The sequence below is a fragment of the Solanum dulcamara genome, chromosome 8 (assembly GCF_947179165.1).
Source record: "Solanum dulcamara chromosome 8, daSolDulc1.2, whole genome shotgun sequence".
NCBI classification, from domain to species: domain Eukaryota; kingdom Viridiplantae; phylum Streptophyta; class Magnoliopsida; order Solanales; family Solanaceae; genus Solanum; species Solanum dulcamara.
The window spans coordinates 2156251-2217198 of record NC_077244.1 but is presented as its reverse complement, the minus strand read 5'-3'; the positions used below and the strand labels follow the sequence as shown (position 1 = coordinate 2217198).

The window sequence follows — 60948 nt, the reverse complement described above, 5'->3', positions numbered from 1 at the left end:
TTGCTTGAAAACTTTGAAGAAACCTTGATGTTAGGTCTTCAATGGAAGGCTTGAATTCTTGAAGCTCTTGAAGACAATCTTTGTTGGAGAAGGATTTGAAGAAGAAGAGAGGGAAATTTCTAGGGCTTTTTAGAAAGAGAGGGATGACTGAAAAAAATGGTCCAAAAAGTCTAAGGATGGTGTATATATAATTTAGCAAAATACCCAAATTGCCCTTTCTCCAAAAATCTGAAAAATAGGCCAAAAACACCCTTGGCGTAATAGTGGCGCGTCGCGCCACTGCATCGCTAAGTCGAATAGGCTTAAAACCCTGCAACCCAATAGTGGCGCGTCGTGCCAGAGACCAAACTACTGAGGCTATTTTATGGCGCGATAGTGGCGCGTCGCGCGAGAGACCAAACTACTGAGGCTGTTTTATGGCGTGATAGTGGCGCATCGCGCCACTGCGGCGCCAAGCCCAGGCTTCCTGCAGTCACAACCCAAGCCTAAAATTTTGGCAGTACTAGTCCGTCTTAGGATAGCCATAATTTTTGACTCCGAACTCCAAAGTTTACAATCTCGGTAGCGTTGGAAAGAAGACTCAAAGACCTTTAGTTTGATAGGTCATGGGCCACCCAATTCATCCTATTTTTGGAGACATGGTCGTTTGAAGTTGACCCTTATACTAACTCATCCGAAAACTTTATCGATTGGAATTCTTTGGACTCGACTTAATGTTAGAGATCTCTCATGACCCCTAAACACATCTGACACACTTCAAATACTTAGAAATTAATCCTAACTCATGTGTAGAATTACAAGTCCTCCGGTCCGAGTCTACACTCACGTGAAGAAATGTTCGAATCTTAGTGAAAAAATTTTCGGGGTGTTACAGTTTTATGTTTGATTATATTATCAAACTATTATCCCTCTTGGAGTTGGATTTAATTGGTTAGATGGGTGGAAATAATATTGGGTAGATAAAACAATTAAATTGAGAGCAAATTTTAATTGAGATTGTCATGTAGGCGTCACATGATAATAAGAGTGAGGACATGAGTGTTATGTCAAAAAATGGACAAAGTGTAAAATTAATTTCATTTTTATAAGAAAAAATCAATTTTAGTAAAAGAGGAGTCACCACTTAATTTTTTAAAGAAATTAAGAAAACTTAATTTAAAAATCTCTAACAGATTTAAGTCTTAAAAATTTAGAGAAAAAGGGTACGCGGTTCATATTACTATTTTAAGAAGGTTTTAGCACTTAAAATAGCTGCTAACATGCGGTTATCCAACGATTTGAAATTTATTTGACTAACTTTGGGAAATATTAATTTAAAAGGAAACGAAGACTTTGAAATTTTTTTTTAGATTTTTTTTTTATAAAACTTAAACATTTGATTATAATATATATATATATATATATATATATATAAGTAAAAGTTTATTAATGACTAAGTAAATGTAGAAAATTATTTTAAGAATAAATTAACACGAATTGGTTTATCCTTAGGGAATTCAATTAAGTTAAATCAAACTAATCAACTTCTACGTTAGTATAAACAAACGTAAATAAATAAATAAATTATTACAACCCGAATTAAATATAAATGAATAAAGTATGAAAATTTGGTCCAACACTTAGTTTCTGTACGCTTGGACTAAGTTATTGGACCATCTGCATTTTGTGCCTTAAGCTCAATTTCATTATATATCGCAGCTGTATATATACTGTGTTGAATTATATATACACCATATACCACGTGTTTGTTTCTTGTAGATGTTGTATATCACTGTATATCATTTTATATCACTGTGTATCAGACTGTATATACATTATATACAGATTTTATTCCTTGTAGCTGCTGCATATTACTGTATATACATTATATACAGTTTTTATTCCTTGTAGCTGCTGCATATTACTGTATATACATTATATATAGTGTTTTACCCCATGTATCTATTGTATATCAATGTGTATACATTGTATACAGTGTATATACAGTGTATATAACATTATTTCTTTACATCAAATTGTATACACACTATATATCAGTGTATACGGCACTGTTTTACGCTTATATTCTGTGTATACAACCCAATATCAATATTCAAATCATGGATATTACCTTCTTTGTTTTTCATGTATCAATTTTCAGTCATTTGATCAAGATGATAGGAGACTCAAAACTCAACGATATGCAAGGATAAAGTCCAAAGATTGACTCGAATTGATATCACATGCACCAAAATAAAATTACATAAGCATTTACTCATTTTAAACTAAATCAAGGAATATATCATGGTATTTTGAGTTATTAAATTGCTGGGTACCCTAGAAGTGACTAACAACATGCTAACTAGCTCAATTTTAAAGAAAGAATCAAATCAATTAGGCCATGAAAGTTCTAACTAAATATAACTTAAGCATATTTTATTATCTACATTATGTTAAAAGAAGATTTTGAAAACATGAAAATCTATATTGTCAAGGAAAACTGCTTTAAAAAATAATGAACAAAACTAAGTGTTAACACATGCTAACTATAAGGAATTTCTATCACTAACCTAGCTATTCTTAATACATGCTAACTTAGAAAAACAAGACTACAAATCAACTAACTGTAAAACATGAAATAATATGAAATAATTAAATAAAATAAAGCTAAGAAAATATTTTATCTTTTTTCGGGCCACGAGATGGAAGACGATGAGCAGAAGACATTCACCACCATCCAAGAGCTTGATGGAACTCCAATGTATAAAAAAAAGATAAAATAAAAGATTAAAAATTTAGACTCGAACCTTCGTGGGTTCGACGTTATAAGAACACTGTTCTTAGCCTAAATTTTGACTTCAATCTCCTATTTTCCTAGAAAAAAAATATAGATTGAAAGCTAAAAAATTTCAGAACTTCTAGGCTGGGGACAAGAGTCAAAAATCCTAGCCAAGTTAAGAAAATTTCTAACTTTGGAGTGGCTAAAAAACCTCCACTTCTCCCTCTTCTTAATAAGAATATAAGCCTTTATATAGGCTTCAAAAACTACAAATTTCCTTTCAATTTTCGATGTGGGAGTTTGAGTTTTTTTTTTAGAAAAAAAAATAATTTAAAATACAAACTATAATTAAACTAACTTAAATATCATTCTATTTAGTTAAAAATAAAATCTATTTAAAGATGCTTGAAATTTTAAAGAAACTTGATAGCTAATTTGTGTTGTGGAAGGTCAAAATTGGGTGTCAACAATGAGATTTAACAGTTGAATGATAAATATATGATCAAAATTGGATGATAAGAATACATATATTAAAAAAATATGTTGAAGGATAAAATATAATTTTTTTTAGAGATCAAAGACAAATATGTTCATATTCTTTAAAAATATAGTATTTTGTTCGACAAAAAAAATACCGTATTGTTAAGATGAACATAATTTAAAAGAAAATTTACCCAAATTACCTATCAAAACCAAAATATTTGCCAAATACCCCATCTACGATCCTTGTTCAATGTCACGGTGAAAAAATCAAATCAAATCCGTCCCATCCGTTTAAAATTAGAAAAATTTGCATGGATTTCACTAGTTTATGATTTAATTACTTAGTTAGACGCTAGTTTGCAATAACACGTATCTTACCAGATTTTGGTACGTCTAGATACATTCAGATACGTCCAGATACATATATATCAGAATATATGAGATCAAAATTGAGTATAATTTGTTCTAAATACATTGTATTCAAGTGGATTCACATGTATTTAGCATATATAGCAAAATTTCGCTCGCCTTCCTCGCCTCTTTTCTATATCACTTGTCACTCTCCTATGTATTTGATATCACGCATACATGCGAATCACACAAAATGCATACCGTTACATGTATCTAGTGTGTATCTAGTGTGATTCGCATGCATCTGAGATACATAACAAATCTCGCTTGCCTCTGCATATCTCGCTCGTCTCTTACCCTATTTTAGTATATCTGGTAGTAAAAATACATATATCTATGTGCATCTTCCTCAATATATAATAGAAAACTATTAATTAGTGATAAAATACGTAATATTTTTAAAAATATAGATAATAATAGTATATATGATAGTGAAATACGTCTAATTATGTAGTTTTTTGCTTAAAATAAGGTAGGTTATTGAATCGTCCATATTATTAGATCAATTAATTTCAACGCATTATAAATTGAATTTGATATAATCCAAATTGGCTCATGAAAATTTTTATCAATTTTTTTTTAAAAAATTGATCTGATAATAAAAAAATAATTTTATCAAATACTAAAATAATTTTAAAAATCAAATAAAATAAAATTTAATAAAAATAAAAATTATATTAAATCTTGACTCCTTTATTATCTTAAATCTTTATAACCTACTTAAATTTGAACCAACCCTTCCAAATGTCACCGCTATATGTCAGTTAGTAAAAAAATCTACTCACCTAAATTGCGGTGTCTGTTTGCCCATCTTGAATTACGCTGCGTCAGATTGCCTTCAATTGCGGCGTCAGTTTCATTTTGAATTGAAATTGGGGTTCCACCGTCTTTTTTTTTTTAAAAAAAAATAAAATAAAATAAAACATGTTAGCTAATGAAAAACAAAGATTATATTCAAAATATATCTTTATTTTTTAATTTATTTTTTTTTACAAACATTAATTTGCTAATTAAAATGAATGTGTTCTTTTAACTTTTTTAACATACATCAATATTTTTCTAACATTCAGTGTGAACAAGCAGACAGTTCAATTCGTATAAATTTAACAAGTAGATATATGTATTATATATAATATTTTACGTGTGTTATATCACATAATATATTTGTGTCTATTTACTTAATTTTATATAAATTTAAATTTTTATGTGTAGACACCAAAGTTTGATGATATAAATGTCAGTTGAAACAAGTTAAATAACAATTTATGTATTATGCTTATGATATTTGATATAGATTTTTCATCCATGAAACTTTGTCAATTTATAACAACGTTAATATATCTAGTGAAATTCCACAAATAGTAACGAAGAGTGTACGCAAACTACATTTTTAAAAGACTTTTGACAAGAGTACAACATATCATAATAGGTATGAAAAAAAAAAAAACGACAGCAAAAAAACAAAATAACTAAATAAAAAATAATATAATAATCTAAACACAATCAACAATAAGCAAAGATGAAATCAAAAACGAAACACTGTAACAATACTCTCAAACCCCTCAAAAATCAAAACAACACTCCAAATTTACTAATTTTCTAGCTTAATAAACGACCTTCACACTGTCTTATTAAATTATGTTTTTTTTTCAATGAATCATTTTTTTCTAGACCAAAATGCCCCCATACCCTGCCCCCCCCAAATCCAAAACTCATTACCCCAAAAAGTACACATCCCAACTCAATCAATTCCTTGTCATACCCTGTTCACCAATCAAATAACGACACGTCATCAATCCATGTCAAACAAACACAAACCCCACCTTTCTCTCTCACAAAAGAAACACACTCCATCCTAGCCATTCATTTACTTCATCCAACGGTCCAAAATATTTACAGCATCAAATAATATATACATTTCTTTATTTATTATGAAATTAATCCTAGCCGTTCAATCAATATAAACCCTGCGTTCAGATTAAATCTTAAAAAAGACTCCCATGTGAGATCTAGACAGAATATGAAAAAAAAAAACAGCAAAAACATTTCTTTATAAATACATTTTTTAAAATTAATCCTAGCCGTCTATCAATTTAATCCTACGTCTGAGATTAAATTAAGCATTAAAATACCCATGTGAAAAAGTCATATACATTTATTTATTTATTTTCAGATTAAGATATAAGAATAATAAAAAATAATATTACAATTACTCTGTGTGACTTACTTTTCTTTTTAATCAGTCCTAAAAAAATCACATATTTCTATATTTAATAACAATCTAATTTTAAAATATTCATTTTATCCTTAATAAAATAATTTATAACCACAATCTAATAAGTCATTTTAGATCATAAATTTTCAATTATTTTTTCTTTTTAAACTTCATATCAAATCTAACTACATCAAATAAAATAAGACTGAGAAAATACAAAATATTTTCTTTGTCTCAATTTATGTGTAATTATTCATTTTTTGTAAGTCAAATAATTTAAATTTAACAAAAAAAAAATAATTTTTTTAAAAATAAAATTTATATATTTAAAAATGATGAATAAATAATCAAAACAATACGAAAAGTTCATAAATAATGTACAATGGAAGTTAACAAAAAAAAGTACAATAGAAGTCAAAAGCCCATGTGAAATCCAGACACAAACATGAGAAGTCCCAGCCGTCCATCAAACTTTTCAAATTAATCCTAGCCGTCCATCAATCTAATCGAACGATTGTGATGCAATTAATCATTAAAAGACTCCCCTGAGATCTAGACAAAATGTGAAGACTTAAAAAAGATGACCAAAGATTAGTTAATATTTCTTTATCTTTAATTAATAGTTTGAGTTTGAATTTTTCTAACTTAGAAAGCATTTTATTTTTAATATAGAATTTTTAATTCGAATCCAAATTTAATAAAGCTTCAATATAAATATTGAGTATCGAATAAAAAAATCAATGACTTAACAGCTTCTTCCTCATACAAATTGACCTTTTATATAGTTAAAGGGTCAGTCAAGTTTGTTTTATATTTGAGGTCCAATTTTATTTATTTTTATTCGATTTTTGAAATTCTAAGATTTTATTCAGGGAATGCTCCGTACTAAGCATTTTTTTTATATTTAAAATTTAAATTCAAAATTTTTAATTAAGAAATAAATAAATATATTCATTAGACCACATTCTTCGACAAGTTACCTCATCTCTTTCGAAGGTCCAATTTCTTCACAAAATTGAAAACTAAAACTTGTTCTCATTTTTTTTTAATAATGTTACTTTTAATAAATCAAATCAAATATTGCATGATAAATAATATTAGCATAATTAATACAATTATAATTAATACTCTCTTCATTTCATATTAAGTAAATTTTTGAGGTATTTTTCATTGTTCAAAATAATTAAATTATTCAAAGTTCAATATAAATGTTTGAAACTTTTTTTATATTTGCCCTTTCATTTATTGAAGTTTTATATTTTTCTAGGAGATAAATTACACTACTTACAAAGTTATATTTATGATTTTACAAAGAATAATAGTGAAAAATATGATTCAAATTATATTTTTAAATATTTTTCTTAATATATGTACATTATGTTACAAATTCACTTAATATGAAATAAAAAAAATATATTATATTTAGTACTATTTTTATACACTAACAATTAATAAAAAAATAATAACAATTATAGAATATTATCATAACTTAAACACAATAAACAATAAATAAAAGATAGTAATAGAAATCAATAAGCCCATGTGAGGTCTAGAATATGAGTAGACAGAATGTGAAAGGCGGGGTTTGTGTTTCTTTATTTATTTTCAAAATTAATCCTAGCCGTCCATCAATCTAATCTAACGACGGTGATTAAATTAAGCATTAAAAAAACTTCCTCTGAGATCTAGACAGAATGTGAAAAGTCCAATAGAAATAGACCCCACCTTTTTTTTTTAATCTTTAAAAGTCCATTTGGTTTTGAATAAATTTGGATATTTTCTTCTTCTTCATCTTACACTAAAGTTTTTGATAAAATTTGCCAACACAAAATGAAGGTTCTTCTCATTATTTTGGTTTTGCTTATCACTATTTCAATGATAAGTGCTAAACCTCTCATTGGTTCAACAACTTGTCCTGTGCCTAGAAGTAGTGAGTACATCTTCTTATCATTTTTTTAATTGTTTTTGCTTCGTTTATCATATTATTTGTAGTGTATATTGTTCTTTTCTACATTGCTACTATTGGTTTTCTCGTTAGAGTCGAGGATTTATTGAAAATAATTTTTACCTATACTCTCAAATCTATTTTATGGGACTACATTGTATATGTTATTAATATTGTACTTGAGCCGACTTTCTATATAGGAAATATGGTGTGTACATGTAACTCTTTTCCGATTATATTTGTAGAATTATATTGAGTATGTTGTTGTTATTTGTAATAGTTTGAAATTGGGGCTTTTATGAATAGTATCAATCTGGAATTTTAAGGTTGTTATGGAGAAATTGATTTACTTTCTATCCCCAAATTGATGTTTGTATGTTATTATTTTCAAGCAGTATTAGTCGATCTGTTTCTTCTATTTCATTTTACGTGGCATAGTTAAATTTTTTATTTTGACCATAAATTCAAATACAAAAGTAAAAAGAAAACATTGTATATTTGAAAACTACTTCAAAAAAGTAAAAAAATACTTGTTTGAATATTGAAATTTGAAAGCCAGTGTTGAAATTTGGGAATCTGTGTTATTCAGTTTTTTGAAGTGAAATGGGGTCAATGATATCACTTGGTTCGATGTGTTTCTGCCCTACATTTTTCAATCATGTTAGATATAGGTTGAACATTATATATATATTGTATAAGCTAGATTGAGAAATAGAACCATTTCATTAGATGGTTCTTAATATTACAAGATAATTATTTCAGGGTGATCTTGTTGTCGACAGATGATGTTAGTACAATCGTAGTCTTTCAAGGATGAGAGATCGAGAATTGGATGTTTACCTTATGATTATCGAATGAAAAGGTGAAAGAGCATTTGTTTTATTTATAGATGTTGAGTTGAGTAAGGAGGGTATGCTGGCTAGCTCGTGCAATAAAAGTAAACTACCTATGTAAGCGTTGTTTACGTCATTAGTCTGATCCTTTGTAGACCTAGTCATTATGAAGAACTTACAAAATGGATCTTGTTTTTCATAAGGAGATTCGTTGTTTCTACCACTGCTTGACCTTGTATATATTTGAACAATCTTCACTCATCAAGGATGATCATCTTGGGGTGATCTTTTTGTCAACGGATGATAATTTTATTACACTTGTAGCCTTTGAAGGATAAGAACCAATTATGTATCATCTACTTTGAGAATTCAAGTATTCTTTATATGATTAGTCTGATCCTTTGTAGAACTACTCCTAATACTGAACTTACAGAATGAATCTCTCTTATTACAAAGAAATTCGTCGTTCTTTACCTTGGTTCACCTTTAAGCTTAACAATCTTCACTCATAATACACATGGATTGCATGTTATTTGCTGTTATTTGCAATGAAAGAAAGGAAAATCTGTTCCTTTTCTTCTAAAGTAAGGAGTGTTGTTCCAAATATACATAGATTATATACTGACTATACACAGATTATATATATAATATGAATCCGCCGCCTATTTTTAATTTTAACCCTTTGTTTTCTTCAGGATGTGGACAGGCATGCATTAAGAGATGCTCACATAAAGGTCACAAAAAGAGATGTTTGTTTTATTGCAACCATTGTTGTGGATGGTGCCAATGTGTTCCCCCAGGATATGTTGGGCAAAATAAAGGGTGTTGTTCTTGCTACAACAATTGGAAGACACAAATAGGAGGACCTAAGTGTCCATGAAATTAAATTAATCATGGAAGTAAATGGTGTATCGGAGAAATTTTAGTAGTTCAATTGGTTGGGTTTTTAAATTTTTACTTTGTTGTTGACAGTTCGATTCGCCATCTTGTAATTCCCTACCCTATTGTGTCGGTTTTATGTTTATTTTTCTTCATTTGATCTTCTTGAGAAAGTGTTTTTTTCCTATAGTAGGATTGGGAGAGATTCTTTCTCTTTACAAGAGCCAAGACTGTATGAGGAGAAAAAGAGGGTTCTTTTTACCTTTTCCCTTGCGGTACTTGTACGCTATTCATCATTGAGGAAGGACTTCTATGTGTTGTATTTGTATGTTTTCCATGTATTGTTAAAATCAAGAATCAATATTTCTTGATTATGTTTTCTGTTGGGTTTACATGATCAAATTATTATCCATACTTATTAAGTTTTCATGAACAAAAAAGAAACTTATTCTTCTCTATTGAATACATATAGCAAATTGAATGTTGTTTAGCATGATCGTTTCACTATTGTATTTTTTTCCATACTTGATTTAATTAGTAATTTGAATATGTTATTGAACTATATGAAGAGGATCGTTGATCATGATACTATTTGTTAATAATTGATTTCAAATATCCTTTTGTTAATAATTGGTTTCAAATATCCTTTCGCCTTTACAAATATGAGTCATATTCGCCCTTATTTTTTGTTAGTTGAGCTTAGTAGTCTAATTTATTTTTCGATATGAAAATCTAAGCTTGAAATTAAATAGATATTGCAATTTATACAATGGAATTTGTACATTTAATGTAAATTTTAAAATGGGATTATCCTAATATGAGTCTTTAATTAATTTAATAATAGGTACTTGTCTATTATACTAAAAAAAATAATAGATATCTACTTTTACTTGTCTAATTTATAAATCAAGAGATATAGTTCTAATTTACTCTCAGTATTAACTATAGTCATCTCCTAATATATTTTCAAAATAATTAAATTTATTATATTCAAAATAGTAATATCAATGCTGAACAAGTGAAAATGGGGGGTATATTTTTTCTCATTTTGCTCTAAGTATTAATTGTTTAGAAAGTGAACAATATTGATTACACTAAAAGAATAAAGGGTAAATTAGTAAAAAAAAACTAGTATTTATGATTTTTTTAAAGGAAGTGTGAAAGGGTAATGTGAAAATTAAAATGGGACGGTTGGAGTATTAATAATATCATTATATGCACTTAATTATTAGATAAGTCTTAAATAAATGATATTAATAGCATAGTCTACAATATGGATTACAAATTTAATATTATGGTTATAACATAATTAATCTTGCCTATATATATAATGAACACATTGAGAGATTCTTGACAAATCATTTTCTCACAAAACAAAATTAAAACTAAATACTAACATTAGTTTTTGAAGATAAAAAAACATGAGGCTTCTTCACATTTTTTTGAGTTTGCTTGTCATAGCTTTAATGTCTAAAGCACAAGTAATCAAGGTTGACAAGCCCCCTATTGGTCCAACAACTTGTCCTGTGCCTACAAATAGTGAGTACCTCTTTTTATTGGTTCCAAACGAGAACGTTGACACTGTTCGAGAAATTTCTCTTTATTTCTAACATGAATTTCGAACCTTATGCATAGTTACATTGACATGAATTTTAAAATAACATCACTTGTTATACATGAATTATACATATATTATATATCCTCTGACTATTTTTTAATTAATGCGACTCGATAAATGATTGTATAATTTATTTGATTTTAATTTTTTTGTGTATTTTTCAGAATGTGGAGAGGCATGCAATCAAAGATGTTCAGCTACATCTCACCCAAAACCTTGTTTGTTTTATTGCAACAAATGTTGTGAATGGTGTCAATGTGTTCCACCAGGAACTGTTGGAAATAAAGATTGTTGTTCTTGTTACAATGATTGGAAGACAAAAAGAGGAGGACCAAAGTGTCCATAAGACAAAGAGAGGAGGACCAAAGTGCCCATAAGTTTTTTTATTTTTATTTTATTGTATGATGAGTTTTATGTTTAATTTTCTTTATTTGATCTTCTTGAGAAGTATTGTAAAATCAAGAATTGATATTTCTTGATAATGTTGTCTTGTTTGGTCACATGATCAAACTATTATCCATATTGCAAATTTTCATGAACCAAAAAGAAATTGAATATTTTTTACCGAGTATAATTATTTTTAAGGGGGTGATAAATGGACGTGTTGAGTTGAATTTAAGCGCGTCAAAATGGGTTAAATAAATAAGTAGACATGTCAATTTACTTGTACTGAAATGGATTGGATTAGGATAGGCTAAAATCGGGTCATAATCCAACATATCTAATTCAGATTAAGTTTTAATTTCTTTGTTTGTTCTATTACAGTTTTTAAGTATCTTTTTTTCTTCTTTAATATGACTATATATAACATATCAAATAAAAAATATTTTAACTAATTTTTTTTATGAGTCAGTTTTAGCTACACATATCAACCTAATTTTTAGATGGATTGAACTGAACAGATCAAAGCGGACCAAATCAATGAATTGAGGATCATTAACCTATCGATACTTGAACAGATTGAGCAAATCATAATTTCATCAAGAATTGTGTCAAGATATGTACCTCAAACATGTTGCAATTTCCCCAAATATACCCTTATAGAATTTTTTTTCCACATGTACTATAAGTTTGATTCGACAAATGATGAAACTCAAAAGATTGGTTTAAACTGAAAAAAAGACCCTCTTAAAGTCTCAAGATCAAATGTTGTTCCACTTGATGACTTGAATGCTTCACTATAATAATATTTTTTCTTTCATTTTTTGATATTATTATGTTTTGCTTGAGTTAGGATTATTAAAAATATTTTTTTTCCCTAAAACTTATGCGGAACGACACAACAAAAATTTAAGAGCGGGGAAGAGAAGCTTGATTTTTGTGGGTATATTCATGCTCAAGACTCAAGAGATCCTTTTTATGATGTTCGTAGATTTATAACACCAATGGCCACAAAGAGGAATTGAGATTTCCTACCTGACAACCAGTTCCTTCCCCTTCTCCGTTTGTTGAAAAGGGAACTGTCCCTACTGCATTTGCTGAACATTTGCAGCTGCCAAAGCGAGTTTTCGAGCTAAAGGTAGCGTATGCTAAGTTGATGGAGAGCAAAGATGAGGTGGAGAAATGGACGAATGGGGAACTGTATAAGATAGCGAGGAAGAAGACGAAGTCGGCAGTGGCAACGACAAAAACGGCAGCTTTTGAACGTCTTTATGCTGAACTGGAAGAGAAAGGCGGGGACAGGAAATTATTCAAGCTAGCCAGGGCCCGGGAGAGAAGGGCACGAGATGTGGATCAAGTGAAGTGCATTAAAGACGAACACGGAAAAGTGTTGGTAGAGAAGACCCTTATCAAACAAAGATGGCAGTCATACTTCCATAAACTTTTGAATGACAAAGGGGACAGAGAAATTGTGTTGGGAGATCTGGAACATATAGGAAGTAGTCACGATATTGAAGGTTGTAGGAGTATTACGGGCGATGAGGTTAAATAGGCCGTTCGTAGGATGCGCTGGGGAAGAGCGACCGGACTTGACGAGATCCCTAGAGAATTTTGGAAGAGTGCGGGCTAGGTAGGTTTGGAATGGCTGACTAGGTTATTTAATGTCATCTTTACGACGGCAACGATGCCCATAGAATGGAGGTCGAGCATCATGATCCCTCTATACAAAAAAAAGGGGGATAGCCAGAGTTGCGACAACTATAGAGGTATCAAGCTTCTAAGCCATACTATGAAAGTGTGGGAAATAGTGGTGGAGATGAGGGTGAGGAGAGGCGTGTCTATTTCAGAGAATCAGTTTGGATTTATGCCGGGACACTCAACTACGGAAGCCATCCATCTTATGAGGAGACTAATGGAGCAATATAGGGAGAGGAAGAGAGACTTACATATGGTATTCATCGACTTAGAAAAGGCCTACGATAAAGTCCCACGAGAGATACTATGGAGATGTTTGGAGGCTAAAGGTGTACCTGTAGAGTACATAAGGGTGATCAAGGACATGTACGAGGGTGCCAAACCCAGGGTAAGGACAGTAGGAGGGGATTTAGAACACTTTCCAGTTGTGATGGGGTTGCATCAAGGATCAGCTCTTAGTCCGTTTCTATTTGCCTTGGTGATGGATGTATTAACGCGACAAATTCAAGGTGAGGTGCCATGGTGTATGCTTTTTGCGGACGACATAGTCCTCATCGATGAGACTCATAGCGGAGTTAACGCTAGGCTGGAAGATTGGAGACGCACCTTGGAGTCTAAAGGGTTTAAGTTGAGTAGGACCAAGACAGAGTACCTAAAGTGCCAGTTCAGTGAGACTCCTCAAGAGGTTGGCGCGGAAGTTAGGCTCGGGGACCAAGCCATCCAAAAGAGAAGTAGTTTTAAGTACCTTGGTTCTATCATGCAAGGCAACGGGGAGATCGACGAGGATGTCACACATCGTATTGGGGCAGGATGGATGAAATGGAGGCTCGCCTCCGGTGTGTTATGTGACAAGAAGGTGCCACCACCACTTAAGGGCAAGTTCTACAAAGTGGTGGTTAGACCAGCTATGTTATATGGGGCGGAGTGTTGGCCAGTTAAGGTCTCACACGTGCAAAAGATGAAAGTTGTCGAGATGAGAATGTTGAGATGGATGTGTGGGCATACCAGGAGCGACAGAATTAGAAATGAGGCTATTCGAGACAAGGTAGGAGTGGCCCCGGTGGAAGACAAGATGCGTGAAACGCGACTGAGATGGTTTGGGCATGTGAAGAGGAGAGTCCCAGAGGCACCAGTGCGGAGATGTGAGAGGTTGGCCATGGATGGTTTCAGAAGAGGTAGGGGTAGACCGAAGAAATATTGGGGAGAGGTGATCAGACAGGACATGGCGCATTTACGACTTACCGAGGACATGACCTTAGATAGGAGGGTGTGGAGGACTCATATCAGGGTAGAAGGCTAGTACATAGGCGTATTAACGCACTATGATTTCTTGTACTCTGATTTATGTTATTTATGTTATGTATGCTGTGTTATCTTATGTTATTTATGGTATTTATGCTATTATTTGACGATATCTACTGTTTTTTGGTGCTTTGATTATACTATTGTTTGGAACGCTTCCGTTATTTACTTTCCTACTTTTAATATTCTTGTCTGACCTTTTTTTCTTATGCTTCTATTGAGCCGAGGGCCTTTCGGAAACAGCCGTCCTACATTGGTAGGAGTCCGGTCTGCGTACACTTTACCCTCCCCAGGCCCCACGATGTGGGATTACACTGGGTTGTTGTTGTTGTTGTTGTTGTAATTTGTGAAATTACGCTGAATATATTATTAGCTAACTAATTGAATCTTATATGTGTAATATGAAAGTAAAAAAATATTGTATTTATTAACCAAATATGCTTGTTAATAACTTTGACCAAAATTTTAAAAATGAAAAAAATGTTCCTAATCGATTATTTTTTTTTTACAAATGTTGGTATAATATCTATCTATACTACCTTAAAAACATGAACTCCAAATAATAAAAATTAAATTATGTAAATACCCCAAATTAAACTATTGCCCTTTGCTTAATTAAACTATTGCAAATTTGCAATAAAACAAACTCTTGCGGCATCATGAAACTAGAAAATATGATTACTGCTAACCTCCTATGTGCATCAAATCTGCACCAACTCTGGTCAAACATTCCATATTGTCTATGAACTAGCATGTAAGGGACACTCATTGACTTTGTTTCTTCCCCTTGAGGTCACAATTATACGGATTATTATTTGTTAGACAAAATATATACAGTCGCCTGCCATTATCATTGATACTAATACACATTAACGCCTTGAATTATCATTGTCGTTCTCAGCTCTCTAGGTAACTGTACTCATCCGGATTCATAACAAATTCAGCCCACATGGCTACTTAAATGGAACTAGCAAAACAGAGTGTACCTATAAACAAGATACCAAAACAACCTATTGATTCAGAGTGTTGTTCTTGTAGTGAGCAAAGCTAATAGAGATGAAGAGGTATCCTTATGTTGCTTCTGAAGACTCCTAAGGCATTAGAAACTTATGTATTATTCAGAGAAGGATACTGAATGGCGTTGTTGACCATCTTGCAAGTGACTGCAGCACGGAGTAACATATCTGAAGTTATGTTTTGCAATGACAATAAATAAAGAACAAGGTTAAACAATATCAAATGTTGGATGTTATCTATCATAACATGTTTTCTCACATGGCCAACTATATGCAGCACTTTTCAGAAGAATATCAAAGACCACTATGAAAGTATTGGTTATGACTGAACAACCAGATCAAAACACAGGAACATAACATACACTAGAAATATCGTCTATAAGAAAGTATTAGGTGAGATATGATTAATAACAAGTTTGGAAGAAATCAAACAGGAGCAAACATACACGCAACATGAAGCTAATGAAAGTTTTGCCGGTTGTATTCATAGGATCGTTGGAAGAGAAGATGATATGAACAACACCAGACAACTACCAAAGAGGACGTTACTTTAATGTATAATAAGTTATTAAATTAGGCTACAATATAATGATTTGGGTTTATTTAAAGGGGACATATATTTCATGACACGGCATAACTAAGAGGCCGAGGTGTTAATTTGTGCTCACTTAGTTACAAACAAATTGACTACAACCTATGCCTACAAATACATTGTACAACTAATAAGAAAGTTTGAATAAGCGTTCTTCGATAACTTCCTTACAAACAAGAACCAAAATAGATAAGCCAATCAAGGAGTCCGGAGAAAAGGAGAATTATTGACAAACCTATATGTCGTAAGCTTGAAATATACAGATTCAATTTTTCAAATATATGAATCTCGAGATTAGCATACACGTGCTTCGCACCTGAGGTGAATCTAGTATATACAAAAGAACCACGAAAAAATGTAGTGTAGATGGGCTACTCCTTCCTTAATCAGAGGGTCTTGAGTTTGGGTCCAAGGTACGGAAAAATCCTTGGTAGGAAGTCCTACCTCTGGAATGGGGACCCACCCAACGCAAATCTGAATTAATCGAACTGTAATGCAGATACATATAAAAATTTAATTATATACGCAATGAAACTTTACACTTAACAAACAAATGTTTTAAATAGCAAGAAAATTTGCAATAATTAAATTCTAGAATTTGGCTTTATACCAACCCCCTGAGTAATGTTCTAATTGAGCATCTCAACTCCTACTAAAAAATTTTAATTGGGTGAAAATTATTTATACCCTTTAATTTTGCTTTTAAAAATCAAACTCTGCCTTAAAAAAATGAACGAGAGGATGATGTGGCATGATTTTATTTGATGTGAATATAATGTATGTTACCTTAGGACAATCAAGGAATATAATCTTTCCGTTCCTTTTTAGTTGTCATGTTGGGCTATTCAAGAGATAATTTGATTAATTTTAAAAGTTAAGTTAAATTATATTAATTAGATATTTTAAAATAAAAATTCAGATTTTCAAAACTATACAAAAAGAATTATAAATTGTATTTTTTTTTATATTAATATGATGTAAAAATACATTTTAAAATGTTAGTACAAGTTCATATTATTTGAAATTCAAAAGTAAAATTATGACAATTAAAAAAAATGGATGAAGTACAAAATTGTAGGTGATTAAACCCATGCATTATGTCCTTACCAAATTGAGTGTCTATTTAAGAATCCATAAAGTTAAGTGGTTGGCATTAGGGGTGGGCATGGTAGGCTAGATATCCAAATACAACAAAAATAATTCAGTGAAATTTCACAACGTGGGGTCTGGAGAGAGTAAAGTGTACGCAGACCTTACTCCTATCAAGGTAGGACGGTTATTTCCGAGAGACTCTCGGCTTAAAAAAAACATAAAAAGGTCAGATAAGGCTAAGAAGTTCAAATCGTTATGGGAAAAAAAATAACAGATAAGGCAAATAACGAAAGCAACACAGATAAAATAGAGTAATCAAAGTACATAAAGTAATAGAAAGATAATAACAGAAGTCAGAGCACAAGAAATTATAGTGCACTAATGCGCCTACTAATACGGAAGAATAACGAGACTATGTACTAGCCTTCTACCCTAATATGGGTCCTCTACACCCTCCTATCTAAGGTCATGTCCTAGGTAAGATGTAATTGCGCTATGTCCTGTCTAATCACCTTTCTCCAATATTTCTTCGGCCTACCCCTACCTCTTCTGAAACCATCCATGGCCAACCTCTCACACCTCCGCACTGGGGCATCTGTGTCTCTCCTGTTCACATGTCCAAACCATCTCAGTCGCATTTCCCGCATCTTGTCTTCCACCGAGGCCACTCCTACTTTGTCCCGAATAGCCTCATTTCTAATCTTGTTGCTCCTGGTATGCCCACACATCCATCTCAACATTCTAATCTCGGCTACTTTCATCTTTTGAACGTGAGAAATCTTAACTGGCCAACACTCCGCCCCATATAACATAGTCAGTCTAACCACCACTTTATAAAACTTGCCCTTAAGTTGTGGTGGCACCTTCTTGTCACATGGTGTTTAGCACACCAGAAGTAAGCCTTTATTTCATCCACCCTGCCCCAATACGATGTGTGACATCCTCGTCAATCTCCCCGCTGCCTTGCATGATAGACCCAACGTACTTTAAACTACTTTTCTTTTGGATGACTTGGTCACCAAGCCTAACTTCTGCGCCAACCTCCTGAGGTGTCTCACTGAACTTGCACTCTAAGTACTCTGTCTTGATCCTACTCAGCTTAAACCCTTTAGACTCCAAGGTATGTCTCAAATCCTCTAGTTTAGCGTTAACTCCGTTACGAGTCTCATCGATCAGGACTGTGTCATCCGCAAAAAGCATACACCATGGCACCCCACCTTGAATTTGTTGTGTCAATCCATTCATCACCAAGGCAAATAAAAACAGACTAAGAGCTAATCCTTGATGCAACCCGATCACAACTGGAAAGTGCTCTGAGTCCCCTCCTACTGTTCTTACCCTGGTTTTGGCACCCTCATACATGTCTTTGATCACCCTAATGTACGCCATAGGTACACCTTTAGCCTCCAAACATCTCCATAGTATCTCTCGTGGAACTTTATCATAAGCCTTTTCTAGATCGATGAATACCATATGCAATCCCTCTTCCTCTCTCTATACTGCTCCACCAGTCTCCTCATAAGATGGATGACTTCTGTAGTTGAGCATTTCGGCATAAATCCGAACTGGTTCTCTGAAATAGACACGCCTCTCCTAACCCTCATCTCCACCACTCTTTCCCACACTTTCATAGTATGGCTTAGAAGCTTGATACCTCTATTGTTGTTGCAGCTCTGGATATCCCGCTTGTTTTTGTATAGAGGGATCATTACACTCGATCTCCATTCTTCGGACATCGTTGCTGTCTTAAAGATTACATTAAATAACCTAGTCAATCACTCAAAACCTACCGAGCTTGCGCTCTTCCAAAATTCCCCAGGAATCTCGCCAGGTCCGGTCGCTCTTGCCCAGCGCATCCTACGCACAACACCCTTAACCTCTTCGACCAAAATACTCCTACAACACCCAAAATCGTGAAGCCTTCCTGTATGTTCCAAATCTCCCAACACAATCTCTCTGTCTCCTTCTTTATTCAAGAGTTTATGGAAGTACGACTGCCATCTCTGTTTAATGAGGGTCTCTTCTACCAATACTTTTTCATGCTCGTCCTTAATGCACTTCACTTGATCCACATCGCATGCCCTTCGCTCTCGCATCCTGGCTAGCTCGAACAATTTCCTATCCCCGCCTTTCTCTTCTAGTTCAGCATAAATGCGTTCAAAAGCTGCCGTTTTTACTATCGAAACCGCCGACTTCGCCTCCTTCCTCGCTATCTTATAAAGTTCCCTATTCGTCCATTTCTTCACCTCATCCTTGCTTTCTATCAGCTTCGCATACGCTATCTTCTTTGCTTCCACCTTCCCTTGCACTTCTCTATTCCACCACCAGTACCCTAGATATCCAAATATCATATTAAAATTAAATTTTTGATATTATATCTTCGATAGTATGATATTTGATATGTATTTTAAAAGTAATAATGTTTAATATAGCATTGAATATGTATAAAAGATATCAAAATATTGAATGTCATACTTGAACGTATCGTTACATGTATAATTTATAAATATTCTTATAATATTAATAAAATATATAAATTAGTATAGTACAAGATTAATTGTTTAGATATTTAAATTTTGATTAAATATTATTTTTATGTATTTGATTAATGAAAAAAAATTGCTAGTACTTTCTTTTGAATACTTTTACACATATAAAAATATTAGTTCAATATAATTAAAGCGTTTCATGAAAATTTAATCATAATTATTTATTATATAAATACATATAATTCAAATTTCAATTAAACTATTATTATCTATTTATCATCATAAAACATAAAAACCAAAGCAACAAGGAACTCATGTTCAAATCTGTGATAAAAAATACAAGGTGATTTTTAGTCATCTTATCTAGCCTTCAAGTTAATTCAATATTTTAAATTTTAATATTTAAAAATATTATATGAAAAATATTATAAATTATAATCGCTATTAATACGATCAAAAAAATTAGATGAACCAATGTCACATCTTTCTTCTCACCAACCCCCACATCAAAGTTGTGCTACCAACTCTTTGATTTTTTCAATAGGTTTACCAAACTAAATAAAGAATTATAAAGCCCTCAATTTTGAACACCCAAATCAAGATTCATCACATCTTTTGTTTCTCTACTCCATTTTTTTTTTGATTTTGTTTTTGTGTATCCATAAATGGGTAGTGAAACCAAGGTTTATACTTTGGAAGAAGTAGCCCCCCACAACAATGCCAAAGATTGTTGGCTTGTTATTAATGGCAAGGTATTTCTTTGTATTCTTTATCCATCCACTCCTTTTTTTTTGATTTAATTTACTGGGGTTGCTATTTCTTGTGCTTTTTTGTTCAAATATATGTTAAAAGATTCAATTTTTGGGTCTTAATCAGGGAAAACTTATAGTCTTTGTGATCTGTGTAATTACTTTTTTGCCTATAATTTACTGGGGTTGCTGTTTCTTGTGCTTTTTTGTTCAAATATATGTTAAAAGATTCAATTTTTGGGTCTTTATAAGGGGAAACTTATAGTCATTGTGATCTCTGTAATTACCTTTTTGCCTATAATTTCCTGGGGTTACTGTTTCTTGTGCTTTTTTGTTCAAATATATGTTAAAAGATTCAATTTTTGGGTTTTTATTAGGGGAAACTTATAGTCATTGTGATCTCTGTAATAATCTTTTTGCCTATAATTTCCTGGGGTTACTGTTTCTTGTGCTTTTTTGTTCAAATATATGTTAAAGATTCAATTTTTGGGTCTTTATTAGGGGAAACTTATAGTCATTGTGATCTCTGTGATTACCTTTTTGCCTATAATTTCCTGGGGTTACTGTTTCTTGTGCTTTTTTGTTTAAGTATATGTTAAAGATTCAATTTTTGGGTATACTTATAGTCTTTGTGATCTCTGTGATTTACCTTTCTGCCTCCACCCCTTTTGATGTAATTAACTATAGTTGATGAATGTAAGAAAGGGAACTAAATAATGAATGTTAAGAATCATGGGTTTCCCTGGATCTTATTTCGGTATCGGTACGACCAGCGCGGTTGTTCCTATTTCATTTAAGTAAGTAGGGAAAGTAAGAGAAGAGTGAATGAATACCCCCACGGAGCGGTAAGGAGATCAATGAGTTTTTAATCTTCCTCTTTATGTATGAAATTACAGATATATAGTGAATGGACGATCCCTTCAACTTCGAAGCAGCTTCCTTTGTACTTCCCTTCGTAGGGGAGGTAGGAAAAAGAAAGAGATTAGATAACTATAAGTAGATTCAGATCCAACCACAAGGCATACGGTCTTGGACACTTAACCAAGCTCTTGATGAGCGGCAACCACCTTCACCTTATTCTGCTCTCCTTAGCCTCCGGCTTGGGCGTGGTGAAGCAAGGGGTCAGTGAGATCGATCTCGATCAGTGCAGTTAGATAGTTAGCATTAGTAGTTTCTTCAACAATTCTAAAAAGAGGAGTTGCTCTTAGAGTTAGGGAGCGAGTGGAATAAACGAGTTCAATACGCTAGATAAGAAGCGTAGTATACGAAGCGATCACTAGAGCAAAGGGGTGTAATAGGCAGAAAGGACTACTAGAGCTATATACTTTGAGAACGAGTGGAATACCTAAAACAAGAGAGGGAATAGTGTCTATCTACTTTCAAAAGGTAGTGGCATACGCACCGCCCTTCCCTGACCACACTTGTAGGATTACAGTGGGTATGTTGGTGTTGTTATTGTATTAGTGGCAACTGTGGCGGATATAGAGCATAGTTTATGGGTTCACGGGAATCAGTATCTTTTGTGCAGACCCTTAATTTCTATTAAGAAATTTATATAACATACATAAGTATGTTATTGTGAACCCAATTGTTATTGTATATTAACTTGAGATCCTTGTAGGAACCAAAAATTTCAAATCCTTGATCCGCCTCTATGTGACAAACGATAGATATAGTCTTTGTGATCTGTGTAACTACCTTTCTGCCACCACCCATTTTGATGTAATTAACTGGAGTTGATGTTGAAAATATTGTGTTTATATTAAGTTTGTACCCATTGTCGATTGTCACAGTGATCTATATTTGGAGCTTTAGCTTTCTCTTCAAACAGTCTAATACTTGATTTTTGCGAATTTTAGCGTTTGGCAGGCATTAGCATGATGAGTGATGACATTATTGACATTTGAAGTGCTGAGATCTGTCCTTTTCATTTTATATACTTTTGGTTGGTGTGTCATCGCTGTCTGTGGGTTGTGTCTACATCTTAAATTCAACTTTTCTCAACTTGTTTCAACACGAATTTGATGCAGTCTCGATGAATAATTATCAACCTACATGATGACTAAGGTTTTACTGTAAATGAAAATTCATTGGTTCATTGTTATGGTTTAGCTCTTAAATGTTTATGTGGATCAGTAGAGGAATTTATCAATATGAAAATGTGGTTGGGAGCTACAATTTAGACGAGATAAATATCAAGGCTCAAAACAGTTAAAAGCCATTGCTTGTTTTGTAGTACATAGATAATTCATGTTTTTGGACTTTTGATTTATCAGGTCGTACCCTTTACGTAAAATGCTTGTTATATCACTGTGTTCTTAGTAACATGTGACTTGCCGCTAGAAAAGGCTAATTTCCCGTTGTGGTTTAGATATACTTTGTACTTTTGAAACTTCTCTGAAGAAAGTTATAATCTTGTAAAAGGCGACCCAGTGCATAAAGTATCCCACGTTAGCAGGGTCTGGGGAAGGGCTGCACCCAAGGGGTGTGTGATGTAGACAAAACGATTGGTTTCACGACTCGAACCCTTGACCTATAGGTCACACAGAGACATGGTACCAAAACACGGTGAATTGCTATTCAACCCTCCCCTCCTCCTTCATAGTCCATATTGTCTTTCCCAAAGGGAAAAAAAAGAGGAACCAGCAGACGAGCATAAAAGTTTCACCATAATTTTGTTTTTGTTTAGATTTCTTAGTATACTTGTTATTGCAGTTTCTCAATTTACTATATTTATAGAAGACTGAATAATTATATCCTTGCTTAGGCCATAAATTGATGGCATAAAAAGAATGGCCAGTTTTTGAAGGTTAAGCATTACTGCGTTCGTGCAAATCTATGATATTATAATTTTGTCCAATAGAACTAGAAAACTTTTCTGACAGTCACCTTTTCTCCTCCTAATAGAATTAGAAAACTTTGTGTTTCTTTGTTGGTTCGTAATTTCTTAGTTAAGTCGACATGATTTACAACATTTCAGAGGTCAGCTACGTTAAATAGCCTGAGATATCACCCTCGATGTTAAATCTTTGATTTTGGTAAAGTTAATCATACGGAAAATGATTTTAAGTGGAATACTTATGCCGATTGACAATCATCTTTTCTCTTCTTTTTTGTGGTTTTGTTTTCTCAATCTTTCTTGTGATAATTGAATACCCAAGAAGTATGGGATTTAAGGTTCATTGAGTGATATGGATCTTTTATTTGATAGGTGTACGATGTGACGAAATTCTTGGACGATCACCCTGGTGGCGACGAGGTTTTGTTGGCTGCTACTGGTAAATATACGTTGACCATCTGTTTCCTACCAAAACCACACTTTGTAACATTTATCTCTCAAGTCGTGTACATGCTCTATATGTTTCAATAGTACTTCCTCTGCCTCAATTTATGTGGCACAATTAGATTTTCTAGAGTCAAAATCGGAGATAGATTATTTAAATTTTTAAAAATAAAATTTGCATATTTGAAAATTATGTAAGAAATACTATTAAGTCACAATAATTAACAATTCAAAATATTTAAAAAACACATGAAAAATATTACAGTCAAAGAAAAACTCGTTTAACTCTCGAAACTTGTAAGGTGCCACATAAATTGGGATGGATGAGTATTCAAATTGAGTAGAACATACACCGGATCGTGCCATCGAATAGCAGATAACAACTTCACGCAGTGGATTCAATAGAAATCGCTACATCTGGCTCGGACAATCTCATATATATAAAGAGCATAACCCACATACTCTAAATTCTGAATTTCCAGTGGAGAAATCTTTGAAAAACTTGATGTTTTAAGGTTGTCAACTCTTTAGAAGACTATGGTTTATGGACTCCTGATGGTATGATTTGTGCAGGAAAGGATGCAACCGATGATTTTGAGGATGTCGGCCACAGCAGCAGTGCTCAAGCAATGTTGGACGAATACTACGTAGGGGCTATTGATTCAGCAACCATCCCGACTAAAAAGCAGTACACTCCTCCCAATCAGCCTCATTACAACCAGGACAAGACATCCGAGTTCGTAATTAAGCTCCTCCAGTTCTTAGTTCCCCTGATCATTTTGAGCGTAGCTGTTGGCATCCGCTTCTACACCAAACAATCCGCTTGAAGATTGAGTGCAACGGTAAATTCATAATAAGAGTCCGAATTTGCAACATGTGACCCCCCTCTATACCCACACCCAAAACCCCCCATCAAATTTTACTTCTTAGACTTCATATAGTCGCATGTTCTTGTTGTAATAGATTGTTGATTTATCCTTAATAGAAGTGGATTCAAAATTTTAAACTTGAGACGTTCAAACATTTTAAGGTTCTTAGTATTGAAGTCAATGTACTTTTGGAATTATGGGTTCAAAATTTGATATTTGTTGAAATTTCAGCGGCTTTACACACCACACAGACGTGAATATGTATATCCTGCGTTGAAACTACTGAGTTCAGTCAAACCTATAGATAAAGGTTGGTTGCTTCCACTGTTGCATTTTTGGTATAACTATGTTGCTTGAATTCTTCAAAATATCGACGGGGTGCATGTTAGATCCTTCGATAGGGGATTCAACACAGGTTGGAGAGTCCGAGCAACATAGATGCTATATCGTGATTATCCTATTTTTGTCATTACAGTTTTGTCATCCTGATAGTCATGTGGAAATTCATAAAAGAGATTAATATTGCTGCAAAAGTTCTAAAGAATGTAACTTAGGCCCATCATCCCCGAGTTTTTGAAGTCTGCAGTTTGATTCGAAGGGTTGGCTCCAGACAGATTTTTCGGTCATTAAAATACCTCAAAAGGTTTTATAGGTATCAACTACTTTTTTTACTGAATGAAATGAAAAACTTGAATCCCCGTTCACTTCACCGGTCAAACCAGGAGTAAAATTAGGCCTATTACAACATCTGAACTCGAAGAGATAACTAGATCCATTTGGATCTGGTCCTATCTGACCCAACCCTGGAACATAGAACGATTGACCTGTTGTGAAGTTCATAATAAGACTCCAAATTTGCAAGCTATGACCTTAGTCCACCCCATAAGTAGTCTGGAAGTGGATCTAGGGCGGATTTTGTGAGTTCAACTGAATTCATTGCTTTCAACTATAAGATCACATCCTTCTAACGTCTCACACATAAAATCTATGTAGCCTTATCTATACAAGATTTTGGAGAAAAATAGAGTATGGGATCGAACAAATATTACAAGCAAACACATTATTCGTGTAACTCGATGTACCTGGAAGAACGATAGTCATGTTCTATCAGTTATCTTAGAATCAGTTCTTTCCGAGTGTCTTGAGGGAGAATTAGTAGACTCCCTTGATGAACTATGTCCGAAAATGTTGAACTTTTTACCAATCCTTTTCGAGAAAGATTTCATGAATCTTCGCGAGTTGGATTTCTGCATATCTCTCTTCATACAAACATGGTCTTTTTCCAAGTCGTTCAATCTCATCCTCATCCGCGCTAGCTCAAGTTTTAGCTCTCTGTTTTCTCGTCTCAATGAAGCATAATTGTCCTTAGGAGACATTGCTGCACTAAGAGCACCACTGTTTATCCTCCAAGATTGATGCATTGGCTTAATGTCATCGTCAGGATACGAGCAAAACAAGGCGTTTCTTAGCCTCAATTGCTCGTAATAGAGAACTTGAACGATTGATTGAAGGGGAAGACGTTCGTTTTGTGCAGCATGTGCACCAGCTTCTTGTGAGAGTTTTTGGAAATCGATCGATTTGCATAGTCTCCTCTTTTCTGGATCTGACAAAGTCTGATGAGCCTGGAAATGTGAATTCATGAAGAATTTTAAAAAATCACTCTCTAGAGGACATATCTAAAAATAACTCTTAAGAAACAAGCACTTTGCATATCTATCTCCTGTTATGAAATTATGAAGACTATCTCCTGTTATGAAATTATGAAGACTATGTTGCTCGGACTCTTCAAAAATATCGTCACGTACGTGTTGGATCCTCCAGAAATAGTGCATTTTCGGAAGAATCCAACAGAGGTGCAACAACATTTTGGGAGAGTCCACGCAACATATTATGAAGGATTTAGGGGTCTCATTTCAAACCATCAAAACCTTTTTCAAGCATATTTCGAATAAGTTGAGGAATACATACTTTGAGGTAGACGTCAATAGCTCGATAAAGTCCATCGTGTAGAGTGCGTGCGTGTGCTGGTAATGTTTCTGCAATAGCAATGAACTTGTTGAGCTTTAGATTTGCATCTGGTGCAATTTCAGTTAGGTAGTTGTCAACCAGCTTTGATACTTTGAACAATGCAGTTTGTGATGGCGTAGCAGTAGGGCTATCGGATTCAAAAACCGATACATCTTCCATCTCATCATCGCTATCGCCTTCCTGTTGTGAAAAATTAACCAAGATCCTATGCACTGTGTCAACATCAAACATTGTATCACCAGCATGACGAAATGAAGGAATTAGTATGTCATCCAGAGTTGCTATATCGAGTTGAGATCCTATCCGTCTCTCGAGATCAAGCCTACTAGCAGCATTGCAATCTAGCATCACAGCGCTACGCAACAATCCAAACAGAAAGCTCAAAGGAACAACGAATTTCTCAACAGGCATCAAGGTAACGATCGTCTCAACCACGAGTTTTTCTTTTGAACTAGAAATAGACTTTTGTATTAACTCCTTCTGTGCATAGCTTACTAGTGATGCTGCAATGCTTTCAGGTCTAACACCGCGAAATTTCATTGCTGTTATAACACGTTGGTACAAGTCGATACGAAGAACAGAAAGATCCTCAATCCACCAATCCCCTTCACAATTGGCTTGTTTACTCATATGTAACCTCCCTGAGCTACTATACTCCAAACGCGAAAAACTTGAAGCGATCTGCTCAACACAAGCTTTTGAGGCTACAGCATCGATACATCTGCTAACGATTTTCAACTCATCAGCAAGGGGGAGTAAGTTTTCGGATTGTCTCAAGACTTCAATACACATTTCAAGATTCTTGCAGACAATGCTGTCGAGATATTCTTCAGCCCTCGAACCAAGATTGTTTTTCGAGTGATCCTCTGACATCTCGAGGTAATCAGATACACAACAGAGTTGAGCAACATTTGATGATGTGATCTCAAAGTTGACACCATAGCAGAATTTGGCTGCTAGTTCAAATGATTCAGATCCACCTGGTAGACTAACAAACTCAATTCTTGATATATCAGAATCTCTTTGCTCTGCTACAAGCCTCCGAATTCGTCCACTTCTCGATACAAGAGGAAACTGAAATCATAATTCTCATATGTTAGGGAATTTCCACTACATTATGGTCTCTGAAATTGCTCATATGCATGAAAAACTTGAAAAAAAATTGAACATTGATATTAGTGGAGACTCTGTATCATATATCTTACAACTGTTCAAGTGGATCAATTGAATGTGAACTGTATGATAAAAATCAACAACATAGGGTTTAGTCAGACCTTACCCCTACCTCGTAGAGATAGAGATATGTTTCCGATAGACCCCTAGCTTGAATAAAAGGAATTTTAAAGCAGTTTGAAAAAAGGAATACAGAAATGAAAGCAGTAGCAACGATGAAATTATGTGAAATGGAAAACAATACACAACATAAGGAAGAAAGAACAGTAATAACAATGAAGCAATGTGATAACCAAAGCACAAACAAACAAAGGTGATAACCGAAATTGAAGAACAAAAAACTACAAGAAAGTAGGTACAAGTACGATCACCAAGCCTATCCCGAAGGAAAGCGATAGAGCGCTCAACCACTAACTAACTTTCTTCCCTAATTCGCGCTCTCCAAACCCTCCTACCTAAATAGGCTTGGATTCTTGGAAAATTACTTTGTAATGTATAAGGTCAACGTTATTGTTTATGTATATATACTAAATGTTAAATTCCTTAGCATGTTAGTATGTTTACTTCTTTATATTTTGAATTTTCTCAGTAAAAATTCTGACTCCGCCACTGTTGATGTTGAGATCAAGACATCAAGTTCAATTGAATCCATCATTTTCAACATAGATCATAAATGTATACATGAAAACTTCGAAAATGTAGTATAAATATCAAGTCTTGAACTCAATATTGCGAACAACTCAACATGTCAAGTTTAAATACTGAATCCGACTCTAATAACAGCAAGAATTGAGAGGCTTACCTTGTGCAATGAAAATATGGCACCATCCACTTCTATAGTTATATCACTTGGAACATCTCTAAATACCCTGTATAACAAGTAAAAATAACCAATTAGCAAAAAAAAAAAAATCTTTACAATTTTTTATGTTTTTTTGTAAAAATGTGAAATTTCACCTATGAGCCAACTAAGTTATAACTAATATATACTGACAGTATAAAATTATTATTTTGCACCATCAAGTTAATTACTTAAAAGACGATAGTATAGATTTTGAATACAACATTCCGTCTCCTCCTCCTTTCTACTGACTTACGTTGCCACATAAACCATCTCCCCTCCCTAACCTTACATAAATTCATAACATGCAACGATAAATGACCTATTACAAAACGTAAAACTACACAAATAGCGTAATTTGTTTTACACTGTCAGTATATATATATATATATATAACACGAACCATTCGTTGTATCTCTGCCTTGAAGCAGACTTGGTTAGAGGCATTTGGTGGTGGTGGTGGTGCTTGTCCATAGCCATTGTGAAGAAAAAAAGAATATTTGGAATTAGAGAAATTAAGAAGAAAGAAGAATGTGAAAGGTTGTTAAAGAATACAAGAAGAAACTAAGGGACAGAAACACAAGTAGGAGATTTTGTTGTTGTTGGTTGAGTAGTTTTTTGGCCATTTTTTGTCAAAACTTTGGCTTTTGTTTTCAAATATCATATATTGCCTTTGTCTAAAGCAATGACCCTCTCTTGTGGGACATGCTTTTTTTTTTCCTCTTTATTAATAATAATAATAATAATAATAATAATAATAATAGAAATTTATTTAAAGAAATTATGTATATATATCGTCAAAAGACTTTTTTTTAATATAGATGCTTCTTTAAATATGAAATTTGTAATTTTGAAAGTAGTTCAAATTACATATAAAATATCAATGTAATTTATATTTTTTATAATAGGAGGCCAATCAGAGGATATTTACAATAAACTTTCTCAAAATGTGAGATTTATAACTTGAAAATAAGATAGATTACCTGTATATAACTTAAACTCGATAAGAAGATAAGTTGCTCAAATAGGTAAAAATGACCTAATAGTGTGAAAACTTCTTACATTTGACAACATATTTAACTTGAGCTCTTTATTAATTTTGTGGTATATTATAATAGTGTAAATATTTTAGACAATAAGTGTGTTAGTATGAAGGAAAATGTTTTTTATGGTATTTTTTTCTTATAGTCTATACATAAGTAAAAAATATTATTTTAAATTTTTTAAAAATTTGGATCAATTAAATATGAAAAAAATTGGAAAATATTTTCCACCATTCCAAATCGCAAAATTTGGCTTTTAGAATCAATCACCTTTTCACAGTGGTAATATTTACAGAAAAAGGAAAAATAAAAGTTGGGAAAAATAAGGAAACAAAATCAAGAAAAAAGTAAAAAATAAAGGTGTGGACTTTTTAAAAATAATTTATCAAGATCATGATTATCCTTTACCCACCACATTGAACTCAAATCATACTTAGAAACAAATTTTGATGGGAGGGCCCAAACTGTTCCCATTAATTTGAATATAATCAAACTTTTGTTGACTTTAAAAAACTATGAAAATGATGGAATATGGTATAGCAATTTTTTTAAAAAAAATTTAAAAAGGTTTAAAAAATTCCATCACGATTTAATTTTATTATTACCATCATAGTCCTTGTGATGCCTAACTAAGCATATTTAACCTTAATTCACTTTAATACCTTTACTTGTAAATATTCACAATTCAGCATTATAAATCGTCCCACTATTTAATCATGCGTGTGTTATATTAAACTTGTATCATTACTTTATGCATGAGGATAATATACTTCTAAAAATAGTACATAACACATATTTTAATTAATAAAGTTTAAATGTTTTGACCTGAATCACATGTCACAAGATCCGAAAACCAAGTTCATCAATAATTAAAGGATCAAAAGTATTTTTATCCCGATGAAGTTAGACCTCTATATAAAGCATCCTCTCTAATAACATTTTTCTATAATATTTGTGGAATTGATCTTTTATTTTATGTCATACCATATATTTGCTATAATAACATTTTGTTGGAGCACCAACATTATCACAACAACAATGCTCTTATATAAAGGTTTGAATATATATATATATATATATATATTATATAAAAAATCTTCTTCTTTATCAATAAAGTCAAAGTCAATGAATCACATTTAGACTTTATGAGCACAAGCATGCTCAATAGTCATAAACGTACTACCTAGTAGTACTACACAACTTTACGAGAGATTTAATGAAAACCTAATTTTGTTTCTTTTTTTTTCTTGATTCTGATATTGTATTTGGTATCTGTTTTAGGGCTCGATTAATTTTAATTCACATTGAAGATCAATTATTTATTAAAATCAGGAGCGAACCTATGGAAAAAGCTAGGGAGTCGTCAAAATGTAATAATTTTCATTAAAATTCAGTATTTGTGTTATAAAATTTGTGAAAGGGGCGCAATTTTGATCATAACTTATCTAGAATTCAATAAACTGTCTTGTTTAAAATTTGTAATTTGAATGCAGGTTGTGTTAAAAATATACTATGGCTAGTGAGTTACGTCATTTTGTTTGTTTCTTATTCAACGAGATAGAAAATGCAATAATTATTTGTTTTATATATAGTTATATTATTATTATTATTATTATTATTATTATTATTATTATTATTATTATTATTATTATTATTATTATTATTATTATTATTTTGACATTGATCTCCATGAATGAATTTGTGGATCTCTTTGAAGTATTTGTTTATCAAGAAGAATACTTTGACATATTTTGATTTCTTTATAAATATTACATGAATTTGTGAAATTTTTGAGATGACTTTTTTGAGGAAAATAATATATGATGTCTTCATGATCTCTTTGTGAATATTCAAGAATTTATGGGATATTCGAGATGCATTTTCAAGGGAATATAATACCCTTTGTATAGACATGAATAATAGCATTCAAGAAACTCTAACTGAAATAGGACTCGTCTCGTATAATCTTATAAAATTTCAATAGCTATAATATTATTAAAGTTATAATCAAAGCTTTTTCTATAATAACATCGTTTGTCTAGATACAATATTATTATAAAGACGACTATAATTTTAAAAAAAACATCAACCCTAAAGAAGATATATAGGAGATGAGTGGATATATAATCATTTTACGCATGCCGCATGCGCACATAAAGTTATTTTGCTGGTCAATATTCCCCTCAAAGTTCAAAACCTTTTGAATTAGTCCTCGTATTTATAGGTATATTTATTAAAATATAAATTTGATGAATTTAATTCTAATATTTTTATTACTAAATCTATTACATACCCATTTCAACCTAACTTATTTCGGATCAAGTAACTTTTGTACTTGCCATTAACTTAATTTATTTTGATTCGTCCAAATTCAATCATATCCTTCTATTTGACACCCTAATCTCTATTTCAAACATCACCCCATAAAGCACAAATTAAGTTAGAGTTTGACTATCTCTTTTTTTTGGGGGGGTTTTCATCAGGTGTCTGCTATTCGTATTGAAGTCCGACTATATTTGAATTCGCGCCGCGTAGGGCCCCATTCGAGGGGAAGCACTCCTTATCAAGGATTTTTTCATATTCAGGGCTCGAACCTAAGGTCTTTAATTAAGGGAGGAACAACTTTATCTACTGCATCACATTCTTTGGTGGTAGAGTTTCACTTTCTCTATTTTAAATAACAACTAACAAAGTATTTGTTAGTAAGAGTCTGACTATCTCTATTCTAAGCAGCACCCGAAAAAGCACACGCCAAAATAATAATAATAATAAAATAAACCTTTCCAATTTCCAGCTTTTGTTTTTATCTTTCAAATTGGTGGAGCCATGCAAATTATATCTTTGTCTGAATTAATGGATACTATCTTTTACTGTTATGTTAACTAATTGATGTTGTAGCATGCCTACTATCATTGTTTATGTGTTACATCCAATTAAAATAAAAAATGTAAGTCATTATATATATATCCTTATAGGTATAGAGTACTCTATAGACTAGCTAATTGTGTCATCATTAATTAGACTATAAACCTTATCATCAAGCTTAATAATTTCAACTTAATTGATTGTTCATTAATTTGGGAAATATTTCCTTATTTTTCTTTTACGATAAAAGAATAACATTTTGATGAAAAAGAGAGAATAATACGTTTTTATATTTGAAAAATAATTTACAGTTAATTTCTCAAATGATATCACTTTCAACCCATTTGTTTTCTTTTCTTTTGTTTTGTTTTTTTCCTTTTTCTTCCCACTCCAAACTTACGGAAGGTTTAATAGTGGTTTCACTTATTCTTTGGTGTATCTCGAATGCTCAATCTACTAGTTGATGGTGGAGGTGATCGATCACTTGAGCAAGCCACACTTAGGGGTGTGTATCGATCTGTTCGATTCGATTTTAAATATTATCGATTTGGTATATCGGTTTTCGGTTTCTAAATACGTTAAACCGATAACAAAATCAATAAGATATTTGTTATTGGTTTTTGATTTATCGATTTTTGGTCTTTAACGGTTCGATTTTGATTTAACCAATAAGAAAAAAAATTAAAACAAATATACGAATCCTGGAGCTGCCGTCGTTGCAACTTGCAAACCTTTTCCACTTAATCTAAAGCGACAAAGCCTAAATGGTAAATACTAAAATACTAAATACTAAATAGTATTATATAGTGATTAACTTATTATATATTTATATTAATATTTTTTATTTGATATTTGTGTATGAGTAAAAAAACTACAACAACAACAACAACAACAACCCAGTGAAATCCCACAACATGGGGTCTGGGGAGGGTAGAATGTACGCAGACCTTACTCCTACCAAGGTAGGACGGCTGTTTCCTGGAGACCCTCGGCTCAGTAAAAGCATAAATGCATAAAAAATGTTAGATAAAAATAGAAAATTAAAAGCTTTATGAGAAAAACAACAAACAAATAACAAATAGATAACAAATAAATACAAATAAATAAAGACTAATAACAAATAACGATTAAATAAATAATGAAAGCGTCACAGGTAAAATTGAGTAATCAAAGCATAGAAAGTAATAAATAATAACAGAAATAACAGAAATCAGAAGTCAAAGCGCAAGAGATCGTAATGCACTACTACACCTATGAATAGAGAAGAATAACGAGACTATGAACTAGACTTCTACCCTAATGTGGGTCCTCCACACCCTCCTATCTAAGGTCATGTCCTCCGTAAGCTGTAACTGCGCCATGTCCTGTCTAATAACCTCTCCCCAATACTTCTTCGGCCTACCCCTACCTCTTCTGTAACCATCCATGGCCAGCCTCTCACACCTCCGCACTGGCGCATCTGTGTCTCTCCTCTTCACATGTCCATACCATCTCAGTCGTATTTCCCGCATCTTGTCTTCCACCGAGGCCACTCCTACCTTGTCCCGAATAGCCTCATTTCTAATCCTGTCGCTCCTGGTGTGCCCACACATCCATCTCAGCATTCTCATCTCAGCAACTTTCATCTTTTGAATGTGAGAAGTCTTAACTGGCCAACACTCCGCCCCATACAGCATAGCCGGTCTAACCACCACTTTGTAGAACTTGCCCTTAAGTTTTGGTGGCACATTCTTGTCACATAGCACTCCGGAAGCGAGCCTCTATTTCATCCACCCTACCCCAATACGATGTGTGACATCATCGTCAATCTCCCCGCTGCCTTGCATGATAGACCCAAGATACTTGCAACTACTTCTCTTTTGGATGGCCTGAGCACCAAGCCTAACTTCAACGTCAACCTCCTGAGGTGTCTCACTGAACTTGCACTCTAAGTACTCTGTCTTTGTCCTACTCAACTTAAACCCTTTAGACTCTAAGGTATGTCTCCAATCCTCCAGCTTAGCGTTAACTCCGCGGCGAGTCTCATCGATCAGGACTATGTCATCCGCGAAAAGCATACACCATGGCACCGCACCTTGAATTTGTCGCGTCAATCCATCTATCACCAAGGCAAATAAAAAAGGACTAAGAGCTGATCCTTCATGCAACCCCATCACCACTGGGAAGTGCTCTGAGTCCCCTCCTACTGTCCTTACCCTAGTTTTGGCTCCCTCGTACATGTCCTTGATCACCCTAATGTATGCCATAGGTACACCTTTAGCCTTCAAACATGTCCATAGTATTTCTCTTGGGACTTTATCATAAGCCTTTTCTAGGTCGATGAATACCATATGCAAGTCCCTCTTCCTCTCCCTATGCTGCTCCACCAGTCTCCTCATAAGATGGATGGCTTCTGTAGTTGAGCGTCCCGGCATAAATCCAAACTGGTTCTCTGAAATAGACACGTCTCTCCTCACCCTCATCTCTACCACTCTTTCCCACAGTTTCATAGTATGGCTTAGTAGCTTAATACCTCTATAGTTGTTGCAACTCTGGATATCCCCTTTGTTTTTGTATAGAGGGATCATTATGCTCGACCTCCATTCTTCGGGCATCGTTGCCGTTTTAAAGATGACATTAAATAACCTAGTCAACCACTCCAAACCTACCGAGCTCGTGCTCTTCCAAAATTCCCCAGGAATCTCGTCAGGTCCGGTTGCTCTTTCCCAGCGCATCCTACGAACGACACTCTTAACCTCCTCGACCTTAATACTCCTGCAATACCCAAAATCGCAACGCCTCTCTGTATGTTCTAAATCTCCCAACACAAAGTCTCTGTCCCCTTCCTCATTCAAGAGTTTATGGAAATAGGGCTGCCATCTCTGTTTAATGAGGGTCTCGTCTACCAATACTTTTCCATGCTCGTCCTTAATGCACTTCACTTGGTCCACATCGCGTGCTCTTCTCTCCCGCGCCCTGGCTAGCCTGAACAATTTTCTATCCCCACCTTTCTCTTCTAGTTCAGCATAAAGGCGTTCAAAAGCTGTTGTTTTTGCCGTCGAAACCGCCGACTTCGCCTCCTTTCTCGCTATTTTATAAAGTTCCCTATTCGTCCACTTCTCCACCTCATCTGTGCTTTCTATCAACTTTGCGTACGCCATCTTCTTTGCTTCCACCTTTTCTTGCACTTCTCCATTCCACCACCAGTCTCCTCGATGCCGACTACGACTACCAGTCGAGACTCCCAACACTTCCCTTGCCACAGTCCTAATACAACTAGCCGTCCTATCCCACATACTTGTCGCATCCCCATTACTATCCCAGGCCCCCATGGCCTTCAACTTCTCTCCCATCTCAAAGGCATTTGCAGTGGTCAAACTCCTCCATCTGATCCTAGATCGATCATCCCCGACCCTCTTATTCCTCATCATCTTGATCCCTAAATCCATCACCAAAAGCTTATGTCGGGTTGTAAGGTTTTCTATCGGAATGACCTTACAGTCTTTGCACAGACCTATATCGACCTTCCTCAAGAGTAAAAAGTCTATCTGAGTCTTAGCCACCGAACTATGGAATGTTACCAAGTGGTCTTCCTTCTTTGGGAAACTCGAATTGGCTATGACCAACCCAAAAGCTCTTGCGAATTCCAAAAGTGAAAGGCCTCCTACATTTCTGACCCCGTAGCCAAAGCCTCCATGCACATCATCATACCCTCCTGAAATAGACCCGATGTGTCCATTGAAATCCCCTCCCACGAAAAGCTTCTCAGTAGGTGGTATACCTCCCACTAACTCGTCCAAATCCTCCCAAAAGCGCCTCTTATCCTCCTCTCTTAAGCCCGCTTGTGGCGCATAAGCACTAATAATGTTGAATGTGCTCCCTTCAACGACCACCTTAATCGACATCATCCTATCGTTGACTCTCCTAACCTCCACTACCTGATCCCTTAGATCATTGTCTACTAAAATGCCTACCCCATTCCTATATTTTGATCTACCTGAAAACCAAAGCTTATACCCGTCTACCTCCCTAGCTTTAGAACCTACCCATTTGGTCTCTTGCACACAAGCTAAACTAAAAATTAAATTAGTAAACTATTATAGTCTTAATGGGTTATCGGTTTACCCAATATTATAAAACCACTACTGAACAGATAACCCAATAATTATTGTTTATAAAATCATTAAATAACCGTTAAATCAATAACCCAATAGCAATAAACTAGAAATGTCAAAATGAGCCCAAATATAGGTAACCCGCCCAAACATTTATGGGTTTGGCTCAAGATAATTTATATTGAGTTCAATCTTAACTCATTCAAGCCTTAATCCATTTTAAAAGAAAAAAAATTACGCGGATAAAAAAATATATACTAGTTAATTAGCTAATATAGCTATAGTTTGAATTAATTATGGCTTGTGATAAACATCTAGCTTTAATTATAATTTAAGTTTTGTATAATTTGCGCAATTATACAGTTGAGTTTTGTATAATTCGCGCGATTTATACAAACGTTGTGCGCGAATCTAATTGTATAGCGAAATATACAAACACTACAAATTGTATAGTGAATTATACAAACGTTGTGCATGGATTATATAGTGAAATATATAAACGTTATACAAAAACTGTAAATTGTATAGCGAATTATACAGACGTATAAAATATTGCACGAATTATATAAATGTTGATATAACTATAGCTACGAATTGTAATTAGCAAACTATGGCTATGAAGCATAATTAAGGTATTTGCATTGGTGTAATATATGTTCTCATATAAAAGGTATGAATTACTATCTATTTTATATCTTTTAGGATTAATTTATCAATTTGTAAATTTTTATTTTTATTTTTATTTTGTTGAGTTGAAATTCAAATTGTGGTTAGAAAAGGTAAATAATAATATGTTAACATTATTGAAATTAAGCAGGTCAATTTGGGTGGGTCATGACCCAACCTGAATTTAAGCCCAATCCATTTGAGACCAAAGTAAATTTGGGCAGGTTATGACCCAGCCCGATTTTATTTCAATCCATTTTAATATTCTCAATTTCAATCCAACGCATCCATTTGATACCCCTACAATAAACTAATAACGCTTTTTCAGTTTGGTTTATCGATCGGTTCGGTTTTTGCACACCCCTAACCACATTTATTACAATTTCAACCTTAATTGTGTATGTGTGAAGTTAATTTGCTTACACAAGTAATATGCCAAACTTTAAAGAATGTTTGTCAATGTTTTGCAACATTAATAGTATATATTTAAGGAAAAATTACGCGAATAAGCAAACATATACTAGTTAATTAGTTAACATAGTTATAGTTTAGCTAATTTACAATTCGTCACTAACATTTAGTGTTAATTACAGTTTGAGTTTGTAAAATTCGTATGTTTGTATAATTCAAAATTTGTATAACTTTTCATAATATAATTTTGCATAACATAGTTTATATAACTGTTTAAAGTTCAAATGTTTGTATTTGTATAAATTCGATATTTTGAGTTTATACAAAAATAGCTCAATTATCATCGAATTATACAAACGAGGTAGCTTAAACTATAGCTACACCCCATAAATATGCAAACTATAGCTAAGAAGCTTAATTAAATTTATTATAATGGTTATTTGCAAAATTTTCCCTATATTTAAAGTTGGGAAAGCCCACTAATTGTTTTTTGGGATAATTATTCCACATGGATATTCGGCAAATGTAATTACTAAAATAATAGTCATTCGCTGTATAGACTTGTATAGTTAGTGTATATTTCATGTATAGTCAAGTTATATTCAGTTTTTGATTCATCATAATGTATATTTAGTCTATAGCTCAGTGTATAAGTAATGTAAATAAAACATGACTATATTTATTGTAAACTAAAAAATGCCCTTAAACTATTTGAAATGAACAAAAATGCCCTTGTCGTCAATACTTTGATCCAGAAACGCTCTTATTGTTATCTAATGGGTCAAAAATGCCCCTTTTCAAATAAATATATTATTTATTTTCTTTTTGAACATATTTTTTTCTAATAATATTTCTCTTTATTAGCAAATGTTTACTCCAATTTTAAAAAATTGAAATTTAAAAATATTTTTTAAATTTTATTATAATTATTTTTTATCGTTATTTGAAATAAATTAATGATTGATTTATTATGATCTCATATATATGACATATATTATTCGTTAAAACTTAGAGTACGTGATCTTTTTTTTAATTGATAATAAAATGAGATTACGATGAATAAAATAATTTCTTACATTTTTATTACTTAAAATAGTTTAAAAAGAAAGAAAACAAAAATAGAGTTCCTCAAAAGAAACATTGTTATAAGGAACAATATTTTTTTTAAAATATATATATAATTATTCGAAAAAGGGCATTTTTGAACCATTTTATAACAATAGGGGCATTTTTGACCCATTAAATAACAATAAGGGCATTTCTGGATCAAAATATTGACGGCAAGGATATTTTTGAACCAAACTATAAACAAAAGACATTTTTGTTCTTTTCAAATAGTTTAAGGACATTTTTGACCCATTTTCTTTGTATATAAGATATTAGGTCGTTTTGAGTACAAGAATTTTTTATTTTATAAAAGACTCATTCCGTAAATTTTTGTTGGTATTTTGGACTATTCGATAACTACGGTTATTTAGTTGAAGGGTAACTTTAGATAGTTAATTTAGTTGGTGGGCTAAATTTATAATTTATTTAATATCGTATACTACTTGTCACATACTTATTAGAATAAAGTAGAATGGGGTCTCATATTTGTTAACCACCACAACTCATTTGCGACGGAAACTATAATATTAGTGTCTGCAGATTCGTTTGCTTACGAATATTGTATACTTGATAGATTGAAAACGTGAGGCTTCGAAGAAAGGAAAAGCATTGGTGAATTAACTTGCTTGACTTCGATTGTTCGGTTGAGGTAGGTTATGGTTTGTTCAATTTCATAGAGAGATTCTTAATAGTGATTAATAGTCATTGAGTAATGTTGTAAAGTTTTTTATGTACTTAATTATCGTGGTTTGGATAAATGATATGTTTGTTGTGATTGGTCTACAATTCCAAGATCGTGAAATCCATAATCTTGTACTTGTCCTATCAAAAGTGATGTCTTGAATAAAGAAGGCTTAATGAAATATTGTTAATTAAGTGGAATGGATAATAAAAAATAATAAATTAATTATATTTGGATCGGGTGTCACGAACCGACACGATATATTTGGATCGGGTGTCACGAGTCGATACGGTATATTAAGATCGGGTGTCACATTCCGACATGGTATATTTGAATCGGCTGTCACGAACCGACACAATATTATTAGATGGGGTTTCACGTTTCAGCACAGTAATATTAAAGGAAAACATATTAAAATGACTTAATACTACCCAATATCAAATAACTCATTTCTCAAAAGAGCGTGGTGTGGAGACCTGAGTCCTCATATATACTTTGAATATTGTTGACTGATTACGTAATTGTTTTATTGTATTGTCCCTTGATCTTGATTTTATTTTTTGCCACCTGTTAAGTCTTATAGTTGAGTTCCTTCTATTACTTTATGCATATTTATTTCTATTTCGAGTCGGTCGATGATACCTACTCAGTACATGTTGCTCCGTACTGGACCCTACTTGTATTTTTCTTTGCTTTATTTTGTGGAGTGCATCGAGTGTACCATCGACTTTGACTCGCCCTCAGCTCTAGCCAGTCTCCGGTATATAAGATTTCAGGATGGGCTATCCTCCTAGTTCGTGTTGGATTCTCTTAGTCATGACATGATGTCCTTAATTTTCGTACACTAACTAGTTTATTTTTCTATTCTGATGTTTGATACTCTTAGACTTGATATTCTGAGATTAGATATCTTTGATGTGATGACTTTCAGATTTTGGGGAACATATGTAATAAACTTTAGTGGGTTTTGTTATTTCTTACGTTCATAACTTAAGCTTCCGCATTATTGTCGTACCTTTATAAGTTGGGGTTGTATCGTTGATTCTTCCACCTAGGAGGTTAAGCGTGGATGTCACTCATGAGCCATTTTGGATCGTGACAATATATTTGAAATTGTCCCTTGTTTTTTTTTTGTTTGGGCTCATTATATATTTACTTTGGGCTTAGATGCTGATATTATATGGGCTATTGACATGTATATACATTCTTTAGATAAAATTAATATATTTTTAATCAAATATTAATTTAGAAAACTAAACCTAATATAAATATTGTAGTTGATTCTCCGCACAACATTTATGTATATCATGCTTAAATATTTTTAAATAACTGATATATAATAATTTATACAAGTCTTATAAGATATATACATTATAATATACATGTACGAAGGACAATTTATACAATTTTACACATTCTGAAGGATAAATCAGCTCATGTATATCTGCTAGGAGAGAGTGAGTTCGATTTCAAATTCAACGATTTATTGAATAGTAAAAAAATAAAAAGAACAACGATATAATAAAAATGAATTTTATGGAGCTTTCTTGGTAAACCGATAGGTTTGCATGAAGAAAGAGACTAAACAAAGTAAAACATTTATTTAGAGGTAGACGAACACATCATATGCTTGTTTTCATTACGGTTTGACTTTGACTGTTTGTTGATAAAGAGAAGAGTTCATTGTTTACATCATTCTCTGGGTCTGGTAACTGCGATAATGATTTTCTTATTGATTATTATAGATTAATAAAATTCAAAATCAATAACAAATAGAATAAAGAAGTTACTGCTAGAATGTCGATTACTGAATAAATCTCTCTAATATTTAATAGTACCAATGAGTTGAGTGGTGAATAACATGAATATCCATTGTTGGCTACGTTTTGTACAAGATTTTAGTCATGAAGAGCTAGAATGTTTCGAGCTACTACGTTTAGGAAAATCATTTGCTTGAAACCCATTTTCGAACGGTAGCTTACAAAGGGAGATGAATTTTCTACAACGAAGATGCCTTGAATTGCTTACGAACAACGATATTGACATTCTCAATCGATGTTTTACGGAGCATGAATCGATTCATATTTGATTTGATTTTAATAAATTTCTCATTCCATTTATTTTCAATTGTACGAGTTAGATGTATACTTGAATATTTTATTCATTTTACCAACACTAACTGCCACAATATATGCACATCACAATTATAATTTTAAAAATAATAATTAAGGGACACCAAATTTGGCAATAATAAAATGAAATTTTGTACAATATATTTTGTCATTGAAATTGGGGACCATGTATTATTGTGTTCTTTACATAATTTTCAAATATTAATTTTTTTCTTTATTTTAACCTAAAATGCATCTCAAGAACAATTATATAATGTAAAATTTATTTTAAATGAGTTTCATAGTCACATTGACCCCATTGTTGATCTCACCTCATTTAAATATTTCCAACTTAATTAATCAAACAATTCATCATTAAGAATCAAACAAAATATATGGAAGGCGATTTGGTCTTATTATTTTTATTACTCTTATATTACCCAAGAAGTCCTACAATATTATAAAAATTAAATAATTGTTATTATCAGCTTCGAGACTTCGGCATTTCTATATTCAAAATACATAAGTATAACTGTTTATTCATAAAATTAATTTCACAGCTAAAAATATAATTGGCTGAAAGATACCATAATCAGATTCATAACATGTTTCCCAAAAAATCCATTTGTCTGTTTGTTTCTATAATTCAAAATCATTTTCACCTAGTCATATATTTACAAGAGTTTTATTTATATACACATATTTTTATGCTATATAGTTACTTAAAAATTACTTTTTAAAAAAGATAAACATGGATTTAATAACTTGCAAAACACAACAAATACTTATATAGGTTATCAATAAAGTTTTGGGATCAGTTAACATGGAAAACAAGGCAGATTTTCCATAATAACAAGTTAAAAACATTAATATAGTATAAAAATTCTTTTATATTGGTATTCAAGGTGTGTTTTGGAATTATGAAGCTTCAGCTTCAAATCTCAGGAAAGAAAAAATATATAAAATATTTTTTCTCATCTACTTAAGCCTTAGGGTTACCTGATATTTGTCCCGATAAGAAATAGATGAAATAATCATCTGACAGCTAAGCTGGTATGAATGAACTATTACAATGCAAAAAATGCTTCTCTATACCAATTCTCAGATAATTTTTTTTTTAACAGAACTTCAATAAGCGAGAGTCATCACACATCATTAATTGAATTAAAGATCCTATTTAATTTGCTAGCTATACTACTATAAAAGGAACAAGTCTTCCAACTTTCCCCTCAACAACTCCCACCATCCATTGTTAGTCCCAAAATTTTGAAATGGACATATCATCAAAAGATCAAAGCAAGAAAATTATGTCCAAAGAAGAAGATGATATCCTAAGTGTTATGCAATTACCAATTGGTTTAGCCCTAAACATGGTCTTGAAAGTCACTATGGAACTTGGTATTTTTGATCTTTTGTCACCAAATGCACAATTATCCTCTTCTCAAATTGCATCCAAAATTCCAACAAAAAACCCTCAAGCTCCAATTATGATTGAAAAGATTTTGAGATTTCTTGCTAGCCAATCTTTGTTGAAATTTACTCTTTGCAAAGAGGATGAAAATGGACCATTTTATAGTTTGACACCTTTGAGTAGAAATCTTGTCTCTAATAAAGATGGGGTGTCAATTGCTCCCACATTTCTCTTCATTAATGACCAAGCCATGGTTAATTCTTGGTACAAATTACAATTCTTTTATACTCTTTCTGTCTTATATTTATGTGTTGGTGTACGAATTTCGAGAATTAAATGAGTTTTCTTAGTTGATTATAATTTTTTCATATGTCTTTTAAATATTTTAAATTGTTAATTATCTGATTTATAGTTTTTTTACACAAATTTAAAATATGTCAATTTAAAGATTGTTTATCAAAATTTACAATCAAAGTTAAATTCTTAAAATTCAAACTATAATACATAAATTGGGACAAGATGAATTTTTGTCTTTATATTTAACAAGTTATATTACTAATCTCACTCTTTTATGGTAGGTTAGCTATAAATATTTTTTTACTTAATCTCATAGCATAAAAAGTCTTTTATAGAAACTAAACTCATATTTTAATACATGTCTTCTTCATGATCTTATTCATCAATAATGCAAATTTGATTTAATATTTTTCATAAAACTTATTTTTTTTTCTTTGATTTGTAAGGTTTTACTTGAAGGATGCAATTCTTGAAGGAGAAATACCATTTAACAAAGCCAATGGAATGGGTGTATTTGAATATCATGCAAAAGATAGTAGATATGCTGAGGTAACTAACAAATCTACACAAAACTTGAACAAGATAACCATAACTAAAATTCTTGAGACCTACACTGGCTTTCAAGAAGTAAAACAAATGGTAGATGTTGGAGGTGCTCTTGGTTTAACAATGGCTTCTATAGTTTCAATGTACCCTCATATTAAGGGTGTCAATTTTGATTTGCCACATGTCATTAAGGATGCTCCAACTTATTCAGGTACGATTTAAGTCATATATGATGATAATATAAATATTTTATAAAATCAGATTTAAAATATTTGTAACGTATCTGAAATAGCTTAAGTATGCCTTTCTTTCATCTGTTGGACCCCAATTGCCTTTAATTTAAGTTAATTTTCGAATTAAAATGCTCATCCTTCCACCTAATTTCGGGTAAATTGGGGTCCAATATGGATGGAGAAACATTTTAATAAGAAAATCAACGTTAAGGAATTGTGATTCATGAGTGAAAGAAAGACAAATTTAAGTTATTTCCAATACGTTAGATGCATTTTAGCCATTTTTTTTGAAAATTTTATAAGCTATTAATGTTATTTTTTATTCATTATAGCAAGTCAATTTTTTTAATTAGATTATGAAAAAATGCTTATGATAAGAGTTTTATATTTCCTTGTTGTTAGGGGTTGAGCATGTTGCAGGAGATATGTTTCAAAGTGTTCCTCAAGGAGATGTAATCTTCATGAAAGTTAGTATTATTCCTTTTCAATTAATCCGATATTTTTTTTAGTCAGTCTCAAAATATGAAATGTTAATATCTTTGTAAATGATATAAATAAACTTTTAATTTCATATTTAATGGGATAATTTATAACCATAAAGATATTTATGATTTGTTTTACACACAAATTTTAAATTTCTTTCTTTATTTATTAATTAAACTATGTGGCTAATCAACAATATCACAAAAATTAGAATGAAGAAAGTATCTGTTTTTACTATGTTTTATCAAGGACTTCAAAATGAGGTTTAAGATATACATACAATAGCAGCATAAAACTATTTGTTCACTATCGAATCGTTTAAAGATAAACATAGATAACTATATATAATTGTCCATAGATAAAAATGAAATTAATAATCCCATTAAAAGAATAAGACATATAAACCTCCTACAACATGTTATATAAACCACCTGGTATGTGTATAATAATTTATACTATGAGTGTGTATAAGTTAAAATTCTTTTAGATTACTAAATCAAATTAACTTTAATTCTGATAGACTTTAAAAATTCTACTGTTGTAGGTCAAATAATTCTAATAGACTTTAAAAATTCTTAACATTATCATTGCACATAACATAAATAAAACTTATCAAAAAGATTTCTATAGTGCGTGCAAGATGACTGGAACCTCAGTATTATAAAAGAAACTCAAATAAAAATTAAATATATATAATTTTTTTATCAAATAAATTTAATGTGAGCCTTTTATTAATATTTGACTTTAAGCCATTAATTTTATGGAGCCACCGACACATTAAATATTATTATGCAGCATGTAATCCATGATTGGGATGATGATGATTGCATAAAGATATTGAAGAATTGTTGGAAATCTTTACCTAATTCTGGTAAAGTGGTGTTAGTTGAACATATAAAGCCAGAAAATCCAGAAACAAATGATTTCTTTTCCAAGAATGCATTTTTCCTTGATGTGTTTCTGATGATTGTCACTCCTGGTGGGAAGGAAAGAACAAAGGAAGAATTTGAAAGTTTAGCAAAAAAATCTGGATTTTCTGGTTTCAAAGTCATAAATTCTGCATATTTAATTTGGATTATGGAATTGTACAAGTAGTAACTTTGTTATATTTCTTAAAATAAGGGATGTTTTACCCTTCACAACTTGTTGCATATCATTTCATAATATATCGTATTGCGTTGTAATATTGTATTATTCTGTATTAATAAATAGATTGTATTATTTCTCGTTGATCGTTTCATGATAATGTCATATGCCAGTAGTTTGAAGAATAAATTTACTATACTATATTTATAAAAATAAGGCATGGTATAGATTATTATAAAAAAAAATATGAAACTTTTTTCATTGTTATATAATAAAAGAAGTTGTTATTCAATACACATGTCACGAACCCAACCTGTTGTCGTTGACACCCACACTAATCCTCCGGTGGGAGAACTACTAGTACAATCCAAACTAACAACATTCACGAGATATAAACAGTTTAAAGATGCGGAAGCAGGTTTAACCAATAAATAATATTGAGTTCCCATAAACTCAGAAATATCTAATTATAAACCCCAATTTATACGGAATTTAACTCCTAAGAACTGAAAGTCGAAGGTACCAAAACTCTAGCAAAACATCAAGTCTTGGAAAAGGGGAATGCAATCCCAAAGAGTTATAAAGTAAAACAGTGTTTAAGAGTCTAAGTCCTGAATGAAGGACTAAGATATGGAAGAGCTCACGGTAGCCTGAAAGAACTGACTCATCCTCAAATTTTGACCACAGTATACCAGTATGATCACGTCGCTAGCCAGTAAGCGAGACATGAACAAGTAAATACAGCACCATAAGCACATATATACAGAACAGACTTAGCCAATATCATCTCCTAACCAGTACTCAACATTATCATAGTTCATCAGTCTCAATAGCATGCTATTTCACATAAGGGTCCTCTCATGGGACCGGCAACCACTTATTTACGTGTCGAAACGTAACATGCGGTCCAAGATTATGTCGGAACGTGACACCTAATCTAAATGTGTGTCAAAACGTGACACCATATCCAAGCATACAAGTCAGCCACAATCACAGTGAATAGTCAAACTATCATATCTACCAAGAACAGGTTTATTACAAGTCATGACCAGTAAATAATCATTTCACATAGTTCATTGCATTATTCCCTATTCATATACACATATGCATACGGTGGATTAATTTATCAAGTACATGAATCACATGAAGGAAATAAACCATCACCTACCTTCAAGTCAAGTTTTGACAACTCTAAAGTGCAAGAGCTTTCCCCTTTCGGGTTCGTTCAACTTGTTCTTGGTCTAAAATGGTAATAACATACAAAGGATCAATACAAGGGCATAATTTACATGAATTATAACATAGTTCCCCTCTTAGGCCAAATTCATGATCTTGATCCCTATTCTAGGGCGATTTTCCACCATTAGTTTCAGTCCAAAATCCTCCCCCAATAATCATCCACCATATATTATGAGTTCTAAACATCAGTTTACAAGTTTAGGGAGTAAATTAATTGCCTTTGGCACAAACTATGGTGGAAACCATCAAGAATTCACCCTAAGTTGCTTCTGGTCTCTTAAGAACAATGTGAGAATGACTAAAACCAATTTTGGACTTTTTTCCGCTTTAAGTCGCACTTGCCCCGTCACAGCGGGACCATCCCGCTCTGGCGGCCCCGCCCTGGCGACAGTAATCCTGCTCTGGCGGGATAGGCGGAGACATAGAGCTCGTAAAGAGTCTCAGGTCTCCCATTTCACAACATACTCTCATTTCGAGACTTCTTAATTTATACCTTTCATGTCAAATCTAATTCCGGGAGTTTTACTCGCTCGAATACGATTCGGTAAAGCCGTACAGGCTCCGTATTGTCTTGGCTATTAGCTAACCCAATCAAATTAAAGATTCAATCCCCCATCCAATTCCATATCACCCTAAAATTTCCCTGACTTAGAATTCGTCCAAGTCAGACCTAGGCTCAAATTTTTTGAAATCACTACCCAAACTTTTCTGACCAAAATTCCTTCCCTATTGATTTATTCGTAATGACGGGAGCAGGTCATTACAATACAATACTAATTCAGTTACATAATCTTACTTGTGGCTCCCGTTCATCAAGAAATCAACACTTCCTACCCTTGATTATCACTGCACAACCACACAACAACATTATGATCAGTAGTGATCGAATTCAGAATTTAAAATCAGCAAGTTCAGAATTAATCAATGTAATCTTATATGTTACTTTGAGGGTCTAACCATATTTTTGCCAACAATGTTATCTATAGCAACTCTCCATATATGTAAGATCCATAATTAAAAATAATATAGGTTGCGTGCTACAACAGAAAATTGTATAGAAGAGAAAAGAGATCAAATAGCTAGTTAGATGAATATTAGCTAAACTCATAGTTTAATTCTTTTTATTGCATACATATACATAATTCGAGCTACTAATACTTGGTTCTGCTGGACCTACAAAATTTATTGTAGATCGCTTCTGCTCATATAATATCTTTGGAGGACTTAAAGCTAGATATGCCTAAATAACAGAGTTTGGTTAGATTCATAAAATTTGTTCTAGATTCACCTTTACTCATAAAAGTGAAATTTATAATCTTAAAAATAATGCATGTTACATTTTACAACAGGAAAAGAGAACCTAATAATTTGATAGCTCTAAGTTAAACTCATATTTTAACAACTTCTTTTTTTGATATGTATACATATATAATTTAGATCGATTTCAGTGGGTTCTCAACTAAACCTACAAAACTTGCTCTAAATCCACTTCTGGAGAACTGACATCTAGATAAACCTAAATAACTTGTGACTAAGCTAGTGATCGTCTTGTATGCATTGAGTTTCTTGAATTTTCTCCCCATTCTATGTCATCAACAACTCTCCGTCTTTCAACTTAAGATATTTCTACTTCTTGATCATGACTTTTTTTTCATCTATGAATTTATTATTTATTGATGAATTACCCATTAATCCACCCAGGAAGTTGAGAGCAATTGGATCTACCAAGTTTGCTCTAGATTTGTCTTTGCTCATATGATATCTCTGGAGGACCTATAAAATTTGTCGTAAATCCGTCTTTGAATATATGATATATCTTGAGGGCTTATAGTGTTAACCCTCCTGTATTAAGATTAGTAAATCAGAAACACTAAATATAAAAAATAAAATAGTATCCGAGTCCATAGAATTCACTATGTGTCCTTAAGGAATTTAATTCTCTCACTGTACTCCGAGGTTATAGATTATTTCCTCTTAGAATAAAACGGATAGAACATTAAAAAAGTAGCGGTACCTTAAACTTCTTCAATTTCAACGAACTCAGGAAACAGCAACGTAATCACACAAAGACACAATTTTGTTTATAAGAAAATATATGCAGAAGTGAAGAAAATTTGATGTTCAAAACTGAGAGGAGGCATCTCTATTTATAGCCAACAAAGTTTCTTTTGGGAAAAGAAATGTTTGTTCAGAAGGAACAGGTCCTTTCTAAATCTGTGAAGGGAAACATCTATTCGGAAGGAACAGATCCCTTCCGAATCCGTGAATTTATTAGTTAATTCGATAATTTTAATTCCGCGAATTTAATTAATTCCATTAATCGTGAATTAATTAATTAATTAATTAATCAATAATTCCGAATTAATACGGAATTAATATTAAGAAAAAGGAAATCAATTAATGAGATTAATACATAAATTTTATCTAAAAAATTATCAATCACATCAGCCTCAGCCGAAATTGAGTTAGCAACAACGACGACGGCGCAAGGGGCACCCCTACTTAATCCTTTCTCGTAGTCTTCCCTAATATAAAGACAAGATTTTTCCTTTCTCATTTACTTCTTCTTCTTTTTCTTGATTATCATGACTTTTTTCATCCATTAATTTATTATTATTTATTATTGAATTACCCATTAAATTATTATTATTATTATTAAAGGGTTCTTCATGATTAAGGTAACTAAGAGCAGTGACGACATCATTAATTAATGGACGGACGGTTGGATCTTCTTGTAAGCACATAGAAGCAACAACAACCGCTTGATTGAACCTTTTCTTTGGGAAATCATGATTTTCAAGAATTGGATCAACTAGTTCTATGTACCTACTTGTATCTTTTAATATGGGTTTAGCCTGAAAAATAATCACAATAAAAAACTGAGTTTCAATTATATATACTCACGATATAAAAAATAATATTATTAGAGTCAGCAGACAAATTTAGCCAATTAAGCTAAGAAGGGATAATGGACACTAAATATTTAGGTGATTTGTTATTTATATGATTAGAGTTTGAGTTCCGTGCACTAATAACCTAAAAAATATTTATCCTATTGGTTAACGATTACCTACAATAATAGATAATTTATTGTGATAACTTTAATATAGTAGTATGAAAAATAACTGAGTAATAATCTACTCTATATAACTTAATTAGATTAAAGATGTTTATTTATAGGCAAAGAGAAAGGGGGGGGGGGGGGGAGAAATTTATAAGATGTTGGTAAAAGAAAGAAGAATTTTATTGAAAATACTTGTTAGGAGATTTTACGAGTTTCTCCTTAGTGAAAGCAAATCTACAGCAATCATGACTCACGCCATCGCTCATCGAGAATCCTGAAAAAACGGATAAATTCTCTTGTCCATACCCTAGATATCTTCAAAACAAATGCATGCAAAGCGTTTTCTTTGTAAAATTAACCCTAGTCGTCACGTTAATTAATGTGGAAAAACTATTTATTTTCCTACTCCCATAATGGTGTATACATGTTTATACATTATATATAGGGAATTTGATATTAGAATTTTTGTAAAAGAAGTAATTTGTCTAATAAGCACATCTTAAATAAAGGGATTTAATTTATATTTATATATCCTTATAATGGAAAGTTGAACCTTAACATTTATAGTTGATTTTGCATCTCAAGTATCGAATAGATAACGAATGAATCTGTCAACATAAGATAGATAAATATTGGATTTGATACAAGCCTACAATAATGCTATTCGTCCACCAATTGAACCAAAAACTCCCTTGTCATTTTCTTTTTATCCAAAAATATCTTTGTGATGATTTGAGCCTACACCCTAGTCGAGATACGATGCCTGGAACCACAAATGATCCCAAGGTAATCCTCGGCATACGTATCAAAGCATACTATATGAAAATTAAAGCGGGACCTGAAACACATGCTTAACATAATACTAAATGATGAAGTCATGAAAATCCATGGGACAACATCTCTAATGTCTGAACAAAGCCTTTACTAACTGAAATGAAGAATTAAGTCTACCGGTACATGGGCCCCCTACCATTATAGTCAACGACCAACAATTAAAGAAACATCTAATACTGAATACATGAAGTCCCCAAAAAAATGAGGACTCACCAAAAGCTGACTGGAAATATTGCAACCTTACTAGCCATGAGTCAGTGAACGGGCGCCGAAAACTACATCATAAAAAAAATACAGTGCAGAGAAAAATATATGTCAGTACGTGAAATATACTGAATATGGAAGGGACACTCACATACTCATATAAAAAAATATGGGGGAGCTGTGTAACAAAGTTTCTAAAATCATAATCATAATAAAAGGGACTGATGAGGAACAATTGAAATTCGTACATAAGTGTTAGTTTAAAACCTTCTCTCAAAGATGGTATACATATAGATGAGTTTAAATCAGTAGCCTTGCATAATCACACACGTAAAGCAGCATACGTAAAATGCCTATAATAGGTGAAGAGCATACCATAAATAATGCATAAAACATGAGAGTTTCTTACAACCTACATACACCATGTGAGTGCATGGTGTCCACCAGCTAACTTAGTTAGGAGGGATGCATATCTTGTCGAGGTATAGGACCATATCATATCTAGATGGATCCACTAGTTTGTGTCTCTCAAGGCCATATGGAGTTGCCCGACAAAGTGGTATACTCAAATCCTACATCAGCGCGTAGTTATGGGACTTAGGTCTTTCTAAAACTCGCGTCCTTTCGGTGCTAAATAGTCCTCCCAAAATATATGCTATATATTAATGCTCATAAATACATAAATTATTCGTATGTCTGAATCATATGTGAGACTAAACTCAAAAGTTATATCTTAAAGTAACCTGAATTTAGGTTGTAGTTCATATCATACAAAATTTCATGCAAAGAAATCATAAGGTTTATGGAACCATAGAAATCATGTTAATTCGGTACAATAAGGCTTTTAAAATCAAAAGAAAACAATGAAAACATGAGTTAATGAAAAAAGATCGTGATTTCACAAAACCTAACTTTGCTCCATATAATCTTGCAAACCATATAAACATAATCATTTAGGCATGAGGGTGAAAGGATACCCTCATTGAAGCCTTACTTATCTGAGAGATTCAAACTTAAAGGAAGAACTTGCTCACAAGACTAAGAACCCTTGTTTCTCCTCTTGGATCTTGCACTATCACTTGGGGAAATGTTTTTAGCATAATAAGGTTGACAAAGACTGCTTAGGACTTAAATAGGTGCAAAATTTATTGGGGTTTAGGCTTAGAAAGGGTGGGTGGAAAAAGACCAAATTAATCCTCATTAAAATACTGTCAATGTCGTCTACGGGGCCATCAATGGTCCATAAAGGCTTCTACGGGCCGTAGGATCCATCCATAGAAACTTGGCTGAAATTTGAGGTTCTGAACTCAATTTTATGGGTCCAAACTACAACCCGTAGATGCTTCTGCAACCTGTAATTGGGTCTGAAGGAATTGGACCCCAAATCTAACCTTCAGGACTTTTTCCATGAGTGCATAGTACCGGTCATAGACCCCATCTACGACCCGTAGCTTAGATTCATAGGTACTGACTCTGAAAACTCTGTTCTAGTATGCTTTGTTAAACGGTCATAACTTTTTACTCTGAAGTCCAAATGAGGCAAACTTGGTGACACTGGAAATATGACTCATATACCTTTAATTTGATAGGTCATAGGCCCCCTAATTCATTAAGTTACGAGACATATAATCGTTTGAAATTGACCCTTGCATGAACTAATGCGAAAAACTTAGTCGGTAGGAAGGTTTTGAACTCAACTAAGTATTAGAGGTCTCTTATGACCCTAAACAACTTCCAATACACTTTTCACACATAGGAATGGACATTAACACATAAAAAAAAGTAGGACATCACTTGATTCAAGCTTATATACTTACGACGGAAGATTCAGATTCTAAGAATAGAGTTACAAGGTATTACAACCTAAAAAACTAATGGGCGATTCAAAATAAAAAGGAAAAGGTTTAAAACTTTCCCTCATCTATTGAATTTGATTTAAAATCCTATGTCAAGCTAAATCACCTTTTAACTCATTAAAATAAATACTTCTAAAAAAGTTATATGCACATAAACTCATAAAGAAGATAATTAATGGGATAATTTAAATGGAGACCAAAAAACTCTTACACATTCTACAAGTGATATTCTTATCATAGCTTTTTCAAATTGTTAATTATTGTAACTTATGAAATTTTTTATTGATATATAAATTTTATTTAAAAATATTTTTAAAAAATCTACCTAAATTCACATTAAAACTAGTTAGTTTGATTATGCTACTTCCAATCAGAGCAAACAAATTAAGCACTGGTGTAAAATTATTAAAAAAGAAGTGGATGTCTCTTTCAAGATGTCCCTATCTTCTTTTACTTTTTCCTTTTTCTTTTGAAAATTTTGCTTCGTGCCTAACGTTTTCTTCTTTCTTTTCTCTTCGTTCCTTTCTCCCTACACACGTTGTCCTCTCCCCCAATCATTACCTTCTGCCTATAAATTAGACAACTTAAAATGAAAAGAAAGATATAGAAAAATTCTCTAAATTCTCTGAATTCTCTCTTTCTCTTATTATCTTTCCTTCTTGTTAATTTGTTAAGTTCAGTTTATATTATAACGCGTTATCAACACAAATTTTTTTATTTTTTCAGATATATTAACTCCTATACATCTACTGAAAAATTTTAATTTTCGTTGTCTTTATTCTTTCTAAACTAATTTCTATCTCAGTTTTATCATGTCAAATTTATCAAAATTTGAGTTTGTGGCACTTGACATTTCTAGAAAAAAAAATTATCATGGATCCTTGATGCTGAAATTCACCTTGACGCTAAAGGTCTTAGTGATACTATTAAACAAGATAATAAAGCATCAAGCCAAGATAAAGCAAAGGCCATGATTTTTCTCCGTCATCATATTCATCAAAGGATTAAAAACTGAATATTTAACTATGAAAGTGTCACGACCTAGCCCCGTAGGCCGTGACTAGTGTCCGAATTGGACACTCGTATACACACATATTATCTATTATCAATCGACAATTAAACACGATATAGAATTTATATGGGTAGCACGTTATCTCAAACGGTCACTTATATATATACCAAAATCAGCTATTTCTTGGGGAGTCTTAATTGTCAAAAATAAGATAACATAATATGTAAGCCGACAAGGCTTCCATTCTGAATGTAAACGTCCAAAAACATAAGTCATACTAGTACACCGGACAACATCTATATACAACCCACTCATATGTCTACAGACCTCTAAGAGAATTAACAATAGCATATGACGGGACAGGGCCCCATCGTACCCCTAAATACACAAATATATACATTATAAGGATTAGTACCCAAAGTTTGGGCTCCGAGACAATGGAGCACTTCAAACTCGTTGAGTAGAATCCTAAGTTGGCGGCTCTCCAAAATGAGTATTTGTACCTGCAGGCATGAAATGCAGCCCCCCGAACAAAAGGGGGTCAGTACGAACTATGTACTGAGTATATAAAGCATAAAATACCGTAAAGGAGATCACATCTGAAATAAAGATTCAGGAGTTAAGTATCATAATCAATAAATCACTGTACCTGTGTCTTATAAAATGAAGACATGCATATCATCATATATCGTACCTAGCCCGTTATGGGACTCGGTGTCACAATTATATCAATATATCGTCATATGTATATATATACCATACCCGGCCCTCTAGCAAGGGACTCGGTGAATAGAGTAGTGTACACTGATACCGTACCCGGCCCATTATGGGACTCGGTGCCATAATCATATCGTCATATCATCATAATATCATATTATCATATCACGTACCCGGCCCTCTAGTAAGGGACTCGGTGAATAATGTAGTGGAATCCATACATGATAACATACCCGGCCTATCGTAGGACTCGGTGAATAATACCATAACAATATGCACGAATAAGGTATCATTAGCAACCTTGCGAAATTTGATCATTATCGGAGACTTAATAGAATAAGCAAAATAGTCCATCATTTGAAAACCAAGACAATAGTCATTATGAATCACATCAATTATGGATTATACTAAAATATGAATTATACCACAACATGAGTTATACCAACTAGGATGGCTGGAATCATACACATGAGTCAAGACATAACAATATAAATTTTGAAAATCAAGAACGGTAGCCATCCGAGTATATCTACGAATACGAGTTTCTTTGGAATTTAAGCATACGTCATTCGTTCGTTTCATATGGATCATGCCAAAAGAAGAAGATGTTAACTTTACATACCTTTAGCGTTTATACGTATATGTTGTCCAATATTGTCTCAACCTATATTAAAACGTTAAGCACTATGATTAAGCTATGGACAAAAATAAAACGTAGTCTATCGTTAGTAGGTTATTTCTAAAAAAAATTGGACAGCACCTCCCCTATACCGCTCACTTTTCCCACTTTCAAACCAGCCATATAATCATCAACCAACATCAACAATCCAAAATATTGACACAAAATAAGATTTATTATTCATGTTACCAAAGCAGTAAATTCGGAAAGTCAAGTACCTCACGTTGTATCTAAATTTTGAAAATGAAAACGGCAAAACTGGACTTTATAACCTTCATGAAACATTTAGATCTATGTCTTAAGTTTCCAATGCAAAAGAAATCAACTCAAAATTCATTTTCTACAAAGAGATATCATCAAAATACGAACAGCTATACATGAAGGAATTTTCAATCCAGAATCTGGACAGAATTTGTCTTAAGATTCATGCTCAGTTTTCGACATCATAACAGCAGATATAGACTAAGACATAAACATAAGAGTTGTAGGTACGTGTATTAGCTTTCCAAAACATGTTTAATATCTAAATTCGAAGGTCTACACAATGAGATATTCCAGAATTACTACCAGCTACTCAATTCCAAAAACGGGTTTGAACATTCAAAATCTTCATACACCTTTTTCCTCCAAATTCAAGAACAACAACTCATCAACAACATCAAAACAATATCAACCATTATTATACATCATCACTAACCTAATTTCATCCATTTAATCTACCTAAAACAACCCTTTAACCCATAAATCTCAACAAATCACCAAACTAGTTTATAACACTATTTTCTCCGTTCTAATCCGTTAAAACTCTAACTAAACTTGTTAACAATGAAAAGGAGACTTTAATATTACCTTGAATTTGCAGCACCACATAAAATCTTCTCCTTATTGGTTGATTTCTAGCTCAAATTGAAGCCAACACGACGTACAACAATTTTCTCTTCATGAGCTTCGGATTTCGGGACTTAATTTTGGTCGGATTTGGGATTTTTCTCAAGAACTCCCTTTCTCTCTCTCTTTGGAAATTTCCAGAATTATGTTGATCTTTGTATGAAGGAATAGTTACAAAAAATCAGATTTAATTTTGTGGGTATTGGGCCTGACCCGAATTAGAATTGGGTTGGGCCGAATTCACTATTTAGTTTGGCCTGTCAGATTTAAAACGTCTATATCTTATTACTCCGATATCACATTTCGTCCCACGACCTATGGTTGGAAAGATATTTCAATTATCTACAACTTTCATGTTGAGAGTTTTCCCAAATTCTCAAATTATAAAGAGGTTATGGCCTCCCGAAGTCAGCTTACCCGAAACGTAACTTTAAGAAAAACATATTTGATGGCTTCTATTTTGATTCGGCTTAAGGGTCCTTCTTGAGATGTATTTTACTACACATAATTTATTCATATAACTTGGCATCTACAACAAATCATGTCCTTTTAAAAATTCAAAATTAAAAGCCCTTGAATTTATAATCGTTAGCTTACGAATAATCCAAAATGCAAAAATACGAAATGTAACATTCTTCCCCCCTTTAGAACATTCGTCCTCGAATGTTAAACCCGCCTCATAAAGTCTTATAAGAAATTTGGGGGAATAGTCTTTTTTTTTTTTTTTTTTGCAACAACAAATAGTTTCATATGTCAATCAATATAATTAATCGAGAGGTTTAGATTACCTGTAGGCGTAGAAAACAAGTGAGGATACTTATCCTTCATCTCTTCCTCGGCTTCCCAGGCCATCTCTTCTCTATTGTTATTTCGCCACAATACTTTGACGGAAGCCACATCCTTAGTACGTAACCTTCTGACTTGGCGATCAAGTATAGCTATAGGGTTTTCCTCGTAAGAAAGCTCCTCCGTCACCTGGATATCATCCATGGAGAATACTTTAGAAGGATCACCAATGCATTTGCGAAGCATCGACACATGAAAAAAAGGGTGCACTACTTCCAAATCAGATGGTAGGTCCAACTCATATGCAACCTTGCCTATTCTACGAGTAACCTGATAAGGGCCAATGTAGCACGGGCTAAGCTTTCCTTTCTTACCGAATCTCATTACCCCCTCCATGGGTGACACCTTCAAAAACACCCAATCACTAACCTGAAACTCTAAGGGTCGACGTCGATTGTCTGCATATGATTTCTGTCGACTCTGGGCTGCTAATAACCTTTCCCGAATAAGCTTCACTTTATCAACAGCTTGTTGAATCATATCGGGTCCGATTAACTTAGCCTCACCAACATCAAACCAGCCAATAGGTGACCTACACTTCCTGCCATATAAAGCCTCATACGGTGCCATCTGAATGCTAGAATGGTAGCTGTTATTATAGGCAAACTCAATAAGTGGCAAATGGTCATCCCAAGTACCTCTAAAGTCAATAATACAGGCCCGTAACATATTTTCTAGCGTCTGAATAGTGCGTTCAGCTTGCCCATTAGTCTGAGGGTGAAATGTTGTACTAAGATTTATTTGTGTTCCCACTCCCTTCTGAAATGATCTCCAGAAGCTAGCTATAAATTAAGCCCCTCTGTCTAAGATAATAGATATGGGAATCCCATGAAGTCTTACTATCTCTTTGATAAATAACCTCGCATAGTCCTCTATTGAATATGTAGTTCTAACTGAAAGAAAGTGGGTTGATTTTGTCAGCCTATCTACAATCACCCATATGGAATCATACTTCTGTGGAGTGCTAGGTAAGCCTGTAAAAAAAAAATCATATTAATTGCTTCCCAATATTTTCTCAAGTGTTCTCTTAGTTAATTATGCCGTGCATAGACCTCCTCCGTTTGTCGACTCGCTTTAGTTCATTATAACGCACTCCAAGTTCTACTAGTAAATCGAAATTTCACCAGGGTAATATTTTGGTACTCCAATATTCTTTCTTTACCCTACTATGACAATCCGTATTCTGGAATCCTCGGCATCATGTGTAACTTTCTGACTTTGACTTGAAGGTCTTTAACTATCATTTGTTTTTACCTCTTGATCTTGATCTTTTGGGTTGGTTATCAATTAGTGTTAAGGTTCCTTCATCTTATAACCTTACCGTCATCCAGTAACCAGTAACCCGCCTATTCTGATTGTCTCGGTTAAGTCATTTCATAATTTCCTTTACCCTAACTGGCAATATTTTAGGCATAATATCTTGAGTCATTTCTCTATTTTTGACTCAAACTTTTCTATTGCCCCTTTACTCTAATTTTCTCTTACTTCTCTTACCACACATACTATTGCAATCTTTATACGAATATGTGTAGGTGCTTAAATCAGCCCAGAAAATACCTAAATGTCGCCACGTTAGTCTTTATGCAGTCCCTATATTTTCTCTTACCTCTTTCAGTTGATATCAGGACTCACCTATGGCTTTTGCCCCCAATACTAATTATATCTCTATAGTTTTTCCTCAAACCATCTTATACTTTTCTTTGATGTATCCGGAATATTGCAATCGCATTGTGGTTACTAAATTCTTATTCTGCTTATCAAGTAATCACTTGATATCACCCTTAGCATACCAATATTCATAGGCTGCATAACCAATCTTGTAGAATTTGTACAACCTGTATTCAATTCTAATCATAGTCTTTCCTTCTCTTGGCTTATTCTGCTATAAATTTCTTATTGTACTAACACTCACTTGCTGTCTATTTTGTCATACTTGCATTCCTTCCTTTACTTACTATTAAGTTTTCTCATATTCTACCATATGAGAGATTTCTCTCCTTTGCTACTTGTATATCCCAATCTTATTAGCCGATAATTACGTTGCCAACATCTCAACCTCTAATCCAGTATAACCTTGCTATCATTTATAATATCTTCGAGCTACTTGTTACTATTCTCATGTTGTATTCGTCCTTTTTATAAGCATCCATCTTTTGATGTCACACTATCCAAGATCTTTACCAATAATTCTGAGCACCATCTCAAATATCATCTTGGTTTTATTTTTCCATTTATTGCTGACTTTCAAATTTTTCTAACTTGTTCCAGCATGGGATCTCATATGAAGTTTAGGTGTTCACCTTAACGTGTTGCAGTGTCAGTTAATTTCATCTTACAGTTATATTTTTCTCATCCACTTCCCCCCTTTAGGGTGTACCCATATCATTATCTATTTATATTCTACTCTATGTCCCATTTCAAATTTTCAAATTCATGCGATTCTTTTCCAATACATTATCTCTGTCTTTCTTTATATCATCAATAACTTAGATTACCCATGTACGAAACCTCAACACAATCAGAAGGTGATGAGAATTCTCGATATATAGTACAAAATCTCGTCTGATAAATGGTACTCAAATGATATAATTAGTGTAGCCATTCATTCAAAGCCATATTCCATTCATTCTAATCAGTAATTAGCTAGTGTTTATAATCGTTTCAAATTCTCTATTCGGTAGCACTTATATTCTAGTGATCAGTGTTCCAAGCTTTCTTATAACGCTATCTTTATCTCAATAGATATCACATGTTCCTCTAGTAATCTCACAATACATTCGTTTTTTTTGCAAATCTATATTTCCTATCATCTAAGGATCTCATTATTTTTCGAGGTGAAGTCACATATACACAATACTCCTTTATGCCTTATACGCTTTCACCATTATCGTGTACCCAATACTAACTTTTAATCTTACTCAAAATCATATCCATTAGCCACTTTTCCGCTAGACTTTACTTATTTTCATAACGATTCTCATCATACTCACATTATATTCTGTTCTTACTCAATCCCATAGTGTAACACTTTTTAACCTTATTCACGATTCTTACTAAGGGTCAATTATACTCGGTGGACTAAGCGTACTTAACTTTTTTGTAAATTATCCCTTAGTATCAAAACCCCTTTCGAATCATCCTAGCATTTCATGAACAACACATGAAATACATGATCCTGAATATTCCACAAGTTTATGTTTTCCATTCACCAGTTCCATCTCCAATTAATTGGTTAAGGACTAATAAAATGTTATCATAAGGCATTCTTCAACCACCACCAAAAGGAAGCTAGAATCCAACGAGCACCACCGGACCTCTTAATGCTTGATGCACCTGGTTTACCTCCAAGGTTATTCTTAAATTTTGAATGAATTATTTAATTCACAAACTAATTGTTGAGTGCCTTGTACTTCTCAATGGAAGTAAAACTTAATTATGAGACGTATTTTTTTTTTCCTTCAACAAAAGCTTCTTTTAAGGAAAACATGCGATTGGAAGTTATCTTGGTTCGTTTAAATCAATTCTAAATAGGTTTTTTCCGAAATAAAATTTCCCAAATAAAAATGGTGTCCCTTAATGATGACATTGGGGTATTTCTTAACTCTTTACTACAACACAATAAATTTACCTCATGGTTATCAACCTTCAAAATATATTATGAACTTATGTCCCACTTTCTCTTCTTTTTCTATTTTTTTTTTTCTGAAAAAAAATAAAAAATTGGGCAGAGTTTCCTCTGTATTTCTTACTATCCCAAAATCTGCACGTAGAAATACCAATAATGCCTCACAGGTTCAACATATATATATTCATATCATATCGCAGCCACACAGGGCACCCAATATCAATAACAGTATGAAAATGATGGACTTACCTCTTATGTCCGACTCGAACTGCACCTGTTACACTTTCATGTCTACTT

General features: G+C 32.9%; 3 protein-coding genes and 2 long non-coding RNA genes across 5 annotated transcripts; 3 read left to right on the top strand and 2 right to left on the bottom strand.

Moving 5' to 3' along the window:
- Nucleotides 1-7630: 7630 nt before the first annotated feature.
- LOC129899545 (uncharacterized) lies at nt 7631-9909 on the top strand. Its single transcript, XR_008769545.1, has 2 exons — nt 7631-7797; nt 9341-9909. It is a non-coding gene; the product is annotated as an uncharacterized LOC129899545 (long non-coding RNA).
- A 10276-nt stretch (nt 9910-20185) lies between these two features.
- Nucleotides 20186-24747, top strand: LOC129898999 (cytochrome b5-like). The gene is made up of 3 exons (XM_055973735.1): nt 20186-20461; nt 23670-23736; nt 24315-24747. Exons 1-3 carry the CDS (start codon nt 20375-20377, stop codon nt 24566-24568), a joined length of 408 nt encoding a protein of 135 aa, XP_055829710.1. The 5' UTR covers nt 20186-20374; the 3' UTR covers nt 24569-24747.
- A 4-nt stretch (nt 24748-24751) lies between these two features.
- LOC129898998 (BTB/POZ domain-containing protein At5g48800-like) lies at nt 24752-29292 on the bottom strand. Its single transcript, XM_055973734.1, has 4 exons — nt 29056-29292; nt 28614-28680; nt 26579-27712; nt 24752-26232 (listed from the first exon to the last, which is right to left on the bottom strand). Exons 1-4 carry the CDS (start codon nt 29130-29132, stop codon nt 25708-25710), a joined length of 1803 nt encoding a protein of 600 aa, XP_055829709.1. The 5' UTR covers nt 29133-29292; the 3' UTR covers nt 24752-25707.
- A 13570-nt stretch (nt 29293-42862) lies between these two features.
- Nucleotides 42863-45893, top strand: LOC129900817 (myricetin 3-O-methyltransferase 3-like). The gene is made up of 4 exons (XM_055975883.1): nt 42863-43306; nt 43786-44096; nt 44521-44585; nt 45397-45893. The coding sequence occupies exons 1-4, from the start codon at nt 42903-42905 to the stop codon at nt 45694-45696; spliced, it is 1080 nt and encodes a 359-aa protein (XP_055831858.1). The 5' UTR covers nt 42863-42902; the 3' UTR covers nt 45697-45893.
- Nucleotides 45894-54022: 8129 nt separating this feature from the next.
- On the bottom strand, nt 54023-56750 carry LOC129900530 (uncharacterized). The gene is made up of 3 exons (XR_008769640.1): nt 56142-56750; nt 55236-55277; nt 54023-54399 (listed from the first exon to the last, which is right to left on the bottom strand). It is a non-coding gene; the product is annotated as an uncharacterized LOC129900530 (long non-coding RNA).
- Between the last annotated feature and the right edge of the window lie 4198 nt (nt 56751-60948).

Excerpts from the sequence above, each read along its gene's own strand:
- LOC129898999 (XM_055973735.1), top strand. The coding sequence starts at position 20,375 with ATGGGTAGTGAAACCAAGGTTTATACTTTGGAAGAAGTAGCCCCCCAC. Across the intron at positions 20,462-23,669 it reads GGCTTGTTATTAATGGCAAG|GTGTACGATGTGACGAAATT; the intron begins GTATTTCTTTGT and ends TTTATTTGATAG. Across the intron at positions 23,737-24,314 it reads GGTTTTGTTGGCTGCTACTG|GAAAGGATGCAACCGATGAT; the intron begins GTAAATATACGT and ends TGATTTGTGCAG.
- LOC129898998 (XM_055973734.1), bottom strand. The coding sequence starts at position 29,132 with ATGGCTATGGACAAGCACCACCACCACCACCAAATGCCTCTAACCAAG. Across the intron at positions 27,713-28,613 it reads CCATATTTTCATTGCACAAG|TTTCCTCTTGTATCGAGAAG; the intron begins GTAAGCCTCTCA and ends TTATGATTTCAG. Across the intron at positions 26,233-26,578 it reads CTATTGACGTCTACCTCAAA|GCTCATCAGACTTTGTCAGA; the intron begins GTATGTATTCCT and ends TCACATTTCCAG.
- LOC129900817 (XM_055975883.1), top strand. The coding sequence starts at position 42,903 with ATGGACATATCATCAAAAGATCAAAGCAAGAAAATTATGTCCAAAGAA. Across the intron at positions 44,097-44,520 it reads GGATGCTCCAACTTATTCAG|GGGTTGAGCATGTTGCAGGA; the intron begins GTACGATTTAAG and ends CCTTGTTGTTAG. Across the intron at positions 44,586-45,396 it reads GAGATGTAATCTTCATGAAA|CATGTAATCCATGATTGGGA; the intron begins GTTAGTATTATT and ends ATTATTATGCAG.